The 53,464-nt window shown below is 39.7% G+C and overlaps 1 protein-coding gene across 2 annotated transcripts; it reads right to left on the bottom strand.

The window, feature by feature from the left end:
- Positions 1–31,290: 31,290 nt before the first annotated feature.
- On the bottom strand, positions 31,291–52,512 carry CNRIP1 (cannabinoid receptor interacting protein 1). Of its 2 annotated transcripts, none has more exons than XM_046663603.1 (3): positions 51,822–52,512; positions 49,526–49,676; positions 31,291–32,301 (listed from the first exon to the last, which is right to left on the bottom strand). In XM_046663603.1, exons 1-3 carry the CDS (start codon positions 51,911–51,913, stop codon positions 32,137–32,139), a joined length of 408 nt encoding a protein of 135 aa, XP_046519559.1. In that variant the 5' UTR covers positions 51,914–52,512; the 3' UTR covers positions 31,291–32,136. The 2 variants fall into 2 exon arrangements, with proteins under 2 accessions (XP_046519559.1, XP_046519558.1); XM_046663602.1 differs by having other exon boundaries at positions 51,790–52,340.
- Between the last annotated feature and the right edge of the window lie 952 nt (positions 52,513–53,464).

The following is a 53,464-nucleotide window of genomic DNA, read 5'->3' as shown; positions in this document are numbered from 1 at the left end:
CGCGCGGAGCGGAGGGCGGGGGCGCGCGCGCGCGGGGCCGGCGGCCGGGCGGGGCTTCCGCGAGTGCCGCACATCCGGGCACCCGCGCGCCGGCTCGGCGGCCCGCCGCGGCGCTCTGGCGAGCTCTGGTTGGGGAGCGCGGAGCGCGCGGACCACGTTCGCTCTCCGCCGGCCGCCCCCTGCGTGCGGGCGGGGGGAGCGCGGGGGGCGGGGGGAGGACGGCGGTGACGTAGCGTGGTGGAGCCCTTCCTGTCATGTGGCTGGAGGCGGGGGGAGGCGGGGGAGGCATCGCCGGGAGGGGAAGGAGGAAATGCTGGGGTGCCCTGGGAGGAAGGAAATGCGAGGGGTGCGCGAGCGGCGGGCGCGGGGGGAGCTGGGGCCCAGGACTGGGAGCCTTGTCGCGGAAGAGGAGCAGATGTGCGGCCTTAAGGTGCCAGAGCCAGCCAGGCACCACAGGAAAAAAAAAAAAAAAGGGAAATCCAAGCCCTGGGGCTAGAGGGAATCAGTTTGCTCTGAAAGAAAGGAATATTTGCATCAGTGTACCAACCGGGACCCACTACGGAATTGCAGGGTGCACCTGGACCGTTGTCAGCCCCGGGCAGCCCCAGGCCCACACTCCAGTATGAGTTGGCAGAGTCAGGAGCTGCGTTGGAAAGACAAGGAGGGGAGCCAAAGCTGGCCGTAGCGAGGCGTGGGGAGCCACGGGATACCAGTCGAGGGGCCGCTTTCCCGCTCCCACCAAGACCTCCCCCAGATCGGGATTCTCCTTAAACCCTCCAGGCTGCCCTTTGACGGGTGCAGCAGTGTGTGTTTTTGAGAAACATTCGAAGACAGATTGCCCACTTACTCTTTTAGTAGGGCTATAACCACTTTGGCGGCAGTTACTATTCCCAGAAAATTCAGGCTGGGATGGGAAATGAAGTCCAGAAAAGCATAAGGAGGAAAGTTATGTTCAGAGAAAAAACAGAGCGCTCACAGGAGAGGTATGATAAGGACACTGAAGAAAACATTTTGCAACTATTTAACCAGTTACTGCTTTTCAGATCTTGATAATGTCGTGTATGTATGTGTGTGAGAGAGAGGGAGAGAATGTTTTCTGAGTGGTCAGGAACACCTTATTGACAAATTCTTTGAGTAGTTTTATCAAAAGCCATAGTGTTTTTAAGGGCAGTTTGTTAAAAACTTCTTACATGAGAATTTTATTCTTTTTCTGTGCTAATTATTTTTCCACATGATAAGCACTCATCTTTTCTAATAGAGGCTGAGTGATGAGCCCTAGGTCTCTCTCCCCACCCAACCCCCTTTTTTTAAAGAACTGCTTTGTTTCTGCGTCAGGATAAATAAGGAAAAGTAACTTAATGACAAGCTGTGTCACATAGTGAATGTGTCTAGGAAAGGCCCACAAATGATGCTGTCTCTTCCACCCTTTAATCTAAGTTTCTTGACTTGGATTCTGTTGCTATTTAGGTCCTGAAGTGTTACAAAACAGGGAAAAGTTCCTAAACTAATGTGTGTAATGTGTTCTAAGCATATTATTTTCAATTAGTTTTTCATTATAAAATTAAGACAAGCTCATTAAAAAAAAAGTACTATATAAAAAAAATTCCTCCCCCTCAGTTCCATTTCTCAGAGGTGATCACTGTAACTTCATTTGTGCATGTGTCCCTTGGACGTATTCAATGAAAGGCAAATTATCATTTTTACTGAGGATTAAATACTAAGAAGGAATCTGAACTATATGGGATGCAGTAGCTTTAGAGTAACCCATGGTTTTGTCATTTTAGCCAATTTAACGATAATCAATCCACAAGTATCTATTGTGAACCTAAATCAGAAATTCAAGAGCTAGCACTGTGAAAGACTGGTTAGCCTCTGTTACTGACCGAAGCAAGAGACACAAAGCCAGTCCACTTGCTCCTTCTCATCCTACAAGTCTCCCAGAGTTCACCACTGACATTCCCTCAGCTTTGTGTATACTGTATACAATGCAGGCAAGAAGCAGGGTGCGTCTCTGACACTAAACTAATTAGCAGTCTATTTTGAGTCCATTGAGAGAAATAAACCCAAAATGCACCTTTAATACCCAGGTTTTTCCCATAAGGCCGAAAAAGAAGGTATGATAAGTAGTCATTCTCCTTTTTTGCCTTTTTTCATTAAGTTTTGGTGTAAAGTTGGTATAAGAGGGAATAGTACCAAACAGTCCTGCTAAAAGCATGTGTTTTTAAATAGATAGATATGTGAAAAGGCAAAGGACATGTGTAATAAGTGGACTATTTTTCCTGGGAAAGGTAGCAACCAGAAGATGATTTTGGGGAGTATTATGTCAAATAAGTTGGAGGGAGACACACTTAAGACAGAGATACCATGTACAAGAACAATAACTGAGGTGTGAGGTGATGAGAAGTATCGATGGCAGAGGAATGGAAGGGGTGGATATGAAAGACATGGAGCAGAAATGGGCTGACTATGCAACTCGTGGATGTAGGGAACAAAGAGGCAGAAAGGAAAGATGACCAGTTTTAGTTTGGATAACAGAAAATGGTGATACCCTTAAGAGAAACACCAAAATCAGGAGAAGTTTGATTCCTGAGTGAAAAGAGATGAGTTTGGATTTTAAAACGCTAAGTTTGGGCCTGCCAGGTGGTGTAGTGGTTAAGTTCACGAGCTCTGCGTCAGCAACCTGGGTTTGCGGGTTCAGATCCTGGGCACAGACCTAGACGCTCATCAAGCCACGCTGTGGCAGTGTCCCGCATACAAAAGAGAGGAAGATTGGCGCAGATGTTAGCTCAGGGACAATCTTCCTCAAGCAAAAAGAGGAGGATTGGCAGCAGGTGTTAGCTCAGGGCCAATCTACCTCAAAAAAAAAAAAAAAAGTTTAAGTTGCTTCCCAGTGGAAGCACCAAAGTAGAAGCTGGAAGTGCAAGTTAGAAAGGAATAGAAGATGTGGGAATCAACTTAAAAACGGAGGTTGAAAGTGAAACCTTCAAATGTCCACTTACTTAGAAAAAGAAGGGACCCAGACATAGTAAGAAAGCTGCTAAATAGAAAGAAAATTAAAGGAAAAGAAAGTTTTAAGAAAGGGAGTTTACAGTCATATTTGACCATGGGCAGCCTCAGGCTTCAATGTCACCACAATTATCTTTAAGAAGTTAGAAATGTCGCAGGAAATTTTATCATGTGTAGACCTTCGAGATGGTTGTGATATCCAGAAATCTGCCTTATTCTTCAAGGACTGATCACTGTTGTTTATTTGTATATAACATTTAAGGGGGGGCGGAAAAAACAAATTACTATTCCTGTAATTGTTTAACGTGTTCCAGTGCAGTATTACCCCAAAAGATCCACTTTGATTCACCATTATACTAACTAATGTCAACTAGAAACCATGTTTTATTTTATAGTCTTCTTATACTTAGGAAGAAAATGCCAATTTAAAAGGAGAGTAATTAAAACCACTAGAAAAAAAATGTTCGCTTTTAGTACACATATTGTTAATGTAGATTTAGAGGAAATGGCTACCTCTCCTCCTAGATAAAACATCTATGTCCCAGCTCAGTAATACCAGATTTAAGAATATTTTGTACCTTCTTGCGACCTTGTTTCACATCGCAAAATTCTCTTTGTAGTAGGTGCTTAGGCTGCATGGGGAATAGATCGGCTTCCTTCCCAGAATCCTTTTTTGTGTGGAGGAGAAGGCAGCTAGCCCCTGCTCCAGGGTGTGGTTGAGGAAAGTCTCCTTGGCACCTGGGATGGCAGGGAAGTGCTCGTTCCCTTCTAAGCAGCAGAGGTATGAGCCAAGGATTCTAAGTTCCATCTTGGAAACTCATTTCTCCATAGAAACCATCTTACAAAGAGTTCTCTAAACAATGGCCTTCCCACAAAAGCCTCATTAAATTATAATGTAGCTAAAACTCTGTATATTTGCTATTAAAAACACAATGGTATAAAACAGTACTCTTAAAAATATGTAGCTTTATGAATTAAGGAGTTTGGAGAAAATGTATACAAAATACTGGATGCAATTTTTTTTAATTTTAAGCATAACCAGTTTTAAAATTATGGATCATATGCAACTTTTCTAATTATCATAAGAGAATTACATTTAATTTGTTCAAAATAAGATCTATCATTTACTTTTCAGATGAAACACAAATTAGAAACATTTTTAAATTAGCAAAAGTTTCAAAAACTTATCTGATAAATTGGTTATATAAGTTATTTCTATGTTATATAATGCACCAAAAAGAAAAGAGATTTCCTAAGATTTATTCCTAAACCTCTTGAATCCATATCTATTTCTATGTATTAGAGGAAAAACCCACAGTGTTTTTAAAGGCAGTCTGTTAACACTCTACGTGATGAGCTTCATTCTTTTTCTGTGCTGATTATTTTTCCATATGATAAGTACATTACAATTAGGTAGTTATAAGTTATAAAGATGACAGTTTAAATCATGAGGTAGAGGACAGAAATCAGAGATCATAGGAGGTGTAGGGCCAGACCAACAGCAGAACCAAAGGTAACATCTACAAGTAAGTGGCAGAAGGAGAAAGAAGTGACAGAAGAAATGATGGACCAGGCAGAAGGGCAGGAGACTCAGCAAGGATGCCCAGGAAGCTGAAGGAGAGGAGTTTAGGATAAAGGGGTGGTCCAGCAGTGTGGTCAAAGAGGACCAAGACAGATGGAAAAGTGCAGGTCACTGGTTTACATCCACGTATATCCAATGAAATCTGCTAGATTATGTCTTGAAATCATTTTTCTAAATCAGAAGTCTCATTTGTTTCTTTGGTCTCTTGCACATAAAAGTGAGTACCAAGACAAAGCCATTTATTTGGTCTTTGAGAGTATTTACTAAGAGTATTTACCTTGCAGCATTTACCTATGCCTAACTACAGCAAATACTTAACAGTCTTTACCTAAACATAACAGAAAATATCATTAAAATTTAAAACAGACATATTACAACCCTAGAGAAGACCTGTTTGTCATACTTGTTAACTCACTAATATGCTTACACACTCACAAATGTCTGCATGTGCTCCACACAAGACAGCATGTAAGACTAGATTGAGACCCTAGTTCTACTCCTGCCTCTGGCTCCAGTCCGTTCTATATGAATTGTGGGTAGTTATTAAAGTCTAAGTGTGCACCATCTAATACGGTAGCCCTAGCCATGTTTTTTACTATTTAAATAAAATCGAGTAAAATTAAAGTTCAGTTCTTCTGTCTGATTAGCTATATTTCAAGTGCTTGATAGTGGCATACCTAGTGGCTACCATATTGGACATCACAGAAAGTTCTATTGGACAGGACTCATCTAAGTCCTTTACCAGAAAATATTCATCACCAACCACTACTATAATGTTGTTTATTACGAGGGTAAGCAAGTTTCAGATATAACAAGTTAACTGAAACTATCTTAGGTGCCCTTAGCATTTGAACAAAAATAACAGACACTCAAAAAAACATAAAAGTATATTTGAACAAATGAAAATATACCAATGTCAGAAAAAAATGTGTGTGTGTATGTTAGAGAGACTGAAAAAGGAAAAAATTTTGAAGACTATTGTAGGCACTTTTACTGACAAAATGTATACATTCTATATTAAAATATTTAATATAGCTTTTTCAACATCAAACAATATATTTCAATAAACAATAGAAAATTTTAAACTTATAAAAATATTTTTATCAATTGCATATAATTAATAGCTAATTTACTTTGTTTTCACTAATGATTTTTATTTTTTATTATAATCAATTTCCACATTTTACCCACAGTTTTAATAGAGATTTCGGGTAGCAATCATGACACTAGAGAGAAATTTTAAAATGCAAAAAGAATGTGGTAAGGGATAGAGTATTAATGCTATCATCTCACAAAGATTCTTAAGAGATCTTCAATAAATAAAGGATCAGGTTTTCAGTTTTATATTCCATCTAAAAATAACATTCCTTAGTGCTGAGTCAGGACTTAGAGCATGCAACATACTGAATCCAGTTCTTTCAATTGTCAGGGTTTTTCTCAGGGAATTTTCAAAGTAGACCGTGGCTTCCAAAGAAAAGGAAAAGAGTAAACTGGCAAAAAAAGATTGGTTTGGCATAGAATAATTGGGTTGGCCATTCATGAACTTAACTCATCTGCTATTTGAACAGGGTTTGCACTCCAGGATCAGGCTGTCCCCTAGAAAAAGGAACACCATTTTACAGATTATAACCCACAGGTAGTAGGGATTAATTGGCTTTGGATGGCAGACCTCAGAAGTCCCCACTGACTTCTCTTGGGAGTAAGGAGGCAAGGCAGTGCCATTAGAGTGCCATTAAGTTGTGGTTACACCATAACTGGAGCACAGCTTGGGATGGCATTTTCTAGATGGGGATGTGGAAGTGTGGGGAACACTGAGGCTAAATATTAGGCCTTACTAACCTTTCCTTTACCTCCGTCATTTCCACTAGATGGGACGACTCTAAACGTTCCACTTTTGAGCAAGCCTGTTCTTTCTTTTGCCTGACTCTGGGCACTAGGTAATTTTTTAGTAGCTTCCTTCTAAAAGATCCTTGGAGGAAAATCATTGGATCATTAACATGGTTATTATAGAAAATGTGTTAAATACAGAAAAGTGCAAAGAAGAGAGAATCATCTGTAATCATACCACCAAGAGATAGTCATTATTTATATTTGGATATATCTCCAATTTTTTTCTATGTATATTTACAGAAAAAAAATTATATATATAATTATATCTCATATATTCTATATAATTATATATATATATTTGGGATCTACTGTTTTATAACATCCTTGTCCACTTAATATTTTGGAAATGTTTTCCACATCTGTAAATATTCTTCAATAATATGATTTTTAATTTTTATTTATTTAATAATGTTAATGTATGCCATAGTATATTTAACAAATCTCCTATAACTTAATTTTGATTTTGACTGTTTTCAGATTTTTCCTGTTACAGACAAGAGTATGTTAAACATCTTTGTGAATCTTTCTGCACATCTCTGATTGTTTCTTTAGGATACATTCATAGTAATAGAATTACAGACCCAAAGGGTATAAAAATTTTAAAGGTTTTTAAAATATATATATTGTCAGATTACTCTCAAGAAAATTTGGACATGTAGACTCTCCCCAGCAGTGCACATTTCCCAATAGCTGTACAGACTGCATATTGACATTTCTTTTAAATATAGGTTATTTTGAAAACTGGCACCCCATTGTAATGTGCATTTCTTGGTTTACTGGTAAAATTGAACATTTTCTTAAGTTTTGACTTGTAACTCAACTACTAAGAATATATCCCTGTGACTTACCTGATCATTGCCCAATTTCCTTGGAGAAATTTGTGATTTTTAGTGATTTATAACAACTTTTTACATATGAAGGGTATAATCCCCTCATCCATCATATGTTAGGATGATTTTCCCCAAGCCCAGGAAAAGATCACAATTCAAAATTCGAAGTACGGTTTCTACTGCATGCCTCTTGCTTTCACACCCCCAGAAAGTAAAAAAATCATAAATCAAACCATCATAAGTCAGAGACCGTTTGTAATGTATGCAAATTCTGCATCAAGAACACCTAAGGAAATACCCATGCAATTAAAAAATGTAATCTTCAAAGACTGAAAAATAGCTGAAGATGTTATCTTCTGAAAATGTCATATGATCTAGGATCAACTGCGTGTATCATTTTGTTATTCTGTATCAATTGCACACATAGCCCATACAATGTATATAGTTATAAAACGTTCTGTGTGATGCACATTGCTTTATGGGTTTTCTCTAACCAAGTACATACACTACTCACAAAATTTCACAAAATTTTATATCTCCTTGTCCATTCTTTCTGTGGTATCTTAAGTAAAGGTGATTGATAGAAAGTTAAACCAGCTATTATTTGGACACAGAGGTAGCTGCAACGTAGTTCTTTTACATCTGCGTTTTATGAGGACATCAAAACAATTTGCTTTAACAAAAGTAACATCATAACTAAGTAAAGTTACAAGCCAGAGATACATTCTGGGTAGTTCATTCCCATTCTCTTTTTCTGCTGGAATGGGTTCTTTGTACCATATTCTAAATCAAAAATATCTAAAAAAAAAAAGAATTGACTGGTTATATCAGTTTTACTTGTAATGATTAAAATTATCATTCAAATTTGTTTTTTCAGGGCAAACTTGTTGGAACCAAATTTAAAAGATTCAGTAGTATATTCTCTGTAATGCTAATCTTCCAGGACGTATAAGAGTAACCAAAAAGAAATTGTGAAGAAATGTACCTATGGAAATAAATATATACAATACAATGTTATAGATTGTGAATATTCAGTAAATGAGCCATGCCTGCATATCAAGATTGTATCACTAAAAATTAATCAATATGCTTTTATTTTTTTTTTTTTTTTGAAGATTGGTGCCTGAGCTAACAACTGTTGCCAATCTTCTTTTTTTTTCCTTTTCTGCTTTTTCTCCCCCAACCCCCCCCAGTACATAGTTGTATATCTTAGTTGTGGGTCCTTCTAGTTGTGGCATGTGGGACACCACCTCAGCCTGGCCTGATGAGCGGTGCCACGTACATGCCCAGGATCCAAAGCCACAAAAGCCTGGGCCACCAAAGCGGAGCGCGTGAACTTAACCACTTGGCCACGGGGCCAGCCTCCAATATGCTTTTAAAAATAATTCACTCTTCTGAAAAGAATTTAGAAACATGTATGAGATATACAAAATTTTCAATAGAAAATAGAACTTGTTAGTTTTTGCATAATTGGCAAATTGCACTAGTGCTAAAATTCTCAAGGTCATAGCTAGAAATTACAGTCTAGATGCACTTTATGCATTTTATCAGAATGAAGAAGTTGATTGTGTTTCTAAGAAAATATTTTAATTAAAAGTTGTATATTTTTGAGGTGCCGGCCCTGTGGCCGAGTGGTTGAATTCAAAAGTTCAGCTTTGGCCGCTGAGGTTTTGACGGTTCGAATCCTGGGCGTGGACATGGCACCGCTCATCAGGCCATGGTGAGGTGGCATCCCACATGCCACAACTAGAAGGACCCACAACTAAAAATACACAACTATGTACCAGGGGGCTTTGGGGAGAAAAAGGAAAAATAAAATCTTTGAAAAATAAAATTGTATATTTTTGAGTAAGGATGAAATATTTGGTAAATAAGTTTTCTTCAGTGAATTCAATATGTTCTGTGATTTTAAACTGGTCTTTGGAGGCCCAAGACAAAGAGATCCTGTTGTTCAAAAGGTGTGTGTTTAGAAGTAAGGACTTATGAGATTGAGATCAAGAGAGGAGTCTTAGAAGACTCAAATCAACTACTGGTTGAGATGTGCATATTCTATGACAGTCAATAGGCATTGGATGGGCAGGGGCTACAGGATGTTTAGACAATGGTGGGTGGAGGGATTAGGCACCATGAACACTGAATTTAAGAACTTTGAACCCCAATAGAGTGCTCCAGGATCCAGCGTTGGTGGAAAAGCATTGAGGAATCTGAGGTTGGCTGGCTAACAGAGCCTGAAGAATCACAGGTGGCACTGGAAGAGCATGGGAGAGTAGTTTATAAAGACACAATTTTAAGCACTTCGAAGCATGTACCATATTTTTAAGTCTTCTCAATTGACTGAAAATCATTTTGTGGGTCTAAGAAGAGAGGAAATTAAGTGCTGGGGTTGGAAGTAGAACCCAGGACTGCATAATTCCAAAACTCAAGCTTTCACCACTATATTATACGGCTGTTTGTGTGCATAACTGCTGGGGGGGCGGGGTGCAGGTACACATGCATTATCCCTTATGTATTTCATATTCTTTTTAAAATAAAGATAGGATCATGCTGTTTTGAAACTGTTTCCCTCACCAACTCTTGTGTTCATGTAACACATTAGGCTTTGAAGAGCTCTGGTAACGATAGTTTCAGGCTCCTAACCCAAAGCCTAAAGAGCATGTTTAAATAAAAGCCAATTCCCTCCATAAGCACAGTCCCAGAAGGCCACACTGAAGCTCCCGATGACGTGGACCATTAGTCTGTGAGACGGCAAGCCCAGAAGTTGAGATAAGAGGAAAAACAATGGTCCCATTTTTCTGACTTTGTAAAAACAGTCAAATGCTGGAGATGTTTGGGGCCATTCATGACCACAGACTCAACAACTTTTTCTCACTTGTAATACATTGGGCTATGATGTAGAAATAGAAATATAATCTTCTCCACCATTTCCTCAATTAGTGTTTCAACTCACTAGATAATAAGAAGTAACAGGAAACTTTAAAAAAGTTACAGCTTTGTTTGTACAGTAAATAAATGTGTTTCCAAGATACACAGGAAGCAGATATGTCGAGGAAGAAAGTGCATGTTTAAACTATCTTTTTGTTTTTAAACCCAACTATGGTTCCATAGCTTGAACATGTAGTCCTCCATAATAGTTTTGTTATTATATTTTGTAGTTGGAGTTTGGGATTATATGCAGTAAATCAGATAATAGGTTACACTATTACACTAAAATCGTGACTCAGATCCAGCTCCTTAAGTTTTGTCCAGTGTTTTGCTCTGCATTTTCTCAGTCCTTCCAGAGGAGCAAACTAGTGCTTCCCTCGAATTCCTCCAGCACATGGACAGAGCAGTCTCAACACATGTTGGGGTCCCTGTCCATCGGAAGGGTATAAAACTTGAATTAAAAATGGCTTTTTACCAAGACATGGAAGCAACCTAAGTGCCCATCAACAGACGAATGGATAAAGAAGATGTGGTACATATATACAATGGAATACTACTCAGCTGCAAAACAGAACAAAATCATTCCATTTGCAATAACATGGATGGACCTTGAGAGAATTATGTTAAGTGAAATAAGCCAGCGAGAGAAAGATAATCTGTGTATGACTCCACTCATATGAGGAATTTAAAAATGTGGACTAAGAACAGTTTAGTGGATACCAGGGGAAAGGTCGGGTGGGGGTGGGCACAAAGGGTGAAGTGGTGCACCTACAACATGACTGACAAACATTAATGTACAACTGAAATTTCACAAGATTGTAACCTATCATTAACTCAATAAAAAAAATGGCTTTTTAAAAAGGAATAAAAATAGGAAATGTACCTTTCAAGATCACAGTCTCTGTCTGGGATGCATTTTCTCCTGTCTAACAAGAGAGCTTTAGAAAAGATGAAAGCTAAGCACCATCCCTTCCAGCTCTAAAGGTCTATGCTGCTATGGTTTCTAACAGACCTTGTGAAACCTCGGAGCAAAACCAGGCAAGCTCCCGCAACTTGCAGCTTCTGAGGGGAACACAGAGGCTCCTCCTAATTTCTTGGAGTCAGCAAGTATTTCACTTCAGATTTTCATTTTAGTCTGCTAGCTGCAAAACTGGGGCCTGCCACTTTCACTTCAACCTAGGTCATATGGATCAAGTTCAGAGAGAATAGGGCCTTCTTATTCACGACATACATGTGAAAATTAATTTAAAAAATAAAGCTAAGAGTTGGGCCTGCCCGCTGGCACAGCAGTTACATTCGCATGTTCTGCTTCCGTGCCCCGGGGTTCGCCTGTTCAGGTCCTGGGTGTGGACCTATACATCACTTGTCAAGCCATGCTGTGGCAGGCATCTCACATAAAATAGAGGAAGATGGGCACGGATGTTACTTCAGGGCCACTCTTCCTCAGCAAAAAGAGGAGGATTGGCGGCAGATGTTAGCTGAGTGCTAATCTTCCTCAAAAAACAAACAAACAAACAAATATAAAGCTAAGGAATATCCTAATATTAAAAAGTTCCCAGGACAAAATGATTTTTTAAGGGGAATAGGGTAAACTTCTTATAAAGAGGTCATCAAATATCCCTTAATCACAGATTACTTACACTCCTTGGAATAAGACCGAACCTCCAAAGACAGCATTCAAAGAAGCCTTTGTAGTTTAAAATGGTCCTTAGTTCTGCCCTGATGTAGTTAATAAAATACTTTCAGGGACTTCTTTAAAGAAGAACGGCCACCAGTACATTAGACTCTAATGTTCCAAGACATTCTTTGGCATAGAAATACTTTACAATACCCTGACTGAAAGAAGAATCGGTGATAAATAGGAGAAAAAACAATTTTAAAAATATTTAAAAATAAAAATCTCCTAAAATAGCAAACAAAAGGAGAATTAGTTAAAATTTCATGTAACCGTTGAAGGTATTTAAAGGTTCTGTCATCTTTCTTCACATAAGACCACATAATTTTCTAGATTTTGAAAAACCCAAAATGCTTAATTTACTCACATTTACTTCATCTGGATTAAATTATTACGTAATGAAAATGTTTCCTGAAGAATTTTTGAGCAACACAAAGTGCCAATAAGTGCATGACATGACATGCCATAGTATAAATTGTACTTAATCTACACCATCAAAAATAAATCAAATCCACCTAACAACCAATTCTGGAATCTACTTCCCTATCATGGAATCAGGTGTGTTATAATTCCAGGTAATTGATTAGGTCTAATCACCAAAATAGAAAGCTTCTAATTTGCCAGCAGTCATTGTTATATCTGGGGCACACCAGTGACAGGTAGCACTGGAATTAAAGCGCAGACTGGAATGTTAACTCACCCACATTCTGCCTACTAGCCCCATTCTCCTCCAGAACTACACCCCCATGTATCTTTTGCATGCAGAGTTCTCTTTGAAGCTGTGAGTTTCACGCGTGGGAAATCAGGGGAATCAAAGCTGCCTTATACAAAAGCATATGGTTAGGAGTCCAGGGGATGTTGAAAAATGCTACATAATAGGAGTCTCCCTATGGAGAACTTGACTGAGTATGAGACCCTCATATTGTGCATTTCTTGTGGCCAGGGTGTTTAAATTGGTGGCCTCATCCTATAGCACCAGGATTTGTCTTCACATTTAGTTCTCTTGGATTTTTCTTTTTTAACCTACTTTGACAAAAAAAAGAGGGAGCAAAACAGGAAAAGAAGGCAGGGGCGGGGAAAGAATAAATCATTATGCAGCTCTCAACCTCCACAGGGAAACAGCAGCACAAACCCACAGATCCAGAACTGTCGAGCCATGGGGCTGTTTGTTTACAAGTCACAGAATCAGTTATGTAACTAGATAAGTAAAGGAAATCAGGTAAGTGTTTGAAGGGGAGGAAAGACCAATACTTTTTGAATTAGTCAAGAGACTTCATCTCTGAAATAGATTTATACAGACTTTCTGTGTACTTATTTTTAGTTGCTTTATGAATTTTTGTTTTATTATACCAAAAATACAATGTTTCTTTGTAGATAATGACTGCTCATTCTCTATCATTAATTTTAGATACCTGAAAACACTTTCTTACCATGGCAGAAAGTATCAGTATGCCTTTTAGAGAAATTGGAATAGCTTTTTATCTGCTGACCTAGAATTCCTCTGATTTGGCAGGAGAAATGTATGATATGACCAATGGACCAGTTCTAATTCCTCTCCAGCCCTCATTCTATAACTTCTTTTATTGGTTGTTTATTTTATTTTATTTTTTTTGCTTAAGTCCTGGGACCTTATAATGTTTATAAAATGAAGACCTTTAAAAATATTCCACGTAAATAAAAATTTTGGGGATCTAAAACTATAAAAATTTCAACTCTAAAGAAAAACAGTTAGAAAATAAAATGATTTAAATGGGTCATTATATTGGACTATAATAAATTTCATAAGTAAGTTACTCTCAACAAAGGTCTTAAACGAGAAAGTTTTTATGATCTTTTTAATACCTGTGTTTATATTAAATACTCTCTAAAAATATGATTTTTTACCTTGAAATCTTACAGCCAGATTCCAGTTCCATAAGAGTATAATTAATAAACTTCTGACAGCAAATTAAACTCAAATTACTAAGGTTTCAGTTGGTAAGTTTGTGCGACATTGTTTTCTGTCTCATGCAGCTGACTTGTTCTTCAAGTTGGGTCAGTTAACATTGTATGGTACTCCCTAGGGAAAACCCTAAGGGAATTATTGGAGAAGAATTATGTTTTTCATCAGGCAGACAAAAGCTGAATTCAGCTCCTCAGGGAACCTTCCCAGGGTGTTTTCCATTACTAGTGCCAGAGCCCCATGACCAGGAGGGAGTTGTACAGCTGAGACGTGGTACCCAGAGGGCCGTTCAGCTCTTGTACCTGCCACAATAGACACTGAGAATAGGGATTAAACCAAAGTCAGTCTTTCATGGTGCGTGCAGAGTAGCTATTTCGTTTTTGTTTAATTTGAGCCTTAGTATAGAGCAGGATATTTGATGGCCTATATCATTCTCCCTAAGTTAAAGGTAGGCCTGATTTGACTCACTGTCTAGAGGTAAGAGGGGTTCAATCAACTACAGTAAAAGACTATGCTTGTTGGTAATTTTTCAATAAATATGTGTTCCCAGACCAGAAGCATCATAAAACCTCCACAATTGGGGGTCTGATATTTACCAGCTTAGAACAGGGGTGTGATTTTGATAAGGTTTCTCCATCCATTTAATTGTCAGTAAATGTTAAACAGAGGAACATGAATCAAAATGAAAGGACAAAGATGGATATCAACTTAAGAATGATCTCTCTCAATTGCCATTCAAATTCTTAGGTACTTCTGACTTTCAGGCCATATTTTTTCAGTAATAGGCAATTAAGATGATTTGTGCAATTTATGTGGAGGTAAACTGTATGAACAAAACTTATACATAGTCATTCATGGTATAGGTTATCAATCACTGTTTAAAGATAGTGATAGTGTGCAGAGACACCTATAAATGTTTTCTTATTTTTATCTTACTTGCCTGCTCCCCAAAGGCATAAGAAAATACCATTATTTAAAATGATAATGGGGCCGGCTCCGTGACCGAGTGGTTAAGTTCACGCGTTCCGCTGCGGTGGCCCAGGGTTCGGATCCTGGGTGCGGACATGGCACCGCTCATCAGGCCATGCTGAGGCAGCGTCCCACATCCCACAACTAGAAGGACCTGCAGCTAAGATATACAACTATGTACCGGGGGGGTTTGGGAAATAAAGCAGAAAAAAAAAAAAAAAAGTTTGGCAATGGTTGTTAGCACAGGTGCCAATCCTTAAAAAAAAAAGATAACAACAATGATAAAAATACTGTACCAATCATACCTTAATTTAAATAATGAGCTTAACCTTTCAAAGCATTCTTAGATGTGCTAAGAGCTAATTTATACCTTTTTAGAGTTCATTATTTCATATAGTGCCTTTCTCTGAGATGTGAAATGACATCTTGTCTTATTACAAGATGAAGATGGGATCGATTTTCACATTTCAAAAAATAAGTATACTTAATTTCTGTATGTACATTATACTTCAGTACAAAGTTTAAAAGGTTCTGATAATATAATATGCATTTTAACTTGATATAAAAAATTGCTAAGACTGAATGAAGTAAGTCAATTCTCAAAAAAGGATATACATAGGTTTTGTTTCTTCAATAAAATGTGTCTTTTTAAAGTGATTTTAAACTACCTATCCTTCAAAATAACTGAAGTATCATTTGAAGGTGCTCCTGAGCTCTCTGGAGCTAGGACGGAAGTTCTATTAGAATATTTTAGTTTAATTTTTAAGCTCAGAGAGAGGATAGGGACAAAGAGGAGAAGAAAGGGCTTGCTGTGCTGGGCAGGTCAGCTTCAGGTACTACTTCTTGGAGGTGTCTGTCTGAGGTGGTGGGAAGAGAATGGACTGTGGAGTCCAATGGTGTGGGTTAGGTCCCTGCTTTGTTACCTGAGCTCACTGAGCCCCAGTTTCTGCACTTATAATTTGAGAATGTTGGTTTTCTGAGTAGGTGCTCAATACTGTTACTGCAGGCAGGAGACATCGACCAAATGACCTCTTGGGTTTCTTTCCAGTGCCGGAATTAAATAATTGTAAAATAGATGAACCAATTTCCCTTCAATGGGGACTAGTTGAAAACACCACCAAAGATGGCAGAATAAGCTTTTAAAATGGCTTTTCTAAAACCTACTTCGTTTGGCTTTTATCAACTATAAATGAAAACCGCTCTATTCAGAATCTAATGCTGAGGAAATACGCTTTTGTAATGTGCTAATATTTTCACCTCAGGAAAATAAGTGTTCCTAGGAAAGCCAAAATGTTCCTACGCTTAATTCTACTGTTTGAAGTGTGAAGATTTGTGTGTGGTTTTTTTTTTTTTCCTGAGTTGGAAAACAAGAACTGTTTTAAAAACTTTAAGGAGTGATCGAGTTCCATGTAAGTTCTAAGTCATGAATCGCCTAAGGACCTTAATGTAGCACATTATAAATACTAATTAATTTTTACCAACACCCCTGTGGTGAAAGCATGATTACTTCTCCTCTCCTTTTACCAGGCAGGGAGACGAAGATTCCAGAAGACCAAGAAACTGACGCTGGGGATGTGTGGGAGAAGTTGCTGAGCTAGACCAGGGAACCTAGGAGGGTGGAATCGGAGCCCTCTGTGTTTACAAGTTATGAAGAGACTCATTCCTCACGTATAAAAATATTTCTGCTTCTTTTTAGATTCATAGATTGTGGGGGAGTGGTTTGTGTGCCCTACTGAGACTCTCAAAAATGTTAGCTATTTGTTTCCAGGACCTGCAATCACAAATGATTTGTTGGTAATGCTAACACCTCAATCTCTGAGATCTAAATTTACTGAGTAAGCTTCAAATTGTTCCTGTAAGTGGATTAAATTTTCCCCTTATCAGATAAGTGATTTTCTTGTTTATTGTAGTTTTACTTTTACATTTTTGTCTCAACAACTGTAATTTGTGAAGTAATCCAGAGAATATTTTGTAATCTCCTCTGTCTTAACCATTTAATGTGTAGTGGGCACTCAGTAAAGACATTGGCTGAAACACAATACCCCTCCCAGTTATAGACTGACCAGTGCCTAGTATAGAATGTTGTATAATGGGTAACACAATGTATAAACAACTTTACTCATTCAAGCATTCAGTTAATATAGCACATTTACTCATTTAAGCAAGTAATTTGTAATTAGAAGAATCCCAGGAATGAGCCAGAATTAGCTGTGATGACTTCAACTCAGTTAACTTTGGTAAGTAAACACATAGTGCTATTTCTTCTTTAAAAGCTGAAAATTTGACAGCTGGGGTCTGATTTGTGATTTTTAAAAAACAGAGAGAGAATGAATGTGTCAAGAGCCAGCATAACATACATTTGTCCAAATTTTATTTCCTAAAAAGTCACTTATCCTAGCCAAGAATAAATGCTAGAGGCTGCTTGACTATCACTATTGGGTAGTATGAAAAACAGAATTCACCATTACTGGGTAGTTTTTTTCCCAAAACACACTGCAAAATTGGTTTATATAGCATCCATGGAACTCTTTTCTGTCATGCTTTTGGAATTGTGATGTTTAAAATAACACCTTGAAATTGTTGGCTATAATATAGAAAAATAGAATTGAGTTTGGTCTTATGAGATAGGTGTCAACTTCGCGGCACTGCAGTGTGCTTTTGAGAATGAGCCTTGCAAATGTTTTCCACTAGAATATTTAAGGATCTAGTAATTTAGGCAGTCATTCCCTAGAGTAGATTATGTCATGCCAGTAGCTGGAAGATGAGAATAAAACCTAAAGTGTCCAGTTGCAACTAGAGAAAGATATTTAAAAAAACACATTTAGAAAGTCTTTAAAAAAAACTTTTTTTTTTTTTAGATTGTTACTAAATTAAAAAGGTCTACACATTTGGAAAACTGTCTTTATGACTTTTTCTGATGGACCTCCTTCTTTCCTGTTTCTGGGTTAAAATAAATAACTCCTGAGATTTTAATTTTAGTTTCTCAAATAAGACAAAACCAGTTGAACCGCTTTATATTGTCTCCTGAGACAGAAATTGAGGCCAACAGTCATGAAAGATAACCACAACTTGACTTTTTGTGTTTTGTAGGTTAAGACCGGCAAAGAAGGAGGTAAGTTGTTTATGTTCTTAAAAATAATTTCAGGGAAAATGAAAGAGTCTTCATCTTACTCTCAACCATATTATTTCTCATTCTTTTTTATTAAACTCTTCATATGCAGAAATTACTGAGTTGAAATACATGCTAAGTGCCACTGCTGCTATTGATAACTATATATACAACAAGATTAAAAGCTGTTAACACACATTTTAAGAGCCGTGGCAGACTAGTGTTCTTAAAGCCATCACGTTTTAGAGACCTTTCTGAATCATGACTTACATGAAATAGAGTGAAGAAGCTAAGAAAAAAATTAGGCAAGATTGTTTCATTGAGCTGTCCCTTTTCCCTCTGGGGTCTATTAAGTACTATACAAACAAGGCTGCCTCTTATTTCGGCTTATTTGGTGTTGGCAACACACCTCTCAGGCGAGCGGAGCCAGCCCTTATGACTGGCTGTTTCGCCTTGAACAGTTTGTTATTCATATTTTAGTCGCTCTTTTTTCATGCCTGTTTTTCACTTCGTGATTTCAAGAGTATCCAATACTGATTGAATCAACTGGAGGTAGACCAGGAGACAAACATTTCAGAATAGGACGTTAATGCAGTCCTGGGCATATCTCGTTCACTGGCACAGCATGACATCTGGGCAGAAAAAAACCATTCAGAAATGTCTCTTTGCCTCCCTCATATGGTTACAATGGCTTGACAGGCCAAGAATTAAACAGAGAAGACAGGAACCCATTTTTAAAGCCACGTCCTTTGGTTGACATATGCAGAAACCACATGTGTTGGCATTTCATAACTTAGAGTCTTATTCAGGTATCAACATTTATGCAAACGCAGAGGAGGGTGGAGCCAAAAAGCAAAAATGTGTTTACTTTGGCCTCGTGAAATTGATGCTTGGGAAAATCTTAGGGGTATAGAGTCTGGTGCGCGTTCACGAGAAACACCCGTTACTGTTAATGAGAGATAACCACATCTGAGAAGAAAACATCCCCTTTAGAATTGAACTTAAACCTGGGGGATGAAAAGATCTCCCCAGCTAATATCTGATGGGAATTGTACAGTCTCGAATTTGCTCCCTGCTGACCTGAAATCGTTGAATTTGGAGAAGCAGAGCCAGGTTCATCCAGAGGTAGCAGAGAAGAAAACTGTTTTGAAAAAAAAGCAAGGTGATTATAATTCAGGCTTTTAAATTAAGTCACAGAAGTCCCTGCCTAATTAGATCGTGAAAACAAGCTCCAGCTCTGAGTTCTGGAGAAGGGAAGGTTGTGATGGAGTTATTCTTGTTTATACTTTCAACTAACCGTGCTTGATTAGTTTTTCTTAAAATAATAAAATTAGACTCGTGGAAAAAAATTGGAAGAAATATTTCAATTTGGAAACCAATTTATATTTGATTTGCAAGGATTCATGGAAAGGGGAAACAGATGGTAAAAGTGATCTTGACCCACAGAAAATCACAAACCTTGAGTTCTATTCCGTCACTAATCTTCTTGGCCCTAAATGTGAGCAAGAGGCCAGCCAGTCACTGAAGCAACACATGCTGAGAAACCGTCATGGGTGGAACATCATGGGAGGTGCTGAGGGGACGGAAAAGTAACTGGAAAGCATAGTTCTTGTCTTTAAAAAAATGTATAATTCTAAATGTCAGTGCAAAGCAATGGATAATTTACATTCACTTTCTTGCCTTGAACTTTTCTTACCCCTTTGGAAAGGATATGAACTAAGGGGTAAGGGGGAGCAGTCGAGGTCCTCAGTAATCTATTAAATGGGGTGTAAATGGATCTCTGAACAATCAGAGCCCTTAGCTATCTTCAGAATAGGATAGGGATTAAGAAGACAAGCTTTGAAAATAGATAAACCTGAGCCTGTCACTTGAACATTTCCAAGTCTCTGTTTTCCTATCTGTAAAATGGGTGCAATAATGCTCCTTTACAGGGTGGTTGAGGAAATCAAATAAGATAAAATATATGAAGTATTTAGCACAGGGCTTGGCAAATAGCAAGAGCGCAAATAAATAGTAGTCTTTATCATTAATGATGGATAGTGGCAGATATCCATTTAATATCTAATGCCCTTGGCATGGAATGTTCCAGACTCTCCCCTCTGGTATTTCAACTGGCCATGCAGGGAGTGTCAAGTAGAACTCTGTAACCTTGGTCAGTTTCTTCTTGGGTTTGATCCAAGGCTAACTCATCACACTGCCCCTACTGGAAGGGTGGGGGGCGGGGGGTAAGAAAGTGAAAAATCATGCCATGTCCAGTGGAGATTACCACGAGGAGCATGCCTTAGCCGAGCCAGAGCCGCTCCAGACACCTCTTGGCTTTGCACCCTTTGGGACTGAGTGGCTGTGTGTGTGCCAGGCTGGCCTCATCCGTGTTCTGAAGAGAGCACATGAGTATTTTCACGGCATCCTCTAGGCTATGTTAACTCCGGGCTTGGGAACCTCAGGTACTTGGTTTGGAATGAAACATTGTTTTAGACTGCAGGACACCACATTAGCCAGTTCAGACCACTCCTTGATATGAGAGGAGATAAGCCCTGCTTAAAAGGGAAAAAGCCCCCAGAAAGAAATCACAAATGCTGCATTGTCAGGGGTTGTGGGGAGGGGATAAGTGGTAACATTTCTGTCTCCTGCCCACACCAGTTGCGGAGATGGAAGAAGTTGACTGACCAAGAGAATTTAGGGTAAGTGGATGGAAAAAAAAGGCCTGGTCTTGGAATTAGGCACCCTTGGGTGAACAGTGCTGTCACAGAGAAGACTTCAGTTATTTTTATGCATCTGATGAAGATTTGGTTTGGGAATATTATTGTAAAATGGAGATCTTGAGATTATTCTGAATATATGTGAACCAAACTGTGTACAACTTAGACTGATGTGGAAAAAACGTGTTTTTTACTTGAAAATATTTTAATACAAATTAGATAGAAAAACTGTATCTCATATCCAAAGGGGAATAAAAGAGTAGTCTGGGGGCCTTAAGCCCTAAGCTCTGGGAACACATGTTAATAATAATTGGTGAATTAATTTGTTTCACCCTTTAAAGGTAGGAAGTTACACCCACGTGCAGGTGTTAAGGGTGAACACAGGAAACTTAAATGCTGGCCAATGTGTCCTTCCACTAGTACCACCTAGTGGCAGCCAAGAAGATGTGTAAGCATCTTTTCAAAAATTACAGTAACAAAAGCATGCATCAATAAAACTCACTGTTAAAATAGTTTAAAAATGCACAAAAATTCAGATTACCAAAGGTCCTTCCATTCGCTCTCTCATCCCGCTTCTCTTCCTTATTAATAGTAACCGGCCTTTGCTCTGCATTTCCTTCAAATCTAACCTTTCTGTCTCTCTTTCTCCCTCTCTCTCATTCTCTCGGTGTCTCTGTCTCTCATTCTCTCAGTCTCTCTGTCTCTGTCTCTCCCTCAACCTGTCTCTCACTGCACTTAGTTTTTAAAAACACAAATGGAATCATACTACACACTATGGGGTGATGTTTTTTCACTTAACAGTTATCTTTAAACTATACCCTAGCACAGTAGAAACGATCACTAATGGGCCCAGACACTATGATTTGCTCATAAGCTCAAACCTCACATCAGCTTTCAAATTCTGAGCTGGAAGAGTTATGTGGGCATTGAAAAATGCCTTCTGTTGGATGAGGTTCTTGACTCAGACTAGCCGTTATTACTTCCCCTGCCGAATCTGCACCGACCTCATTTCCTACGTGAGCAATAGTCCCTCTACTTCTCCATCTGTGGCCCAAGCTGGCGGTGGGCAGTTTGCTTCCATGCCGCCTCTGCTCCTGACGACTCACAGACCCTTAACTCCACCTCCAAGACCCCTCTTGCTCCCTTTCTTGCTCCCGTGCAGACTTTACTGCCCCCACGTGCCACTGTCTGGGTTTAGCCTCCTAGCTCCTCACTATTGCAGATGCTTCTGATCCTCTCCCTGACTCTAAACTGCCAACAGGGATCACTCTATAACACACATATCATTCTGTCATTTTATTCTTTTTCTTTTTTTTTTTTTTTGAGGAAGATTAGCTCTCAGCTAACATCTGCCGCCAATCCTCCTTTTTCAGCTGAAGAAGACTGGCTCTGAGCTAACATCCATGCCCATCTTCCTCTACTTTATATGTGGGATGCCTACCACAGCATGGCTTGCCAAACAGTGCCATGTCTGCACCCAGGATCCAAACCAGTGAACCCCGGGCCGCTGAAGCAGAACATGCACACTTAACTGCTGCACCACTGGGCCGGCCCCTCATTTTATTCTTAAAACATTCCTCCAGCTCCCACTTTCCATAGAGCAAAGCCTAAACCACTTGCATGTATGCAAGGCTCCTCAGAGTCTGGCCCCAACCCCTGACTCTTTTCTCCTCCACTATTCCCTGTGCTTCAGCCACACAGAATCCTTTCTTCCAGAGTGGATCATACGCTTTTGTATGCCATACTCTGCAATTCCTTCTCTAGCCTGAAATGTGCTTTCTCTTGTCTTCCTGATTAGATTCTATTCGTTTGTCAAGATGCAGTTCAGATATCACCTATAGAGCTGCCTCCAGCTCCTGCAGGCCCCTCCTCTGTTCTTTCAGGTATTTTATATCTCCTTCTAGTATAGCATTTACCATATTTTGTTGTAATTGTTTGGCTATGAGCAATTCGAATACTTCTTGTAGTACCCTCACCATTTTCTGTTCCACAGAGTAGCTGGCACGTCAATGTTTGTTAAATGAGTAAATGAACATTAAAGAGAAGGATTATAGTGAATAGACCCTAAAGGCAGTGGTTTCCAAACTCTACAGTGATAAAGATCATCTGAGGTGCTTATTAAAATGCAGCTGCTTTGGATTTACTCTCAGAGAGTCCCCCTCATTTGGCAGGTCTGAAAAGGTGGAGCTCAGAAATCTGTCCTTTAACAAGCCTCCCAGATACTTCCGACAGCCTGGGAGAAGTCCTCCCCTAGAAGGCAAAGCAAATAATCCAAAAAAAAGCAAAGAACATTTGTTCCTCAACACAGCATACATCACAGAGTGTGCTCACGCCCATAAGAGATCCCTCGAGGTGACTGTTCTTGGCACTGCTGAGAATAAATAGATACCAGCCTAAGTCGAGAAAGCCACAGTGAAGCGAGTTCTGTGAAGACTGAAGAAGTGTACAAGGGCTCTCTGTACAAGGGCTGGGCTGGCTCTTTTTCAGAACGATTGTCGTCAACTCCCATGTGTTTGTTTTGTTAGAATAGTCACCATTCAGGGGGCCGGCCCCACCAAGTGGTTAAAGTTCTGCTTGCTCCACTTCAGCAGCCCGGGGTGGCAGGTTCAGATACTGGGTGCAGGCCTTCTCCACTCATTAGCCATGCTGTGGAGGTGTCCCAAATAAAAGGTAGAGGAAGATTGGCACAGATGTTAGCTCAGGGCTAATCTTCCTCAAACAAACAAGCAAAAAAAGAGAGGAGGATTGGCAACGGATGTTAGCTCAGGGCGAATCTTCCTTACACACGCACATACACACACAAAAACAATAGTCCTTATTTAGCCAGGCCCTAGCTGTTTTCATTAATACATTGCATTTGTGTTAAGCTTCTCTTTGGATGTGCTCCAAGATTTGTAGCAGTTTTAAGCCTGTCTTCCCTTGTTCCCTGAGGGAGGAACAAGCACAAGTTCACGCCAACTCATTAGCAAGGCATTGCTTAAGAGCAGCTCCGGGGGCCCCAGATGCAGGCAGGAGGCAGCGAGTGGGATTGCTCCCAGCCCCCTCCCCTCTGTTCTGTCTCACTCTCCCCGCCCACCCTGCCACATGCTCACTGGTGTCTTCAGCAGGTGGCTCCCACCTCTGCCTTCAAGTCTGCTCAAATTTCCCTCCCAAGATAGACAAACTCCAGAAAGATTCCCAGGTTTTAGATAATGCAGGACTGCAAGGACCACACTGACCAAAGCAGAGACTCTAGAAACTAACTGAAGTGATCTTGCAAAGACGGTGGTAAATGTGGGTTAGACTCTGGTTCAGAAAGCAGCAACTTTAGGAACAGATGTCCACAGGGTGCAGAGCACCAGTTCTCCCAGAGGTCCAGGGTCTCTGACCTTAGCTGCATGGATCTGTCTGGACTTGCCCTGACTCTTCATTCCTGTGACTTTTCTTCTGGTAAACCGCCTCTCAGCTCTACAGATGCTGACTTCCTCAGACCCAATGAGGCTAACCCAGTTGAATTAACCCAGTTTCTGCTTTAGGTACTTCTCTGACTCCATCTTTGCTAGGTTCTGCCTTCTCAGTCATGGTCTCCTGAGCGTGCCCATTCTTCAGCTTCATCATTCCAGACTCAATCAAGACATCACTACAAGGCCAAAGCAAGACGCATATCTATCCAAAGCAGATCATCTGAGGAAGACACTGAACTCTTCTCAGATGGTTTATGAGGAATATTTGACTCTTGTGAGTTTTCTGGAAGGATTTATATACCTGAGGTAAGAGGACAGAGCCACCTTGGCAGCTCCCCCTGGGGAAGTCTGTTCAGGGGTCTGCCTCTCTGGAAGGAGTCCCTGATGCTTTGTGGAGATGGTCTGACCCTGATAGCTTGATTTCTTGCCTCATAGACCACTTCGCATTTATGTCTTACTGTTTTTTTTAAGAAACAAACATACAATAAAATTAACTCTGTGTGTGGATGTGTACAGTTCTATGAGTTTTAACACACGTATAGATTCCTGCAACCGCCACCACTATCAGGATACAGAACACTTCCATCTCCCCAGGAAACTCCCTCTCGCTGCCCCTCAAGTATTTCCAAGCTTTATTTTAAAGGCTGAATATCATAAAAATCATTATGGAAAAGTTAAGCTCTATAGAAAAGTTGAGAAAGACAGTGTTCAATATTTGAAGGAACTTGTCATTTTGGGTTGGATTCCAGGTACAGGGTAAGGACAAATTCCCATGATCCCAAGTCCTAAGTGGGTTCTTATGTTGTCTTCCCAGGCAAGTTGGCTGGCTATTCTGTCCTACTCAGGCAAGCAAGAGCTACCTAGCTCAGGAGAAACATCCCTGTCCTGCATGGGAACCTGAGGACGTAAAGTTACATCCATCATATCCATGCTTTTGGGTGTAACGAACATGAATCCAAAATCATTAGACTGCAGCCATGAAACTTCTGAACATAAATGCTCAGTGTGGTCATAGTCATTCAATTTCAAGGTGTAATCATCTAGACTTGGAGAAATAAGTACACAGCATGTGTGCACACAAACATACACACATATGTACTCCACAACAAAATACAAGCCTGAAGACTAAACTGAGAGAAAATCAAGATTCCAACTGGGCTTTGAGCTGAAAAAATGAAAAAATATTAGTATTTTAGTATGTACGTGTTTTTTTGTCAGAGGAAGTGACTGATAAAGGCAGAGGAAAAACCAACTGTTTCGGCTTTGGGAAATTCACAATGTTCCTCTGTTTAATGGGTTTGATGAACTTTTCAGAACATTCAAAAAATATTCTTGTCAAATAAGTTTGACATTTAAAATTCTGCTTCAAACAATGAGGGAGGTTGCCACTAACACTGTTGTTACCTCATGGGCCATGCCATTTTTAGGAACGGCCTAATTTTCAGTGGGAGAGAAACATCAGCTCCTGGGGCTGTACAGAGACCAGGCGTTCATAGACTTGTAGAGAAGGGTAAGTGTGTTGGAGTCATTTGGGTTTTCATTGTGCCTCTTCACACTAGCTGTGCAACCTTGGGCAGGTAGCCTAACCTCTCTGAGCTTAATATCTTCATTTTAACAATGGAAATCCTCTATGCTTTATAGGGTGGTTTGGAAGGTTTAACAAGGTAGTGGATATAAAATGCCTGCCACACAACAGGCACTCAATGAATGTGATTTTTTCCTTTCCTTTCCCTGTTTAATCCATCCCTCTGCCTCCAAACAGAGCTCCACTTAAACTATTTCAGACAGAGTTTATCTTATTTTTTAAGCCCGTGAAAGAAAAAAAAAATGATTTAATCTGTCTCCTAATTCATCTCATGACTTTAAATTTTCCCTGGCAGGAAATGATATCTTAGAACTAACTTAAAACAGTTCCTTTTTTCTTTTTGGAGTAGCTCCATTTTAGGATCCTCAGCAGAAAAGGAGAGGCACTGGCAGGGCTCCCCAGATATGTAGATTGGGAAAGTTTAAGTTATGTGGTAGTAATGAACAATCCTAAATCTTAGTAGTGTTTTACAATAGTTTCTCATTCATCCAAAACAATAAATAAATAAAAAAGATAGATTGATACAGCATAGGAGGATGGATAAACAGATCATTGATAAAGCAAATATAGTGAAATGTTAACTGTGAAATCAGGTGATGGATATGTGGATGTTCACTGTATAGTTATTTCGGCTTTTCTGTATATTTCAACATTTTCACAATAAAATGTGGGGGAGAAAAGTTGATTTCTCACTTATGCTACAGGTCAACAAAGGTTGGCTAGGTTGGCGCCATATCTTCTCACTCCAGGACCCAGGATGATGGATCATCTTTGGAAGTAGCTGGTTGCCATGGTAAAGGGAGAGAGAGCTCTGCTACTGTTGCACAGACAGTTGGCTATTTCAGCCTGGAAGTGATATACGTCACTTCTGCTCACAACTTATTGGCCTGAGTCACTCTCACATGGCCTACCCCAGGCCATGGAAACACAATCCTATCATGTGCCTAGACAGGGGAGGGCTGGAAACATTTGGTGAGCAGCATAAATGATTACCCGACATAAATAAACTTCTTAAAGGACCACACACATTAGTGCCATCATCACTAATAACATGAACATGAAAAGGCGTATTCACTTAAAGCAATGTCAGTAAGAGAATTCAGAAGCTTTTTCTTTCTCATCCACTTTCCTTCTTTCAGTCCCCTTTAAAGGGAGCAAAACTAACCCACTAAAGGCTAATATAGTCCAAACTTCTTGCTGGCTGGTTTTTCAGCCAGCCAGTCAGCCAGCCAGCCAGTCAGCCAGCTCTTTCTAGAATCTCATCACCTTTTTATTGAGTCAGCTCATTTTCACTGAGTCAGTAAGAATACATGGAAGCCTTCCAGAGAACTTAAGAAAAGCAGAAGTTAGATGGAAGCTGATGACGCTTTTCAGAAATGGGGTAACAAAGTAAAATATCTGAATAAACAGTACTTCAAAATTATTCTTGACTCAAGATTTTAGAGGAGTCAGGAAAGACTTCATAGCTGAGGTGACATTTAAGCTGACACTTGAAGGCATTTGCTAGGTAGAAAAGGGAGCAGGGCATTCCAAGCAGAGGGAACAGGCTGTGCAGGGGCAAGAAGACTGTCCTGGCTTAGTACCTCTGAAGGAGAACCAGAAATTCACTGCAGCCGGTCGGGAGAGCCAGTCAGGATTACTGTGAAAGCGCTAGAGTAGAACTAAAAACGTTGTCGTAATTTTCATTAGTTGGCAAATGGGGAATGGAATACCATACTTGTTAAGGAAAAATTTTAATTAATCTTGTCTAGTGCTATAGTTAGCACAACTCCAAAGAGAAAAGGTCATCTTAAGTAATTTGCTGTGTAAAGTAGTATAGGTTTCTACGCTGAATACTGAGTTCCTAGAAATTGAATACCTCTATTTACTGGCAATAATTGTCATATATATATTTAATATATCCATATTAATTTTCTTTGGAAAGACCAATTGATCTACTAGACTGCAAATAAATGAAGGCAAAATCAGCAGGTTAAAAAAACAAACTCCGCCGGAGGCTGGGCACATCAGGAGATGGTTTCAAATGAAATATGTCAGGAGGAAGGTAACGGGAGAAGAGGTGGAAGGGACTTTGCACGTGATATAGTATTTAATCCTAACACACTTTGAGAAGTGGATATTATTGTCACCATTTCATAAGTGAGAAAACTGAGAATCAAATAAGGTCGTTTCTTATAAAATTAGCTGTTTAAACTTGAGCCTTACTTTTCAACGTCTGAAACTTATTTGCCCTCTGTAAAACAGAGGTATGACATGTGCTGCCTACCTCACAGAGCTGTTAGGACGATTAAAAGAAGTAACAAATAGACCTTTTGACATCATTCTTGACCCTTACCAGATTTTAAGTTCTCTGATTCTGTCCTGATGTTTGCATATTATTCAAAACTGGGTCTTCATAAAACAGACATTATGTGGGCTGTTTGTGGAGAAGGTCTTTTCCTAGCATACCTTAAAATATACAGCTTCAGGGGACCAGTCCCATGGCCTAGTGATTAAGATCAGCACACTCCGCTTCAGCAGCCCAGGTCTGGTTCCCAGGCATGGACCTACACCACTCAGCAGCAGCTATGCTGTGGTGGCGACCCACATACAAAAAGGTAGAGGAAGATTGGCACAGATGTTAGTTCAGGGTGTTCTTCCTTAAGCAAGAAAGAAAAACTACTTCAAACTATTTATTTTTAAATAATTAAAAATTTTGTCTCAGGGTCGGCCTGGTGGCGTAGCGGTTAAGTCTGCACGCTCCAGTTTGGTGGCCCAGGGTTTGCTAGTTCGGATCACAGGCACAGACCTGCACACTGCTTACCAAGCCATGCTGCTGCAGGCATCCCACATATAAAATAGAGGAAGATGGGCACAGATGTTAGCTCAGGGCCACTCTTCCTCAGCAAAAAGAGGAGGATTGGCAGTAGACGTTAGCTCAGGGCTAATCTTCCTCAAAAAAAAAAACACAACAAAACATAGTTGTCTCTACATGCGTTTTTTTTTTTTTTTTGTATAAAAATAGAGCACAAACTTCGACCATTATTTCAAATTCAATTCATTAAACACCTTCAGTTTTTCTCTTGGCATTTATTAATAGTTTTATTTGACAATGTATTTTGTCCTTTCTGTCTTTTTAAACAAAATGTACTAAATAATAAGGTTATGTGCCAGAGTTCTAAAGGTTTTACATACATTAACTTATTTAATCCTCACAACCATTCCATAAGGTAAATACTATTATTATCTCCATTTCCAAATGAGAAAATTTGAAGCACAGAGATATTAAGTGACTTGCCTAAGGCCACACAGTTAATAAGTGGCTGAGCCAGGATTTGAACTGAAGCATCTCGGCTCTAGAATCTGAGTTATGATGATACCCTTCTGAAGATGATGGATCATCTTGCTAAATCAACAACGGTCATTATTACATATATCAACTTTTACTTGATATCCACAGAAACTACTGTGGTTTAGTGCAGGATTGTGTCCCTATAGTAGAGGGATGTCCCTATCTATTATACTTTTTGACTGACTTTATCTGCTTTTTATGTTTTTTCTTTGTCCTCTTTCTGTGAAAAAATTTATTTTCAGTATATCTACCTCTACAAATTGTCTTCTTTCCTCTAATTATTCTGTTTCCAATTTCCTAAGAGCTGGAAATCAGATCACCCCATAAGTTAGAACTGTCTCTAAAATGGGAGTGCTGAGGTCTTGTGGGAAGACCCAAGCTTTCTGAGAACGGCCTTCATGACATCTGTGACTGGGATCCTTAGTTTTGGGCCTGTTTTCTGTTCTCATCTGTGATTCGATAGTTCAGATGGCTAGATAAGTGACTTCTCAATGCGCGAGGTGTCACAAAATATAAATTCAAGGCCTTTCTATTCTTCCACCTGCTCAAAAAGTGTTTTAGTCATTCTCATGGTTAGAAGAACGGCCTAGTTCCTCAAGCTTCTGGGTAGCCATCTGATGCTTAGAAGTAGAGAGACGTGGCTACAACTTGTGTAAAAATAGCCCTTCCAGATGGCTGAGGGGCAAAGTTATAACTCAGCAGCTTGATATAGCTGAGCACTCAAATTTTGGAGTAGGAGGAGAGCTATGCAAGAAGTGGCCAAAGAGACTGGGCTCGAGTCCAATCCTAAGTAGAACAGTACACGCCAGGAGAGATCACTTAACGTGGCAGATTAGCTGTTAAGATTTCCTGTTTACTTCATCTTCATCTCCTCCCATCTCCCTTGGTTCAAGCTTACCTCTTAGCCCCAAGGAAAACACACACACATATACTTTTTTTAAAAAAAAGAGTATAAAGTAGAGGTACCAACCATAAATCTTAAGGGGCTTTAGAATTCTACCAGCCTAACTCCTTGTTTCAGACACCAGGAAACTGAGCCCTAGAAAGGCAGTGACCTCTTAGGCTCAACCAGCATGTCTGTGGGACTCAGATGCTCCAGCTTCTGATCTGGAGCTCATCTTCCCGCTCTTCTGTGGGAAGGTGTGTGCAGGCACACTAGGCCACATTTCCCCCAGCCCTGCCTTGAGTCATTCCAAACTCCAAAAAAAAAAAAAACTAAAAAGGAAAATTACAAAAGTCGGGAAATTGTTTCCACCCCCCAAAACAAATCCTAAAGCTCTGAGAGATGAGTCACTAGCTTGAAACCTCCTTTTTCAAAATTGAAAATATTTACTCATCAAATGTTTCAATAGATTAAAATACGTAGTTTTCACATTTCTCCCACCTACTAATCCCTCTGCCTTTCTATCAGATACTCTGGAAGAAAACTTCAGCTTCTGTCTGCAGTGAGTCCATTGGTTTAAATATCCCAATGTCTGTTTAAATAATTGAGTGCCAGTTTTAAAAAACACAGTAATTAGGAATGAGTTAATGCTTATATTTAACCGCAGTTGTCATAGACCTTATTAGCTCGGAAAAACAAGCAAACTGAGACATACCGCTCTCTTTTGACGCCACTCCTGATTAGGCTAAATGCAAGGCATTGCTGTGCTCTGCTGGCAGTGCAGCCTCATTGCAGGTAAGCGACTCAGAGGGGCAAAGATTTTGGTGCCAGCCTTCCAAATTCAGTTCTACAATAAATGGCTTCTTTACAACCCTCCCATCAACCTTGCATGTTCTTACCTGAAAAGTTTACAGGATTTAAAGATCCTCAACTCATTTTTTCCAACTTGTGCTTCCCAAGTGAACATTACAATATTGTTGCAAAGCAGTATGTTACTTTTCAAGAGGAAGTTTCTTTCCTTCTTGGGGAGTTCATCCTCAAACTGCATGGTGTACAGGCTTTGTGCCAGGTGCCTTGCCATACCCTGGGAGCAGGCAAGGAGGTCTCCACTCAGGTGTAGACGCACTTACAGCACCACGTCCTCAAGCTACTCAGCCACATAGCTGGTGGACAGGGGAGTGGTCACTACAGAAGGAAGAATGGAGAGAGGACAGGAACAAGCATTTTTTAATTGTCCGCTAAGTACCTGTTAGAGCTGGCTGGAGCACTCCCGTTAAACTGCCAGAGTTGATCTATGAGTAAGTGTGCTAACTCACTCCACATATGTCTCCCTCACCCTGCAACGTAGATGGAGATCTGAGTGAAGCTGGCTTGGAGCAGAGGTCCATCGGCTGGATAGCTCAAATTAAGAAGGCAATTCAGGGTATGATTTTCAAGACCTTTATTAAGAAATATCAAAAGTTGATTACTGTTCCATACACAGTTTTACAAAGTTCAAGTGAAGGGGAATGCAGGAATGCCATCAATATGCACGTTTGAACGTGAGGGTAGCTTGCAAAGAGGTTACCCTCTAACTCCTGTCACCTTGTTTAACAGTGGGCCACAAAAATGCTTTTTCCCATTTCCGCTAGGCCACACCACAATACCTTAAGTTGCTTGAAAGAGTTTTAATACATTATAAATACTTCCTAAATATTTGTCCTTTTAGTTTGTTCTTATCCTTCCTTGAAGAAGTTCATTATGGGGGCACAACATTTGAGTCCCCTTTTACTGCTGTTTGTATTACATTTTCACAAAGCCTGCTTTGGGAGCTGGAAAACATTGCAAGTTACGTGTTACCATATTACACTTAGGAAAGAACCTACACACATTGTTATTTTTTATTTAACAATTTACCAAAAAGGAGGAATCACTTAACTTGGAAACAAAACACCACAGTCATTCTCTGGAACCAGTAAGTATGGGACATGCCTGCCAATTCCACTGAGCTCCACTCACAAGCAGTCAATAGCATGACTGAGAACACCTGGATGCAGGAACACGGACACAGAGTACAGAAAGGGGTCTTTCGGGGGTGGTACATCACGATCTTTTATGTCAGGGATATTGCATCAGAGGAGAATTACACTTTCCAAATAATCAGGGCTAGCAGGTCATTGGCACCCAATGGGAAACAGCAACGGTGTGGTGTGCCTTGGGGAAGGCTTGTGCTGGGTTATCTAAGAGTAGATTTCTGAAGAGATTGTCCAGCAACATCAGAAAGAGCCATTTCAGAGGAAGGACTCCTTGTTCACCCACATGAGACTGCGCGTCTCGTTGGGCTTGCACTCGTACTCAATGACGGAGAAGGGGCTTCCCCACTGGCAGTGGTCTCGCTTGTGGTAATTGTAGAACTTGACTTGCCACACCGTCTCGAAGGTCCCAATGTCAGTGAACTGAGGGAAGAGAAACACGCCCCATGAAAACCTCATTCTGCCATGAGTAATAGACGAGAGGTACCATTGGTGAAGGAGGTCTTACATAATCCAGAGCAATCAGTCTCTTTGGGTCTGCAAAGCCTAGGCCTTTACCTTAATGAATCATCTTCCTTTATTACGAGAGATACTGTCTTGAAGAGCTGTCTGTAAACCACTTTTCTTCTATAAAATGTTATTCCCATTGTATTAGTTGCCTTTGCTATCATAGCCTTTAATAAAAATAGGTCCTCCAATTTAACTGTTTTCTAAATTTAATTTCTGGAAAACACTCTTAGAATCTCAGAATTTCAGACCATGCCACAGAAGGAGGAATGGGAAGAGAGGAGAGGAAATGGTGTTTAATGATTGTCTTTTGGCTTCTATTTCAAAAGACAGCTGTACAAAACAACATATGTACAACATAACTAAACATAAGATACAGTTGCCCTTCCTTTAGTATTTTGAATTCCGGGGAAAAATATTTTATCAGAAGCATCTGATTGTTAAAGACCTTACTTTAACTTTCAAACACTATTGAGTGTTTCTAAGTCAGAAATCCATACTAGCATCTCAGGCTTCGATTATACATCATCCAAAACCCTATTGGAGTATCTACTATGCTCCTCGCACATTTAAAAGTTTGTCTAAGGCATGATTCTTGCTCTCAAGAAGTTTGCATTCTACTCCCAGAAGGTAGGCCCTCAAAATCACTGCACAGAATTCTCCTGAGCTGTAAGCATGAAATTCTCATGCAGCTGAGAAGAGGGCACAGAATACCCTAGAGGCCACTGGGCAGGGGCTCAAGTGGCCTGTGAGGTAGCCTGACCCTGTTACTGCCTCCTGGAGCTATTTAGGGGATCTGGCATTAAACAGTATGATGCCTGTCGTTATTTTCTCCTCTGACCCTCCCCTGTCATGGGAGGGGACAGGGACTGACTTGGCAGAGTTCTTAGACTTGTCAGGAGCCAGAAGACTTGTGGGGGGAGGGCAGTGAGCAATAGGAGCCTTATGCTTGTGGCTGCTACAGGAGGAGGGCGATCAGGTGCTTCCCAGATAGCGTTCCAAGATGCTCTCAAAATTATATCCTGCACCATTGCCTCACCCTGCTAATTTGATCCCAAAACAAAGTTTGACTTTCCTTTGGGAAATCTGCTTGACTTGAAACAGTGGGTGATATACCTAGAGTCCACTAATTTCCCATCAGAAAATGAAGTATCTCTTTTTTAGAGAGTCATGGCTTAAAGATCTGGACAAGTACACGGCAGCTGTACTCACAATAGCCCCAGACTGCAATCAACCCAAATGTTTCATCATTCACCTGGTGATAGACAAGTCTTGGCATATCTATAAAATGGCATTTTACTCAACAGTAAAAAGGAACATGATTCAGGCAGCAACAAGGATAGATCTCAAAGGAGTGCTGAGCAAAAGAATGCAGACCCCAAAAATACATACACTGTGTGAGTCCATTTATATAAAACTCACATGTATATAAAATCTATAGTGATAGAATATAGTCTGTGCCGACAGGAAGCATCTGTGGTTCCCTAGCGCCTAGGGTGGGAGGAAGGGATTGATGACTGAATAACATGTGCAAGAGGGAACTTTTTGGGGTGATGGAAACCTTTTACATCTTGATTGCGGTGATGGTTACATGAGTACATGTATATGTCAAAACTTATTGATCAGTATGCTTAAAATGGGTACATTCAGTATGTGTAAACTATAACCCAAAGTTGATTAAAAAATAGAAATACTGATTTTTAGTGAGATACAAGGAAGCAGGTGTTCTAAACCGTGTCAATGGCAACTAAATGATACAGCCTTTTAGAAGGGTAATTTGCATCAAACTAAAAGTGAGAAAATATGTAGGTCCAGCAATTCCATCTATAATTTTAAAACATCACAGTGTTTAGAGTAGTGAAAAGCTGAACACTTAATGTCCTTAAGACATTAATTAATTATGGCATATCTATATAATGGACTACTATAGAGCAATTCTAAATGTAAATATTTAATAAATTTTTTCTGTTATTCTGTATTGTTACATGAACTGAGCAGAGTACCAACAAGACTGTCTAGTACTAATTCAATTAAAATTATCATGTTAATGCTGGAAATGCTGATGGAATAAGTTTTGTCTTCCATGTACTTATTTCTATTTTCAAAATTTAAGGACTGAATTTTACTTTTATAATCAGAAAAAAATGTTAAGCCAAACTGTATTTACAAGTATTATCAAATAGTTAAAAGCCTTAATATAAAAGATTATATGAATTATTTAGTAAGAACTACTAAAAACATTTGGATAAAACTGGGACACAGTTAATTAAAAAGAAAAAATGGTTAACATCTGAAAAATATTCAAATGTAATATTATTAATAATTAAAGAAATACGAACTTTTACAGAGACATTATTCTTAGATACCTATTAACTTAGCAAAAATTTCCAACTACCAGAACCAATCAAAGCATCCAATTTCAGGAAAATATGAAAATAGTAGCAATGTGTATGATGGATTTATATAACCATCAAATAGGAATTTAGGGTTTTTAATGTTGACAGAAAATGATTAGAACAATGTCAACAGGAAAAAGATGGATTAAAATAGTTAATGTATAGTATGAGCTCAAATATGTAAAATGATGTATAGAAAAAAGACAATGAAAAAATATTAACAATGGAGCTTCCAAGTAAACAAGGAGTGTTTTTCAATCTTTTCTACTAAGATTTTATGCAGTCTTAGTAGATTTTATGTAAACTATAACTCAAAGTTGATTAAAAAATAGAAATACTGATTTTTAGTGAGTTACAAGGAAACAGGTGTTCTAAACAGTGCCAGTGGGAGCTGAATTAGACAGCCTTTTGGAATCAAGTTAAAAGTGAGAATATACATAGGTCCAGAAATTCTACTGATAATTTATCTTAAGAACATCACAGTGTTCTAACAATCTGCTTAGATTTTCTGAAAATGTTACTTTTATAATCAGAAAGTATACTTTAAATGGTGAAATGGATTTATCACCCCTCAAAAATTAAGATCTATATCCCTCAAACTCTAGCAATTTTATAAATTCTATTAAGGATACATATATGCTAATGAAAATATTATAAATTTCTTTACAATAAGGTAGTGATGGTAAGAAAAAATTGAAACCTCATCTTATAAATCACCAAGACTTTTAAAGGGTGTTTAGTATTACTTACTTTTATTTTTGACCAGCACAGGGCACTGCACATTTTAAGTGAAATTGAATTAAACTAAGTTATAAAAATATTTTACAAACACCAGCTAATCTTTCGAGGGAAGTAGCATGAAAACATGGTAGGTAAGTAGTAGAAACAATTCCAAGACATTTTTTGAAATAGATATAAATAAAAGTTGGTTGTTAAAAAAAACACAACTAAGATGACTATGACGACAGACAGGAAAAAACTTAAGGCACTAACACACTCGTGTCTGAATAACCTTAAAACTAAGAAAGTCTCAATCTAAGAGTTCGCAGTAACACAGGAGACCAAAATAGAAATCTGCTGACAGCAACAGTCATAGCTAAAGGCAGGGGATATTTAGGTGCTCCTATTTCTGTTTTGTTTCTCTTTTATCAATGTTGGACCCAAGGTCACGCTGTAGTCAACTTTACTGCTGCTAACTATGCATATATTTTCCCTCTCCCATGCCTTAGTTGTTCTAACTTCTCATCGGCCTTCCTATTCTTTCTTTTGGAGTTCTATTTCCTGGGCATCTCACCACCTAGCTTAGAATTTCTTCTCTGGCTAAGAACAGATGGGGTCTCAAAAGCTGACGCTCTTTTTGAAGAACAGAAGCAACTACAGAGGCTCTCCACTCCCTCCCAGCCCCATCTGTGCCTTCCAAGGAAAATCTACCCAGGCAGGCTCCCTGGGTGATGCAGTTCATACACAGGTATAATTCTGTGCATTTGTATAGCACTCTTTATTCTACACAATACTTTGACATATGTCATTCCACATTGATCTTGTGACTGGGTTTAACATCTTCATTTTACAGATGAAACAACTAAGATTCAGAGAGGTAAGTGACTTGGCCCTAGGCCAGCCGATGACAGGAGCAGGTCTTGAGCCCGGGTGTCCTAATTCCTCTCTGGGACCTATTATCACGGTACCAAACTGTTTATATAAGCCAATGAGCTAAGAGTTAATGAACAGTTTTTCTTTTTTCTCCCTGAGTGAGAACATTTATGGATTGTCACGTGTAGAATGCTTTAGGACACTGCTACGGACTGAATGTTTGTATGCCCCCAAAATCCAGATGTTGAAGCCTAAATCCTCAATGTGATGGTATTTGGAGGTGGGGCCGTTCAGAAGTCATTAGGTTGGGACGATGGAGTCCTCATGAAGGGGATTAGTGCCCTTACTAAAACAGACATGAGAGGGATGCCCTCTCTCTGCTCTCCTTCATGGGAGGACACAGCAAGGAAGCAGCTGTCTGTGACCTGGGAAGAGTGCTCTCACCAGATACCAGACCTGCGGGTGCCTTGACCTTGGACTTCCAGCCTCCAGAACGGTGAGAAATAAATGTTTGCCATTTAGGCCACCCAGGCTGGTGTATTCTGAAACTGACGCTCGACTATATACCTGGACATTTTATTTGCCATAGTGTCCTTACAAGCTGCAAGCTTTGGTACATTTTCATTTCACAACAAATGTGGAAGAGAATCCATCAGATTCCAAGGAGAGAAGACTCATTTGTTGTCCTCAGTAACAAATAAGGAATCCGAAGAGGTTGTTTCAAGCAAGTTCTGTGGTCTTAAACCAGTTGGCCTATAAGCCCTACTGCTTCTCTCCCTTCACCGTGCCGCCCTCCTCCACTGGAGACATGTGAGACTCACCAGGAATATGGTCACTCAGAAATTCACTGACTTGGGAGCACAGACCAAGCGCATTATGTTAATAGAAACATGATGTTACTCCATTAGTAAACAAATGTAGTATAAATAAGCATGTGTGACTTTTAGTGTAAGGTCATCTATCAACTCCTACTGGATTCCAAGCCTTTCTATTCCTGTGCCGCTTGAAGTTTTATTAGTAAATGCATGTTTTCCATTTCTCTTAGTTGAATAGATAGGACTGAAAGTTCTGGGTGTTATAAAGTATGTTTACCTTTTTAATTACATGAAATTGTCAAACTTTTCCTAAGTGATCGTGCCCTTTGACATCCCTACCAGCAATATTGAGAGTTTCAGCTGCTCTATATCCTCTGCAACAGCTGGCATTGCCAGTCCTTTTAATTTTGGCCAGTCTAGTGGTAAGAAGGGGAAAGGCAATAAAGAGCGGAAATCAATGAAATAGAAAAGGAAAAACTGCAAAGAAAAATTGAGGAAGCAAAAATCTGGTTTTTTGAAAATGTCTTTAAAATTGATAACCCTCAGCAAAACTGAGCAAGAAAAAGAAAACAAATTACCAATATCAGGAATGAAAGAGATGCTATCACTATAGATTCTATATACCTTAAATTAGGAACAACCTCATTCCAACACATTTAATGAAATGGACAAATTTCTTGAAAAATACAAACTATCAGTAGACCTCTATCTACGAAAAAAAATTGAATTTGTAGTTAGAAATCTTCCTAGAAAGAAAATTTCAAGCCCAAGGAGCTTCACTGATAAATTCAGTCGTTTAAGGGAAAGATACAGATTCTACATAAATTCTTTCAGACAACAGAGGAAGCAATGCTTCTCAATTCATATTATGAAGCCAACATTACCTTAATACAAAAACTTGACAAATATACTACAAGTAAAGGAAAATTACAGACAAAAATTCCTCATGGACTTATGCATAAAATTTGCTTATAAGTTTTATTTGCTTGAAATATTAATAAATCAAATCCAGCAATAAATAAGAAGAATATTACATTAGGGCAAAGAGAGGTTTATTCTTGGAACTCAAGGATGGGTCGATATTTGAAAATCCATGTAATTTGCCATATTAACAAAATAAAGAAGAAAAATCATATCAATAGATGCAGAAAAAGCATTTGGCAATTCAACACCCATTCATGATAAAAATTCTCAGCAAACTAGGAATAGAAGGAAAGTTCTTCAATCTGATTAAGGGCCATGGATAAAAAACCTATAGTTAACATCATCCTTCATGGTAAGAGACTGAATCCATTCTCTATAAGGTCAGAAATAAGGTCAGGATATTAGCGCTTACTATTCCTATTCAGCATTGTGTTGGAGATCCTAGTGAGTACCTTAAGGCAAGAGAAAAAAAAAAAGGGAAACTGGGGCTGGCCCCGTGGTGTAGTGGTTAAGTTCAGTGTGCTGTGCTTTGATAGCCTGGGGTTCACAGGTTTGGAATCCCAGGCACGGACTTACGCACCGCTCATCAAGCCATGCTGTGGTAGCATCCCACATACAAAAAATAGAGGAAGATTGGCACAGATGTTAGCTCATGGACAATCTTCCTCAGGCAAAAAGAGGAAGATTGGCAACAGATGTTAGCTCAGGGCCAATCTTCCTCACCAAAAAACAAAAAGAAAAGAAAGAAAGAAAAAGAAGAAAGAGAAAATTTTCTGTTCACAGATGAACAACTGTGTTTGCAGAAAATACTAAGCAATCTAATAAAAAGCTGCTAGAATTAATAAGTGAATTGAGCAAGCTTGCAGGATACAGTATCAATTTATAAAAATCACCATATTTCATAAAGAAATATACTAGCACTGAATAGTTGGTATTATTTTTTAATATTTTACCAGTTTTGTAGGTGAAAATTAGCATTGCATTATTTGTGTTTTTTACCAATAGTGAAATTAAGCCACTTTTAAAATATATTAGTCATTTGTATTTCTTCTTTTGTGAATTGCCTATTTATGTTTTTTGTTTAGTTTTCCATTTTCCTTGCCCTCTGGTTATCTTTTTCTTACTGGTTTCTACAAATTCTTTATATATTAAGCTGCAGATCTTGCCAAATGTCTAGACAGAGCTGACCTGAGGAACAACTTTTATACCTGGGAGTGCTTGCATAAGGCTACTGCCCTCCACACATGCAGCCTTGTAAGAAGCTCATCTACCTCCCTGTCATATGCCTCCAAACTCCCAGCAGTCTGCCACTGTAGAGCGCCAACAAAAGGGGAATGTTCTGATGAACTGCGCAGACAGACTCTCCACCTGGACTCTCTCCTTTGAGAAACTGAGTTAGTCACATTAAAATACAAGTCAACATTGCTCTTTTAAGTGGGGGTTGAGAGCTTTTAGATCTGAGTATCACTTTATTTACTCCCAGGTACCGGAGCCTCTGGAATTATTTGAATAAAGAGATCCCTGCTATTAATCGAAGGCATATGGCATTTGACTAAGTCCTGCCTTCAATTTCAGTGAGCAGTACAGGGCTGCGGAAAGTTATTAAAGGCAGCAGTAACGTCTGCACGGGCAGTGGCAAATCAAGGCCACACAGCTTAGAAGGCCATCCGTGTTACAAACGATTTTTTCATCAATTGCCATTTGCCTTTTAATTTAAATTGCCTTTTAATAAACATTTAAGTTAACTTTGTTTATGATGTTTGACAGAAATTTTACATTGTATGTAATCAAAGTTTTCAATTTTCACCTTTGGATTTCTTCCATTTCTTTTAGGTTTAGATTAATGGTTCTCATTTTGAATTTTTAAAAAGTTGACTTTTACAGACAACCCCTTGATCCATCTGAAATATTTTTTGGTGTATGGTATCGGGAAAGAACAACAGCGATGTTCCCCCCAAATAGCCAATTATCCTGGCATCATTTATCCAATGACAAAAAAATCCAAAAAACGACTTTGAAGTAACTTTAGACTCATCACAAGTTGCTCTGGTACCCCCTTCATTCAGCCTCCCTTGCTGGGTTCACCTACTTGATTAACTGGATTTATTGGGATGCCTCATGGCTTCCTTGTTATCTGTGAATGTGGTTGTGTCTCTAATTTACAAGACTTAAGCTTCAACCTTGGTGACGAAAGTCATAAAATAGTGTTACAGGCTAGATAGGGCTTTCATTATTAGAATGAAATGTGATCTTAACATCAGAGCTGCGGACTTGATCAGGGAAACTTCCCTAATTTCAATTGTTTTCCTTAGAATCAGCCTAGTGCAGATAAGAAACAAATGCATGGCCAATGCTCAACCCCAAAGCTGTGAGATCATTGTTGGAACAGCCAACCATCAACCTCCTGCTTCTTCTAGACATGGAAATTATATGTGACAATCTAGGCTTTACCACCGGGGCTCATAAAATGCTAAACACCATCTTAAATTCTTTGTAAAATGATGTACAGTAGAAACATATAAATCAAGTTTGAATGAGGGGAAAATTAAGTAATATAAAATCTAAAATTATGGAAAAATCTAAATAGACTGTCAACTCAATGGAAAAATAACATTCTCAATTTTAAATGGAAGGACATAATGGAAAATGAGAAATTTAGATGTAATTATGTTTTTCACAATTGAAAATGAAAATAAAGCAATAGAGGCCAGCCTGATGGCTCAGCGGTTAAATGCACATGTTCTGCTTTGGCGACCCGGGGTTCGCCGGTTCGGATCCCGGGTGCACACATGGCACCGCTTGGCATGCCATGCTGTGGTAGGCGTCCCACATATAAAGTAGAGGAGGATGGGCACAGATGTTAGCTCAAGGCCAGTCTTCCTCAGCAAAAAGAGGAGGATTGGCAGCAGATGTTAGCTCAAGGCTAATCTTCCTCAAAAAAACAACAAAAAAAAAGAAAAGAAAGCAATAGTGAGAGAAATATGACAGATTTTTTAATCTTTATTCGGAGCCTGTGATTTTTTTTTTTAAATGACAATCTTCAATAGAAATATTGACGAAACATGTAAGAATAATTTACACAGGAAGAAATAAAATTAACTTGTGGAAATGTTCATTCTTGTAAGTGATAGTAAAAAGTAAGACAGAAAATTTATTATTTTTTCAAGAAATTCCCAATGATGTCATAATTATAACAAAGCCAGCAGACTTTTTTATTGCTAGTAACACCGTAACATTTTATGTACAACACTTTAAAAAACCCAAAATGGTTATACGTAAGAACAGCCATAATGATTCATTTCTTTTGATCAAATAATTTTGCTCCAATTGAGGTAGACATATGCACAACATTATTCATTATAGCACTTTTCATGATGGTGACAATTGACATATCTAATATCTGGGGAGTAGTCCAATCACTATGATATATCTTGATAGAGTCTTATGTTGCCATTAAAATTCTAACAATGAACATGTAGAAAGTTGGACAATTATATATTGAAAATAATTGCCACTCTAAAATGTAAATATGTGGAAGGTAATCTGAAAACGATCTGAGTCAAAACGTAGGGATTATTGCTGCTTTAAAAATTTGCTCTGATTTCTGAACCTTGTTATGTTATTTCACCTTTTTTTTTAATCGCACAAATCCTTTGAGATGCTAGGATCCATTCCCAGTCCTCCTCTCTGTGTCTGTGCCCAACCAGAAAGGAATTCTACAGGGACTTGTTGGCCTTCAGTACTATTTGGTGTGATGGTAAATGACAGTATTTGAGAATCTGACTTTCTTCAGCAAGTACCAGTATCACATCTGTAAGGGTAAATTTGTAATCTTCACACCATGTTATAGCTGAGAGTGGCCACGGAGATCAGATAGTGGAACCCATCTATTCTGCATTGAAAAACACTGGCCCACTGAATTAGGGCTTGTCTGGGATCACAGTTAATTACAGAAGTTGACAGCACTCTGATACTTTCCTAACTTCCAGTTCTAATTATGACGTTCCTGACTTTTCCTCAGGCACCTACACCACTGACATTTACCCTGATGAGTATATAAATTTAATAATCCAAGAACTTGCTACTTAATTGATTTTATTTACCTGGATATGTCAAGGTTTCAGTGATATCTGTGAGAGTGTGGTTTTTCTATAATTTTTAATACTTAAGTTTGAAATATTGATGACTCTAAAATGTCACAGAAGGGTCACAAAGGCTACCTGAAGTCTTCACCACTAGAATGAACATTTAAACTGAGAGCTGCTGACTTGATCAGGAAACATTCTCTAATTTCAATTGTTGTCCTTAGAATCAGCCTAATACAGATAAGAAACAAATGCATGGCCAATGCTCAACCCAACAGCTGTGAGACCATTGTTGGGACAACCGACTATCAACCTCCTGCTTCTGCTAAACGTGGAAATTATATGAGAGAATCTGGGCTTTATTACTGGGACCCAGGATTCATGAGTTCCAGAGTAGAGACTGCAGATCTTTCTCCCTGTGGCATACCCCTAAAGCATGAAGTAACTTAAAGACTTTGAAAACTTTTAGCAGATGCCTGGACAGCAATCCAGGCTTGTGGCAAGTAATAAAATCTTTCTTTTCATGACTAAATCAGAATCAGTCTCACATTAAGAAAAAAAAATCTGTACTTCAGCCATCCAAAATAACATAGAAATTCTCTCTTTATGGATCCAATTAAGAAGTTTTTAATCAAGTCCTTTCTAAAGGGTTTCAGCTTATCTTCCTCTCTAGTGTTCTGTTTATACCTATAGCAAAAGAAGTACAAATCCATCCTTCTAAGACCAGAGACCCAGGAGGGAGCAGCCTCAGGAAGGAGACAGAGGAAGAGACATTTCTGGTGCCCCCAGCCCATACCGGCTCCAGAGAGAAGGTGGGGAGGTCTCCTCTCCTGCTCTGTGAGCACTTGGAAGAGAGGGCACAGTCTTATTTATGGTGGCCTCCTCTGCACTTGACCCAGTGCTCAGTACAAGTTCAGTGAAAGAATGAAAAACTTAAAGTGAGCTCACTGACCTTCTGGGCTCTCATTAAAATTCTGGTAACTTCAGTATCTGCAGTTCTCCTTCAAGTTAATATTTCCCTTCACCTCTAATTACATATGCAATTCTTGATACACTAGAGTAAGAGGATACTTCTTTGATATGATAAAAGAGATTTATTATGATCTGAGAGCCCTTTATTGGATATGTGGTTTGCAAATATTTTCTTAGAAATATAAAAATACATTTTTTTTTTGAGGAAGATTAGCCCTGAACCACCATCTGCCATCAACCCTCCTCTTTTTGCTGAGGAAGATTGGCACTGAGCTAACATCCGTGCCCATCTTCCTCTATTTTATATGTGGGGTGCCTGCCACAGCATGGCTTGATAAGTAACACATAGGTCTGCACCCAGGATCCGAACCAGCGAACCCCGGGCCACCAAAGCAAAGCGTGTGAACTTAACTGCTATACCACCAGGCCAGCCCCTAAAAATACATTTTATAATGTACTTCTGTAGAAACAGATGGTTTCCTCAGAAAAACAACACAAATGGATCAATAAAACCCTTAAAGCTCCCAAAAGGCAAAAGTTATGGATTAAATTGAAAGTTAAAGATATTCCCTCCAAATATCCCCATTTTGGATCCTAACTTTTATGGGGAAATTCTGTCAGACTTTCAAGTAACAGCTAAGTCCTATGCTATGTAAATTGTTTCAGTGCACAAACTATAAAAATGTTCCCAATTCATTTTATAAAGCTATTAACCCTGACACCAAAACTTAGACTGCAAAGGTCTCCTAACTGTTCTTCACCTTTCTCCCCTTCTAATCCACACATCGCTACTAGACTGATTTTAATGACATGCAAATCTTATCACATCACCAAGAACCAGAACTCCTCCAATGAAAGGTTTAGAAAAGGGAGTAATGGTGGAAAGGAGTTGTTGGGTGATCTTTACACAGATAATTATAAAATCTGACAAAATATAAACAAGAACTATTTGAAGGCTTTAAAAAGTGACTAAAAGCAAGACAGAAACCAGAGGAGAGTTACCATGGGAAGATCTCAACTCTAACAGCTGAGAATTGTCTTGGTGGCTGTTCTGCCTGAGGGTATTCCCCAATGCCCTGAAGGTATGGCAGAAGAAAATGGCAGCTTTATTTGCTAGAAGTGGCAGAAGACAGTGTTCAGAGCTGGCAGAGCAGCTGGAAATTTAGGGAGAGAATTCTGGAAGCAAGAGAGCTACAGAAGAGGTGAGACCCAAAATCTGACTCTAACTCTCCCATTATTCCTGGCTAATTGCACATATGGGCTGGTAGGAGGGGGACATCCTGGGGGATCTATTGAAAAAGCAGACAAAACAGGAAGGAGTCAATCCTTGAAAGAGAAAATTATGCTGAATAAGATTTGTACATTCACTGTCTTTTTTTTTTTTTTTGATTGAGTGCATTCCCAAGCTTGAGAAATTGAAGCTTTACTGGTTTGAAGTGTCAAAGCAAAGGGCTCAGGACTGGCAGAGCAGCTGGAAATTTAGAGGAACCTCAAGGTGGATGGATCCCCAAATCTCAGTAGGAACTGTCCCATTCCTTGACTGCTAAACTCCACTGGCATAAGAGCACCAGGCTAGAAAAGCAGCAGCTAGAAGTTAAAAAAAAATTAAGCAGAGATATTAGCTGCTACACCCTGCTGGGAAGAGAGTTTGTAGTTTGAGTCTAGGAATGTTACTGCATGCTAGAATATAAAAAGATAATAATCCTCAGAAGAATAAAACAGAAACTAAAATCAATAATATATTATCTACAATCTTTAGTTTCTGATCCAATATTACCAAACATATATCAAAACAGGAAAGTATGACCCACATTCAGGAAAAAGTCACTCCATTGTAACTTACTCAAAATGGGCCCAGCTGTTGGATTTATCAGATAAATATTTCAAATTGGCAATTATAAATATGCTCAAAGAAGTAAAGGGAAACATGGTCTCAGTGAGCAAACAGACAGGGAATCTTGAGGGATGGGAACTATAAAAAATACAAATAAGAATTCTAGAACTGAAAAATACAATATAGAAAAAAATTCAGAAGATAAGCACAATAGCAGATGGCAAATGGCAGACTTTAATTTATAGATTAAAGAAGTTCAATGAGCCCCAAGCTGAAAAGATACAAAGAAAACCACACTTAGGTGCATATAGTCAAGCTATTAAAAACCAGAACTGTACAATATATAAAGAGATCATTTTACTGTGTGCATATACACTGTGTGTGTGTACTTAATACCTCAATTAAAATATCTTAATGCAACCCAAAGAAGGAAATAAAGATAGGAGCAATAATCAATGAAATAGAAAAATAGGACAGTGAAGCTTATGAAAACAGAGCTGGGTATTTGAAAAAGCTGATAAAAGTAATAAATCACTAGCTAGACTGGTCAGGAGAAAAAAAGGCAAATTACGAATATCAAGAATGACAGAACAGACATCATCAAAGATCCTAACGCATTAAAGGATGGTGGAGGATTATTACCAACAACTTTGTGCCAATAATTTGACAATTTAATTGAAATAAATGAATGACATCAAGGACAAATTACAAAAATTAACTCAAGAAATAAAACCTGAATAGCCTAATATCAATTAAGAAAATTGAATTTGTAACTAAAAACCTTCAAACAAAGTAAAATGCATGCCTTTATTGGTGAATTCTGTCCAACATTAAAGAAGAATAATATGAATGCCATGCAAACCCTCCCGAAAACAGAAGAGTGAATACTTTCCAAATCATTTTATGCAGCAAGCCTTATTACTCTGATCCCAAAACTAGACAAAGACATTACAAGAAAAGAAAACCATAGACCAATATCCCTCAGGAACATAGATATAAAATCCTCCACAAAATATTAATCAATCCAATCCAGTATTATATATATATATACAGAGAATATATCATGAGAAAGTGGTATTTATCCCAGGAATTCAAAGTTGTTTTAACATTGAAAAAGCCATGTAATCTAACATAGAACAGAATAAAGAAGTCATCATACGATCATCTCAGAAAATAAAGAAAAAATATTTGAAAACATTTGACAACACATACATGACAAAAACTCTTAGTAAACTAGGGTTAGAAGGGAACTTCCTTAATTTAATAAAAAGCATTTACCCGTAAAACCTACAGCTAACATCATACTCAGTGTTGACAAACTGAATGCTTTCTCTCTAAAATCGGGGGACAAGATGTCCGCTCTCATCATTTCTATTTAGCATCAAATTGGAGGTCCTAACCATTGACATCAGGACAGGAAAAAAAGGAATATGGATTATAAAGGAAGAATAAAAGCTTCTTATTTGATCACAACATTATAGCATATTTGGGAAATCTTAGAGATTCTATAAAAAAAACTATTAGGACTAATAAGTGAGATTAGCAAGGCCTCAAGATTCAAGATGAATATAGAAAAGTCCATTTTATTTCTATTACTAGCAATAAAAACACCATTTATAGTAGCATTCAAAATGTGAAATAATTGATGATAAATTTAACAAAATATGTATAAAATCTGTCCAGGGAAGACCGTAATATATTACAGAGAGAAAGTAAAGAAGACCTAACTAGGGAGATATATTCATGTATTAGAAGGATCAATGTTAAAGTGTTAAATCTCTCTAACTTGACCTATAGATTGAATACAAACCCAATTACTATTCAAATGTCTAGAGAATTGACAAGCTTATTCTAAAATCTATATTAAAATGCAAAGGGTCGAGAATAGCCAAAATAACTTTGGATAAACAGAGCTGGAAGATTTATGTTACCTGACTTAAAGACTATTATATAGTTCATGAAACAAAATTGTTTTGGCTCTTCTAGTTCTTTTGCATTTCCAAGTGTAAAATACATTATTAAGTATGTAAAGCAATTAGAATTCTCATATATTGCTGGTAGAAATATGAATGGTACAACAGCCTGGATACTTCTCATATAGTTAAACATACACTTACCTTGTGGTTCGTAAAATCTCCTCTTAGGTGTTTACTCAAGAGAAATGAAAACAAGTTTGCACACTAGGATTCATAGTTAAATGTTCACAGCAGCTTTATTCATAATACCAAAAGCTGAAAACAATACAAATGTCCATTTATTGGTGAAGGGATAAATAAACTGTAGTATATCCATACGATGGAATACTACTCAGTGACCAAAGGGACCAACTGCTGATATGTGCAACGACATGGACGAATCCCAAGATCATTACGCTAAGTGAAAGAAGTCAGACACAACAGTATGACTCTATTTACATGAAATTCTAGAGAGCTAACACTAAATTATTGAGACAGAAAAGTCAGAGTGGGCTAGGACTGGGAGGGCTGAATACAAATGGGCAAGAGGGAATTTTTTTGGGTGGCAGAAATGTTCCATACCTTTTTTGGGGTGGTGATTATACAGTACTATCCATTTCCAAAACCTATGTAACTGTTTACTTTAAATTGGTGCATTTATGTATTTACATGCAATTGTATATAAATTGCATACCAAAGTTGATTTAAAAACCTTCAATGAATTCCTATAGGCATTAGGATAAATCCAATGAGGAAAGAAGTTCCTGTAATGTCTAACCTCTACTTATGTCTCCAGCTTGATCTTGAGCCAGTCTCTGCCTTACTCTCTGCTCCAGCCATGTTGGGCTTCTCTCGTTCAATGGAACACGTTATGCTCTCTCCCAGCTCTTTACCTTTGTAGCTCCTCTTCCTTAAGTGGTCCCTCTTCCGTCAACTCTTATTCATCCTTTAGTTCTTTCTCAAGAAAGCCATCCCCCAAATTTTGGACTAGGATAAGATCCTTGGGATATGCTCCAAGGGCACCTCTACTTTTTCACTACTCTTTGCATAATAATAATTCTTTACTTTATTATCAAATATCATGTATAGAGTATGTTTTCGTCCTCTACATTAGAAGCTCCATGAAACCAGGGATATCTATTTTGTGCACCACTCTTTCCCCAGTGCCTGATATAAAGGAAACCTTTATATATTTGCTAACAAATCAAGCAAATAAAAAGATGAGGGGCCAGCCTGGTGGCACAGCAGTTAAGTTCGCACGTTCTGCTTCGGCGGCCCAGGGTTTGTCGGTTCAGATCCCAGGTGCAGACATGGCACCGCTCGGCAAGCCATGCTGTGGTAGGCGTCCCACATAGAAAAAAAAAGTAGAGGAAGATGGGCACAGATGTTAGCTCAGGGCCAGTCTTCCTCAGTAAAAAGAGGAGGATTGGCGGCAGCAGTTAGCTCAGGGCTAATCTTCCTCAAAAAAAAAAAAAAATATATATATATATAATCTTGGGGCTGGCCCCATGGCCAAGTGGTTAAGCTTGCATGCTCCACTTTGGTGTCCCAGGGTTTCCCTGGTTTGAATCCTGGGCACGGACATGGCACCACTCATCAAGCCATGCTGGCAGCGTCCCACATGCCACAACTAGAAGGACCCACAACTAAAAATACACAACTATGTACCAGGAGGCTTTGGGGAGAAAAAGGAAAAATAAAATCTTTAAAAAAAAAAGATGAATAAATAAAAATCTAAAAACCCTAAGTAAAATATTAGCAAATTGAATTTAACAATATATTAAAAATAATACATGATGTTAAGTAGGGTTTATTTTAGGAAATAAAGGGAAGTTTAGTATTTGAAAGTGTATTATATAATTATTCCGTTAACATAACAAAGAAGATAAGTTGTCTTCATAGATAGGAAAAGGAATTAGATGAAATTCAACACATCTCCCAATTAAAAAAAGAATCTCTTAGTGAACTAGAAAAAGGTTGCTTTAACATGATGAATATTTGAAACTAACATTGTAGCTAACAGTGAAACCCTGGAGACAAGGGTACCCCTTGCCACCATTAGCAGGCAACATTATTCAAGAAACATTAGCCAATGTGATAAGGCCAGAAAAAGAAAATCAGAAATTGACACAGTTATATATGTAGATTATGTCTATCTGAAAAACCCAGGATCATTAAATGAAAAATTTTAGTAAGCAAGTTCTGTAAGATGGCCAGTTACAAAATACATGAACATATATTATAAAAGAAATCTATTTAAAACAACGCAGTACTGGCATGAGAATAGACAGATCAATGGAATATATTAGAAAGTGTACTGAGAGACATAAAACTTTCGCCATATAATAAATTACTATGAAACTGACCATTGGAGAAGCACGGATTATTTAATTACTTATATTGGGACATTATGGACAAATAGATTTCAATACGAAACCATGGATTGAAGTAATATTTCATAAGTTCATAGTATGTCATTTTATATATTTTCTTAATTGGAGATGTTGATTGTTTTCTTTTCCATTTGCCCTGGCACCACACCCCAACATTCCCAAACAAGCCTTACCGGCATGGTGATCTGAATGGGTTGCCGTTCTCCACTCTTGGTTGGGGCCACACCTTCTGTGTCATATGTGCCCGTATAAACAACTCTGTCCCCATCAGGCTCTTTAGACTTCAGCTCCAGTGGGACAACCACACCACCAATGGAAATGTTCCTGCAATGGACTTGAGTTGATTATATATGGTAGGAATTAGCTTAGGCACCCTGTCCTGGTCTGGACCACAACCCTAGGCAGGAACCCTATAGGGTGTCGCTAAAGGAGACACTGCAGTATGCTAGAAAGTTTGGAAACTCTGGGAGGCTTGAGTTCTCCAGCTAACCAGTAATGTGGACCCTAGACCGACTACATAATCTCTCTGAACTGACCTCAGTATTCCCATCCAGAATACTTGTACAAGACCAAGTCAGACTCTATGAGCAGTCCTCCTCTTTAGTTTCCATCTGTGGAGCTATCAAAAACCTACCTATACCCAGCCCCATCCTAAACCCCAGAGATTAGGACTCAGTTGGTCTGGAGTGTGGTTTGGGCACCGGTACATTTATTTTGAAGTTCCCTAGGTGATTCTAATGTGCAGGTAGGATTGAGAGCCACTGAACTAGTTCTCTAATGATTTTTTCTGTTCCAGCAATCAGGGGTCCCATGATATGGGATACTCTTCCTCAAGCCAGCCACACCATGAGAAATTCTCACTAGCATTATTCCCTTGTGTTAGGGTAATGATTCTCAAAGTGTAGTCCCTGGACAAGCAGCATCAGTTTCACCTGCCAACCTATTAGAAATTAAATACTTAAGTCCTACTCTAGTCCAGGTAAACTAGAAACTCTAGGGTAGGGCTCAGTCAACTGTGTTTTAATAAGCCCTCCAGGTGATTCTGATGTACACACAAATTTGAGAACCGTTGGGTTAGTGCACAGAAAAACACTTGAAAAAGTAAAGTGTAACTAGAAAAAAATAGTTTTACCTTTAACACAATTTGTTTTTAGATTAGCTTGAAAAATAGAGGAACTACCCTGAAGAAAATGGCATATAGAGTAGATAACTTGGGAAAAGAGGTTGCCAGGAAAGAAGGGAAAGGAAAAGTCTGGATCATATAGAGATGCACAGAACACTGGGAAATGTGAGGGTAATGGGGGCATGGAGCTGTGGGGGATGCTGACAAATAGATGGACTGGAAGCATCAGAAACAACCCAGGTTTGGTTCTAGGTCCTTGAATTCAGGCCTGCACCTAGAAAGCCCATACAGGTTTATTGAATGAACGACTACGGATGGACACTTGAGCTATAAAAGATGTCTGATGGATTCAAAGTCTGCCCCACCCCCACTCCCAGGCTCAGCATATGGTAGATACAATATATCCTGGTTTATTTTCTCTTTCCACACTAGACTTCACCCCATGCTTAGGCTGAAGCTGAGAGGTAAAGGACTCCACCCCTGGATCCTTCCCCATGGGCTAGTGCACCCTCCATACTGACTTTCCAGCCAGAGGTCTACTGGGTGCATCAGTCTGTGGAGCAGGGAAGAGATAATCCCTGGCACGAATAAATCAGAAAATATCCTTTTGTTGTAAGGATGCTGCTAATCCCAGGCACCATCACAGGCTGAATGGACAACTCAGGGAAAGAGAAAAATGCCAGGCAAAGAAACCGTGAAACTAGGCCTAGGCAGAGGCTGCCCTCTGACTTGTGGCTGCTCCTCCTGCCCCGGGGTCCCGGCCACGTAAGGGCAGATGGAGGAGTGCGGAGCATCCCTCAGGGAGCCCTAATAACGGCCCCCCCCCCCCCCCCCCCCCCCCCCCTACCCCTCGTTCCTCAGCCTTTTTCCCTCCTTCAGCCTTGCAGGCAGAACAGGGCTGGACGCCAGGACCCGGGAGAGCAGCACCGGGATTGCGGTAGGTGAACCCCGCGGCAAGCTTCTCCCTTCTGGCCCACCCCGGCTGCTTGGGGGTCCGCACTGATGGCTGGACAGAAGGGATGAGAAATTTATAAGAAAAGACACCCCACCCCCACCCCTGGCTTCCCGTCGCTGTTTTAAACATCCCTCACCGCAATGGGTGGAGGAAAGAGAGAACAGAGGAAAGATAAGTCTAAGGTAGAAGAGGGGACTAAGCGCAGCAGGGACCTGGCCTCTTCTCCCAACGCCCTGGGCCCGCTGGGCGCGGCGAGAGGCAAGAGGGGCCCGGGAGAGACTCAGGCTGTCCCGGGGTCCTCGGTCCTCCGCGCATACCCTAAGCGGGGCTGGTCAGCCGCGGCACGCGCCCACACTCACTCGACCTGCAGCGTGGGGGGCTTAATCTTCACCTCCACCTTGTAGGAGGAGCCGGTGAGCAGCTTGATGGTGCGGTTCTGGCCGAAGCGCTGCCCGTCCACCTTGAAGAAGACCGGGCCGTCATTGGGCTGGATGCGCAGCGCGATGGAGAGGCGCACGAGGCCCGGCAGGTCCCCCATGGCTGGGCGCGGGGCGGGCGCGGCGGCTTCGGGGGGCAGAGGACAGCGCTGGCTGCGGCCGAGCGGCTGGAGCGCGGTGGGCGGAGAGGAAGCGCCGGGAGGGAGAGGGAGGTGGCGGAGGGGAGGCTGCCTCTAGGAGCCCGCGCCGTCGCGGCCGTCCGCTCGGGCTTTTGAGGAGCAGCTCCAGAGGCTGTGGCCCCCCGCCCCACACAGCGAGCAAGCGCGCACCAGAGACAGCTCCGAGGCCCCCAGCTTCCCCATCCCCCGCTCTCCGTGCTGCGCCCACCGCGCACCCGTGGCCTCGCTCCGGCCCGCAGGCCGCTGGAAGATCAGCGCAGCTGGGGACGAGAGAGTTAATCCTGTTTACGCACCGCAATCCCCTTCAGTGGGGGGAAGGGGACATTTAGGCTCCTCCTTGTGCGGCTCGGGGCGGGCGGAGGAGAGGATTGGGAGGGAGGAGGTAGGCACTGGGGTTAAGCGACACTACACCAAGGAGCGAGACCTCGGAATCTGGATATCACCTTGGTCAACTAAGGGATGTGGATACCATTGCTCACGGATCTGGCCCCAGTCAAGCAGGAGGAGGCTGAGAAGCGAAAGGGAGACGGGAAGCGAGGGCAGGAAACCGTTAGCCAGTGACTTAAATTTCAGGAAATCAGTCTTTCCAAAGCTTAGAGGAAATGGCCGAGGGAAGGCGCAGTTCCATCTAATGTGGACAGCAAGCCACACTGGATTAGGAACGTGCGCAAAAAGTAAAAGAAAACCAATACATATGCGGAGAGCTACGCCTTCTCTTGGTGTGTATTTTCATTATGCATATCTTTGTCTCAAGAATGATTCGGTGTAATGAGTCACGTACATTTACAAAGATCTTAAAGGATGAGCTATTAATCCTGTAAAAGACAACCGGCGTGTGTGTCTAAGGCATAGCTGGTGACAATGGCCAAGAGGAGGGATTGGTCGAAAGATTATTGGTAGGGCACGCACAGCGACACCGCACAGTTTAGATTTACATATTAAGCGTGACTAGAGAGTCTTCATGGCAGAAGTCGGTTGACAGTTCGTGATTTTTGAATCAAAGGGAACCAAAGGTCTCAGGGCTCTACAGGGAACGGCTTCAGATAACAGAGTGAGCACCTGCTTCAGCACCACATAGGTGGATAGTACCAGAGCCGGTGAGCACACCTGGGGAGTGGAGAAGCTGGTTAGTGAGGACAAACGGGTAGAGATGGGTCTGTTTGGTTAGTTTTTGTCCACCCAGGTTAGTACTGCTTTTCTTTAGGAATAGCATCATCTCGAAAGTGATTTGTTTCCTACACTATTCTACAAAAATAAATCAGCGTTAGCTCTCATTTCAGAGTTGTTCGCAATATTCCCTACACTACCCTTTGAATAGTATTAAACTCCGTAGGGCTGCAGGATTTTGTGTGATTGTCTGCTTCTCTGACATTGGATAGATTTGCTGGCCACACCACAGTTACTGACATTAAATCTTA

Source organism: Equus quagga, chromosome 5, assembly GCF_021613505.1.
Source record: "Equus quagga isolate Etosha38 chromosome 5, UCLA_HA_Equagga_1.0, whole genome shotgun sequence".
NCBI classification, from domain to species: Eukaryota; Metazoa; Chordata; class Mammalia; order Perissodactyla; family Equidae; genus Equus; species Equus quagga.
This window is presented reverse-complemented; position numbering and strand designations above follow the sequence as displayed.

Excerpts from the sequence above, each read along its gene's own strand:
- CNRIP1 (XM_046663602.1), bottom strand. The coding sequence starts at position 51,968 with ATGGGGGACCTGCCGGGCCTCGTGCGCCTCTCCATCGCGCTGCGCATC. Across the intron at positions 49,677-51,789 it reads CCCCCCACGCTGCAGGTCGA|GAACATTTCCATTGGTGGTG; the intron begins GTGAGTGTGGGC and ends AGTCCATTGCAG. Across the intron at positions 32,302-49,525 it reads CCATTCAGATCACCATGCCG|TTCACTGACATTGGGACCTT; the intron begins GTAAGGCTTGTT and ends CTCTTCCCTCAG.